Here is a 72,089-nt window from a genome sequence, read left to right on the forward strand (position 1 = left end):
ATGCCGGCTCCAGAACCAGGGCAAAGCCATGTCAAGATGCATGTGCCAGGATCCCATGGGAGCATTTATATTTGGAAATGACTTAAAGGAGAGAGTCCCAGCCTACGCACTGTGCGTGGAGAAGGTGGGGGGGGAGGGAGGATGATAATAACAGCAGTGATCACTAACGGGGCTTTTCTCTGGTATTAAATCTCTTATACACAGGCTCTATGACACTGGAGGAAACTGGGGCTCCGGCAATTCAAAGGGCCTAGCAAGGTCATCTGGTCACAGGGCGGCAGGACCAGGACATAAACGCAGGACACACTGCGTTAGCACCCGCTGCTCTAAACTGCTTCCCGTTGGGGCGGCAGCCTCAACAGCCTGTAGCTTAGGGTTTTTCACACTTTGTATCACATGGGACAAATCACAGAGAAAGTGGAAGAGGAGAGGCAGCCCCTGGCGCCTCTCCAAGAAACCTCAGAGCAGGGTCGGAACGCTGTCATCAAGGGTAAATTCCAGACCACTCTGTCCTGCCGAGCACAGAGCTTGGCTCAGCCCCCAGAGGCCTGCTGGGCTGGAGCGCCCAGGAGTGCAGCCGGCACCAGGAGGGGACTGGCCGGCCGGCCCAGGAGGAGTATTTGGAGTAGCTGAAAGTGGTTGCACCTGAGGATCAGAAAGTGGGGTGGGGTGGGGTGCTGGGAATAGCTCCCAGTTGCTGACTACAAACCTCTGGGGAGCTGAACTGGGGTGGGCGAGGGGGTGGGCGGAGTGGGGGCAGCACATGAAGGCTGATTTTGAAGAAGGACCTTCTCAGAGTTCCCCAGGGATGGTAATGAGTCCCCTGTTCCTGGAGGTAGCCAAGTTAAAGCTGGGTGGTGACACTGAGGGTGATATTCTGGAGGGAATGCAGGTGTCAGAGGGTGCTCTAGGCCATCAAGGGTCCTTTCAACCTTGAAATTTGTGATGTTTTTACATAAACTGTCACCTGGAATACTTTGCCTTCTAATTCCACCTCAAGGCCCAAATCAAACCCTACGTCTTGCCCGAAGTCTCGCCAAAGCTTCTCAGTCAGACTGAATCTCATTTTTCCTGATTTACTCGTTGTAAACTAGATACCCCATAAAATGGAAGAGAATCAAATCAAACGGAATTGTGTGAAAGTGACAGGAGCCAGGACAAACATGCTTTTGGAGCACCCACTAGTGCCAGGCACTGGTCCCCAAGGGCGCAGATGTTGACTTGTTTCATCCTTTCTCCACCGCCATTGGCATAGGCATGTTGGCTCCATGTTCCAGATGGGGGCACTGGGCACTGAGAGTGAAGGGACCTGCCCAGGGTCATGCAGCTGAGGCCATGGGGAGAGCTGGGATTTGAACCCAGGCAGGCTGGCTCTGGAGCCCCTGCTCTGAATCACTCCTTGGGGCTGCCAGGACGAGGCGACGAGAATCCAGAGCAGAGCCGGCACGTAGGAGGCATCAACACAGCTGGCTTTTCGTATCGCAGCCGTGGCTCTTTGTCACGGTCCCTGTATCTCTCTGTTGCTGTCCCTACCCTGCCGGGCTCTGTTCTCTCCATTTCTCAGTCTCTCTGGCTTTGTGTGTCTTTTCCCCTCTCTCCCTGCCTGTCTCTGTGTCCTCACATCCGCCTTCTCTCTCCTCTGCCTTGTTTCTCAGTCTGTGTCCCTGTTCTTGTCTGTCATTCTGTCCTTCTCTCTGTGAATCCTGGCCCTTTCCCACCAGCCCCACTGCATGGCCCCCACTGCCCTGTGCTTCCGCTTCTCCTGTCTTCCTGGCGCCTCTCACCACCAACGTGTCCTTTGTCTTTATGGCCAGCTCGGGGTCTCTCTCCCTCTCTCCTTCCATTTATGAGCCTGTGTGTTAGTGCACAGGGCAGCGGGCTGGAGGCCACTCTCTAGTGACCCGTCTCTGCGATCACCTCATTATTTATCACCAGGGACGCCAGTGTTTCCATAAATTACCCCGACCCAGAGCCGCCTGCGCCAGAATCAATAGTCGCCTCTCGCCTAATACGCAATTATTAATAACCACGGGGGAAGGGTGGCCAGACGTGGCACCCTGGGCCCTTGCCTGGCAGGGGGAAGGGAGGCCTGGGAGGGAGCTGGCACCCATAGCGCGAAATGCCTGCTCAGGGCAAGAGGTGGGGCCCGGAGAAGGAGCCAGGGTGTCCAGATCCTCTCCAGGGCTGGGCCAGAGAATCCGACGTGGTCCGCCCTGAGGTCAGAGGGAGAGGCAGAGCCCCGTCTCCAGGCGCCTCTCGTCTGAGGATGGAGACCCGCCGTACCCTGAAGTCTGTTCCTTTAGGACCCACCTGGGACCTAGAGATGAGGTGTGGCTTCCCAGGGAGGGTAGCTGTGGCAGGACCTCATCCTGCCCAGCTGCAGGCAGACCGGATTTGGTTCCAGTGGGGTAAGGGGGTCAGGAGGCGATTTGGGCCCTGCTGGTGCATCTGATGGATATCTGAACCTCCGGGAGCTGGTGTTTGGTGGCGGAGGCTCCAAAGAGAAAGCTGTAAGGGCTGGGTTTGGGGGGCGGGGAAGGGGAAGGGCACTTCAAGGGGGTGCCCAAGGGTCTGAGGGGTCAGAATCAGAGCAGCTGTCCATGCAGGAAACAGGACATGGGGCCACAGGAGGGGGAGACGGAGTCCCAGGAGCACATGACCTTGGTGTATCCTGGCACCCGGACACACACACACACCTCAACTGCTGGCTCTCTCCTCGTTGTGCCCAGAGGCCCAGGGAAACACACACACACACACACACACACACACACACACACACACACACACAGAGCCCTCAGATCAAAACAGTCACAAAGCAAAGACAGACACACTAAGAAACAGAAGTGCACAGAGGCAGAAAGAGACCATACACAGTCAGACACACACCCTGTTAGGTACAAAGATATGCACACACAGGGATACCTGTGCAAAGCCAGAGACTCAAAGACACCCAATGAACATGGCTGCTTACAGGCACAAACGCCCCCCATACAAAAATACTAGTACAGGTTTGTACCTATGTACCCAGACCCCCCAGACACGTTGACACAAGCGCACACTAGCAGCCCACCCTGCACACCCCGCCTTTGGGCGACTCAGCCTCTAAGGGCATCTTGCAGGAGACATCAGGCTGAGGCATCTTGCAGGAGACATCAGGCTGAGGCTCCCGTGGCTCTGGAGCCCAGTTGGTGCCAACACTGCCACCGTGTGGCTGCAGGGGCACGGTGCACAGGCCGCAAGGCTGGAAGGCTGGCTGGTGGGGCTGGGACTGGGGAAGCACAGCACCGAAGTCTTGCCCCCAAACCTGGGCCTCTTCGTCTAGATGAGCCCAACTGCCATCTTGGCCACCTCCCAGTGAAACCAGACATGGTCCTGGAGAACTGGGGTCAGATAGTGTGGCAGCTGGAGCCAGCTACTGCGGGGCCTGGGCTGCTTCCCTTGCTTGGCCTGTGTCTCTGAGACCTGTGACTAGTGCCAGGTGGTGGGCAGGCAGCCCCCATGCTAGTGTAGGCTGGATGCTAAGTTACTCACACTCTCCCAGAGAGACTGCGGCTCAATCCCCTCCTGCAGCTTCATTATTCATTCATTTACCAAAATTTATTGAGGTTCTATTCTGTGTCCAAGTACAATGCTGGGGTGATAAAATGGTGAGCCCTGTATCGACGGTGAGCATTTCCTAAATGCCACGGAGCTTGACGTTGAAGAGATAACACAATAAATATTTATTAGGCCGAACCATAGGAAATTACCATTAGTGTCGGTCTAAATGGTCAACTATTGGCAATTTCCTATGATCCACCCTAAAGATGATAAGCATATGTGTTACAAAATAGGACAGAATGGGAATGTTATGGAAGGCTTCCTTGAGAAGGTGAATCTAAGCTGAACTTGAAAGGATGAGTAGATATTAAGTAGCTAAAGGCAGTGGAAGAGCTGTACAAAGCCCCTGAGGTAGCAGAGAGCTTGTATATTGTGAAAACCAAGCACTTAGAGCCGAGAACTAAGAGGTAGGTGGTGTGAGTGAAGCTGGAGGGGTTTGGGGAACCAGACTTCCCATGCAGGACCCTGGACATGCCATGTTTAGGACTTTGGACATTTTCCCAAGGGCCCTGGGGAGACACTCACTGAAGAAGTTCATAAGCAGAGGAATGTCACAATTAGCTCGTTGTAGAAGGACTGAGCGGTGGGTCAGGGAGTGGCGGTGAGAGGTGGTGGTGGGAGAAGTGGGCAGAGTTGAGAGTTTAGTCCAGTCACTCTCCAAGTCACTCTCCAAGTCCTCTGTAAAGTAGGGCTGTAATGTCCACCTTGCAAAAAGGGTGCGATAAGAAAATGAATATAAAGCACGTAGTTGGTGCTTGACACATAATGACTAGTCTCCAAATAGCAGCTGTGAGTCCTTACCTTCTCCTTAGAAACTCAAAGGACCCCTCCCCCACCCCCACTGCAGTGTCCCGTGGGCTGTGCCACTTGGGGCCAAGCTCACTGATGGAGCCCAGCGCCCACTGAGGCACAGATGTTCTCACTCTGGTTCTCAGAGGCCCTGGAACCCTCAGGCACCACCCCTCCCTACCCTACCTAATGCTCTAGATCTCCCCAGGGGTGGGCTCCCTTGGAGAGCAGTGCCTGGGAGGGCCATGCACAGGCTTTCCATCCTCTGAGTTGCTGTGCAGAGCTAGGGCAGACACTCAGCCACGCAGGCCCTCAAGGAGGTGGCATTATCTCCCTTGTACAGACGGGGACACTGAGGGTCCCAGATGAAGTTACACTTAGTAGCCGTGCTGGGGTTTGAAACCATGGTTGACCCCCAAAACCATGCTTTTTATTTTTTTGAATCTCAGGTGCAGAATGTTGAGTTAATCACTTATCAATTCCAGGCAGGGTATTCATGTGAGGTCTGTCTCCTGACCTGTTATTACTAGGAAATTGATATATGTTGACTATTCCCAGGGCCCCGTTATGACAAGACCCCATGCTGGAGGACCCACGGGTGGTTCAGGGGCAGTTCCTGTCCTTGGGGAGCACACGGCTTGTGGCAGCCAAGTCCTGGGCAAAGAGCTTCAACTCTCCTGCCCAGAAGTACTGATTGGAGGAATTTGTCTTTAAGGCAAATAATAACAAGGGTCTACAAATGTGTCAGAATAATAAAAAAAATTCATGCCCTTCGGTGAGGAATAAATATATTATAATTTAATGGAATACTCTGCAGCCATTAAAACTAATTGTATGGGTATCAATTAATTGATGTGAAGAGCTGGCCAAGCTTTGTTGTTCAGATTTATTTTTTTAATTTTTGAATTTTATTTATTTTTTTATACAGCAGGTTCTTATTAGTCATCTATTTTATACACATCAGTGGATACATCCCAATCCCAATCTCCCAATTCATCCCACCCCCACCCCTCCCGCCGCTTTCCCCCCTTGGTGTCCATACGTTTGTTCTCTACATCTGTGTCTCAACTTCTGCCCTGCAAACCGGTTCATCTGTACCATTTTTCTAGGTTCCACATATATGTGTTAATATACGATATTTGTTTTTCTCTTTCTGACTTACTTCACTCTGTATGACAGTCTCTAGATCCATCCACGTCTCTACAAATGACCCAATTTTGTGTTCAGATTTTTTTTAAAGTAGGCCATAAAATAGTATTCATAGAGATTCCCATTTTTGAAGAACATAGGTATATGCTTATATCATATTTTCTTGACTCTAGGATGTATGTATTTTTCACATTTTAACATTTCTGAAATCAGTGTGTGCATGACAATATATATGTTTAATGAAGTAGTTTTTTCCATAAAAGCTGTGTAACTAAATGCTAGAATCAAGAAAAATACGCACACACACATTCACACACATACATATACACATATGAAAAATTCCAGAAAGATATAAACCAAAATGTTGTCATTAACTCTAGGTGATTTTCACTTACTTTTTTAAACTTTCTGTACTGTCTGAACTTTATAAACTGAGCACAACTTATTTTTATAATCAGGAAAAATATATTATTTCTATATTAGAAAACAGAACAAAGGCACAGCTCAAAAACGCCAAGGCTTCTCAGACACGGCAGACCAGGATAACCGCGAACCAGAGCCCCCAGTGCAAGCTGTAGGAACTCAAAGGAAAAAGAGGGGAAATCAGGGAGGCTCTGGCAGCGATGGTGAAGGAGCTGAGCCGCCTAGACAGAAAGGATTTGGGTAGATGGGCAACAGCTTTGTGTGAAGCAGGCCGAGGAGACAGCCTAAGAGGAGGCCTGGCAGTCCTGGGGCTGGAGGGAAGGAGTGTGTGTGACTTGAGGCCACACAGATGACAGTGGTGGCTGTAGGGATGGTAGTTGGAATAACAACACAGCTACCATTAATTGAGTGCTTATTCTGTGTGAGGTCCTTTTCTAAGTATTTCCTGTGTATTGACTTATTGTTACAGGCTAAATTGATAAAATGAGGTCCTTAGGGTGGGCCCTAATCTAGTATGACTGGTATCCTTAGAAGAAGGGTAGAATAGGACACAGATGTACAGAGGAAGACCCCAGGACTACACAGAGGGGAGGAGACGGCCATCTACAAGCCAAGGAGAGAAGTTTTAAAAGGAACCAACCCTACTGACACCTTGATCTCAGATTTCCAGCCTCAAGAATTGGGGGAGAATCAAGTTCTGTTGTTTAAGCCACCCAGTCCGTGGTGTTTTGTTATGGCAGCCCCAGCAAACTAATACACTCATCTACTCCACAGCAACCCTACAGGGGTAGGTGTTTCCATTATCTTTTGCTGTGTAACAAGTTGTCCTAAAACTTAGTGGCTTAAAATAACATTTATCATTTACTTTGCTCTAGGGCTTGGCAGGGTCAGCTCAACTCAGCTCCACCTGGTATCAGCTGGGGCAGGTGGCTTTCAGGATGGCTCATTGCTTAGTGCTGACTGTCAACCAGAACACCTCCAGTGGCCTCTCCTGGTGACTCCTTGGCTTCCTCACAGCATGGCGGCCAGATTCTGAGAGTGAGCATCCCAAGAGAACAAGACAGGAGAAGTTGGTGTTTTTATGACCTAGCCCTGGGAGTCATGTAGCATCACTTTTGCCATATCTGGCTAGGTAGTGATAAAAGTACACTCAAGTTCAAGGGAAGGGAACATCGTTCCTACCATCCCCTGGGAAGAGTCAATAATTCTTATAAAGAGAGCTTGTTGGATGGGATATGTGTTGTGGCTGATATCTTTGGAAAATGTAACCTAGGTACTATAATTATCCCCATTTTACGGCTGAGGAAACACAGGTAGAGAAAGAATTTAAGTGACAGGCCAAGATCAACCTCCTGAATGGTGGCATTGGGTAGGTTAGTGCTGGATCGTGAAAGGCGCTGAATGCCAAGTTCAAGGTTTAGGTTTGAAGTAGGTGGGCAATGGGGAACCACTGAGTTTTTGAAGCAGAGGGTGACATCACTAGATTTGTGCTTAAGGAAAATCGTTCTGGCTGCAGAATAGAAAGAGGGAGGGACGACGCGGGTCAGAGGCTATGAGGAGGCGGTGACAGCAGTCTTGCTGAGAGTGGAGGCAGCCCAACCCAGGGCAGAGCTTGGCGGATGAAGGGAAGGGCCCAGCCGCTGCTCCTCTGCAGGAGAGCCTCTGGGCGGTGAACAGTGCCCGTCCCACCCTTCCACGATCCAGGTGTTTCCCTGGTTCCTCCACGATCCACTGCCTCACAAGATACCTTGTGGAGGTATCCAGAGGAGGCTCTGCCAGCCTCTCCGCCTTCAGGGCCTCTGGCTGGGGCCCTGCCACCCCTCTCACGGGCTCTCACCACCTGCTGATTTGATCTCACTGCACATAGTGCGTCCTTAAGTTTTGCTCAATGAACAAATGAATGAGTGAATGAATGGGAGACAAGTCATAAAAGAAAACGTCCCAATAAACTGAGTTTTAAAAAAGGGGGAAATATACCTTAAACATAAAACTGCACATAATCGCGTATTGGGGGTTTCTAACCAGAAACCCTGGCAGGAATGGTGAGCCAGGAGGAATTTGAGGTGCCTCCGGAAGTGGGTGGAACAAGGAATAAAACAAAAACAGAAAATCCTGAGCAGGGACGGCGCTGAATTCTGATTGGATGCAGTGGGTGTCAATCGCGGCTGCTCTGTCAGTGAGCCAATCAGCTGGTCCAGAATGACGAGGTGAAAATACCAGAAGCTTCTCCTGTTCGAATCCCTCCCTCCTCCACGACTGTTTACCGCGAGATCTCCAGCGCTTTAGTTCGTCTGCAGATTCAGTTTTCTCAGCTGCGAAGTAGGAGTGAGAGCGGCGCCTTTCGGCCGGTGTTGCTTCACCGGCTCAGCTGTGGGAAAAGCACCAGAACCGGGTCCAGCTGGACGTAGGGGCTCGGTAAGTGAATACCCATCACCTGGGACTTTGGGCCTGGGACCTGCACCTGCAGAGTGAACGTGTGTTTGTTTTTTTGTTTTTGTTTTGTTTTTTGCGGTTCGAGGGCCTCTCACTGTTGCGGCCTCACCCGTTGCGGAGCACAGGCTCCGGACGCACAGGCTCAGCGGCCATGGCTCACGGGCCCAGCCGCTCCGCGGCATGTGGGATCTTCCCGGACCGGGGCACGAACCCGCGTCCCCTGCATCGGCAGGCGGACTCTCAACCACTGCGCCACCAGGGAAGCCCCTGAACGTGTGTTTGGAGTGACTGCTCACATTTCTTCTCTTACACCACCCCACTCCTAAGGGCAGGGCCTGTGTCCCAGGGCTCAGCCCGGGCCTGGCTGGAGGAGGGCTGGGGAAGGGCCGGGGAGTTAGCTGCTGCGAACTGTTAAGATTCCCTACTGGGCTTTCCACGGAGGGAAGGCGGGGTTGTGCATGGGCAGAAAGGCAGCGCCATCTTATGCAGACCCTTCTGGATGCCAGGGGCCACGGAGACCACGCCGCAGAGCCACCCAGGCCCACGGGATTCGGGGGAGGGGTGAATCAGGGACTCCCAGCGGCCCGGAACCAGAGAGAGGAGGCAGGGAGGGGACACCTGAGCTGACAGAACGCCTACGATGTGCCAGGAACCACAACGCTAAGAGCTTCCAAGGAGTCTGCCACCTCATGTCCCCGTTTTACAGATGGGCAAACAGAGGCTCAAAAACATTACAGCTGCTTTGAGCCCAGGCCTGTGTGATTACAAAACTGTGCTCTTTATCCTACATGCCCTGCCTCTGGAGAGACGTTGAGGAGGGAGGCATGGACAGGTTAGCAAGGTGGACCCCAGCAATGGCATCTTGGAGCCAGAGGAAGGCCAGGTGCCCTCTCCTAGTTCCCTGTGCCACAGGCACCTCTGCTTGGGCTCCTCCTGAGCTGGTCTCCATAAGTTTCCCCTGAACCTCCAAGGAGTATTCCTGTTGGATTCACCACTCCAGCCAGCCTAGACTGAGGGGGAAAGCCAAGAGAAAGTAGATTTCTCTTCTGTGTGCCCGAAAGGCTGGGACAGCTGAGTGTCACTGGCTCAGCCAGCTGTGGCAGTGGGAAGCAGGTACCCTGGAGGATGAGGCCAGTGGAGAGACCCCTGCAGAGCAAACACAAATGAGGAAGGACCACAGGACAGGCTGGTGACTCCTGGATACCCCACCTTCTCCCCGAGGTCAGAGTCACCTTTGGATTCCAGGGCCCAGCGCTGCCTGGAATGATGTTCCCATGTTCCCAGGAGTTCCCAGGGCTCTGGGCTGGACTTCGGGCTTCAAGCCGAACTCATCCCCATCTTCACCCATCCGGTGTCCGTCCTGATCAGGGCCGGAAGCTCATCTGGTGCCAGCCATGGGCACGAGAATTTGGCCACACCGCCTTAAGGCCATCAGTAGCCCCACGGGGCCCCAGCCTTGCCCATACCCTCTCCAGCTGGCTCAGCTCAAGGCCAAGCTCTTACAGCCTTTTGGACACTGGTTTGAACAGCTCCCCGTGCAGCCAGCTGGCCTACAGCCAGTCCAGGTCCTAAAAGATGCCCCCTTAACTCCCCCAACCCAGCGTGTCCAAACCCCCGTGCCCTGCCTTCTCCCAAAGCCGGCCTCTCCCCATTTCTGTTGGATTTGACATTCGCCCTGTGGCCCAGACTCCCAGGACCCCCCGCAGTCCTGCCTGGGGACCCTGCCCGGGTTCCAGCTGGCTGGCGAGCCCAGCCAAGCATCACAGCTCCCGCGACATCCCTGAGTGACAGGAAACAACTCGCTCCTTCCAAGAGGCGAAGCTCTGACAAACACTCACTAGGAAATAATAAAGTGGCAAAATAATTCTGCATCGGACACACTTACCAGAGCAGAAAGCGTCTGTGGAGGAGACAACATCTTGTACCATCTATCTTCCTTAAATCCCCACGCTGTGACAAAGTGGAGGGCAAAATCATGATGAATGATTGGACACATTTAGCCAGTACCTGTGCTCTGTAACGAGCGCACCCGGGAAAGGGGCTCTAATGAAGATCTGTGCCCCCGCCCCAAACTATGCCTCATCAGAAACAAGTCTCTATTACGAAATTGGCGCCTGGTTTTCATATCAGAAAGGATGGAGGTGTGAGGTGTGACATGAATTAACGCCGGCACCTGCAGGGTCAGCCCAGCCCTTGCTGGCGGTACAGAGACAAACGGGTTCGGCTGCCGCCACCACCCTGTGTCTGGTTGACAAGGCGCCAGTCGCCTTCCGATTGTGCGGGAACATGCCTGGGTTTTGTTCCTACCCGGCCCGCCATCATTTATTCTGCTGCCTCATTTGAATATGATGAATACTGTAGTCTTTTATTTGTTCACAACAACCAAATAATTGTAGATCCGTGGGCTTCGGGGCAATTAATCACATTTTTTCCTCCACCAATCCACTATAAACATGACATTGAACAATAAAGTACATTAACCTCTGCTTTGCACAAAACTTTGCTTATTTAAACACCGCAAGGTTGTTTGTTTTCCTTCTTGCCAGGCCCCTGCCACAAGGGAAGCGTGGTAAGGAGAGAGGGCCCACCCCATTCCAGCCAAGCCACCCCGGTCCATCCTGGCCCCCAGCTCAGCCAGACATGGGGCAGGGGGCAAGCAGGTGGGGCCGCAGGTGTTGGAGTGAGCATCTCCGGGGCAGGCCCTGCGGCTGTGAGCATGTGTGTGTGTGCATTGGTGTGCCAGGTATGACTGTGGATGTACTTGTGTGAATGTGTCTGTACTACATGTGTACTCGTATGCACATGTATGTTTATCTAAGTCTGCTCTCAGAGGTTCTGAGGACAAGGCCTGTGTGTGTGTGTTTATGTATAGATATGTATTGTGTGTATATATATGTATATGCATATGTGTATCTGTGTGTGTGTGTGTATAAGCATTCCTGTGTGTGCAGATGTGTGACCATTTTAAAAAATGGTTGCAAGTTCTTTCACATTTCTCCCATCGGGAGGTGGGGTCTGTGTCCTCACCCCATGAATCTGGGTGGACTTGTGACTGCCTTGCCTAAATAGGATGACGGAGGTAATGCTGTGTGACTCCAAGGCTCGGTCATAAAAGGTCATACAGCATCCACCTTGTTCACCTTGAACACTCACTCTTGGAGTCCTGAGCTGCCATTTCAGAACCCCAACTATTCCCAGGCCACCACGCTAGAGAGGCCACATGGAGAGACCACGTGGAGAGGCCATGAAACCTCAGGCAGAGAGAGAGATACCTGATGAGCACCCAGCCATTCAAGTCATCCCAGTTCAGGTGTCAGAGATGTGAGTGAAGATGCTTCCAGTTGTGGGATTCTTCCCAGCTGAGACCCTGGTCATGGTGGAGTAGAAACAAGCCATCCCCCTGTGAGCATAGTAAAATGGTTATTGCTTCATGCCACCAAGTTTCGGGTAGTTTGCTATGCAACCATAGATCCCGGAATAGTATGTATGTGGCACATGCATGTACTGAATGTGTGCATATATCCCAGTGTGTCTCAGAATAGATGTTCCTAGAGCAGGGCTTGAAAGTCTAAGCATGTGTGTAGGGGGTATGTCCATGTGGGCATGTGTATAGGTGCAAGTGCTGCATGTGAACGTGTATGTATGTGAGTGTATATAAGTAAGTCTGTGTGAGTGCCTGTGTATATATTTGGATGCATTATGAGTTCAAATGGGTCGATGTGCTTTTCTATGTCTATGGATAAACACTTTTGTCCTTGAGAAGATCTACCTATATGTGCACATCCTTGGAGGGGTAGTGCTGGGGAGGCCAGCCCCCTGCCAAAGGGCTTGTCTTGGGCTGGGGGCGTTGGGGGGGTTCAAGAAGCTCATGGAAGCAAGACTCCAGGGCAGAGAGAACCCGTTCATGCAGCATCGCAAGGAGAAGGAGATGCTGAAAGTGGTGGGCCTCGCATGGATGTGGGCTGAGCACCAGCTATACCAGGCGGTGCCCACATGTCAACAGCAGGAGCTTGGCCAATTGATTGGGATGAGATGGAATATGGGTTGCCTTCAAAAATGGCATCTTCAAGAAATAGGTAATTATTCTCCTCCAATAATGATAAATATAAAAGGCAGTTCTTCACAAAGGAAAGAGAAGCCATCAGATGCATAGTCCCTCAACTCAGCCACCCAACATCTTGGCTACAGGATCTGTACTGTCTTCTTTCCCAGCAGGTTGAACACAGGAGCTCCCCCTTCTCTTCTCTGAGGCAGCCTCTCCCAAAAGAATCTCATTCCACCTGTCAATCACTGTGGCCCTAATTGCAGCTGCCATGTTGCGGGGTGGGGGGGAGGTGGGGGTGGTATCATTGCTGGAGTGGGTTAAAAAAGCCTCAGGTGTATGGTGTGTGGCCATTGATTTGGTGAACTCATTCTTTCTATTCTGATCAGAAAAGAGGATCTGAAACAGAACCATAGTTATTTGTAGTTTTGCCCCAGGACTCTATTAAATCTTCTATCCTCTATCATCAGATAGTCCAAGGAGATCCAGCCTGCTTCCGTATTGCACAGAACACCACATTGATCTGTTACATTAATGACATCATGATACAGACAATCAGAGTGGTAGTTCACTGGAGGTTTTGGGAAGATACGTGCATACCAGAGTGTGTGCATGTATTTATAATTTATGTAAGTGGTATTGTATCATATTACCATTCTCTTATTTTTCAAATTGGCACTGTTTTTTAAGATCTATCCAAGTTGTCATCTGTACATATGCTCCTTTGCTTCCTAATAATAGTGAGGGCCAACCCAGTTTGCTATTATCTCTCTTCCAAGGAACCTGCAGCAAACATCCTTGTAGATTTCCCATTGTGCATGTGTTAGAATTTTTTTTGGTCCTTGTGTGTGTGGGGGGGGGGGCATGCGTGTGCACGCATGCGCATGCACGCATAATTTGCGTAAGTAGTTTGGGATTGCTTTCTAAAAAGGCTTTACCAATTTACACTCCCATCGGCCATGTGTGAGGGGTCCTATCTTCCACATTTCTGCCATTAATTGGTATTACCCAGGTTTGTAGTTTTTGCCAGTCTAAAGGTGCAAAGTGCTATCTCGTTTTAATTTGCATTTCTTTGACTACTAATGAGTTTGAGCATCGCTTCATGTGCTTATTAGCTTTTGGGGTTTCCTCTTCTGTAAATTGCCTGTCATATCATTTGCCCATTTTTCTATTGGAGTTGATGTCCTCTTCTTGTTGCTTTACAGAGTTCCTTGTAGATTCTAGATGTTAATCCCTTGTCAATTTCAGACTTTGAAAAAAATCTCATTCCTATCATCTGACTCTTAATTGGCCCATGTTATATATATATTTTTTATTAAACACAACCTCTTAATTTTGATGTAATCAAATTCAGCAAATTTGTGCAGTATGGTTTGTGCTTTTAAAATTTTGGAAAATAATCCTCCTTGCCTTTCCCTAACCCCAAAGGTATCCTCCTACATTTGTTTCTATTAACCCTACGATTTTTAACTTTCACACTGAGGTCTTTAATTCACCTAGAGTCCTCTTTGCATGTGAGGCTAAACAGGGACCCAGTTGTAATTTTCTTAGTCGACTGAGCTGGTTTTCACTGCCCTGTGTGCAAAATAATCCATCCTTTTCCCACTAGTGTGCAGTGCCACCTCTTTTGTCCCTATTAACTTCCCATTGTACAGAGGTAGGTCTTTGAGGTCTCCATTTAGTTCCATTGATACACTTATCTATTCTTGTGCCAACGCTACAGTTATTTTATTATGGTGGCTTTATAGTAGGTCTTACTATTTGGAAGGAAAGTCACCCCCCTGTTTCCCCCCTTTTTTTTTCTTTTTAGAGTTGACCTAGTTCTTCATGTACCTTCCATTACTTCATGTAATTTTTGGACTGGATTTACCAAGTTTTCAAAGCAAATACACACGCATATACACATATACATATGTATATATATAATTGTACTTATGATTGGGATTGTAGTGAATTTATGAATTAATCTGGGGAAAGTTGACTTGAGTATAATGTTAAGTCTTACTATCCAAGTTGTCAGTTATTCAAGATTTAAAGTTCAATTCATAAGAAAGAAGGAACACACGAAAAATACATACTGTATGATTCCTGGGGGCTTGTCATCTTGATGCTGTCACTGCACTTAGAGGCCTTGACTTGGCTGATCTAGAAACCCAGTTTATTATTATTATTATACAAATTACCAAATTTACCCCCAGAAGAGAAATACTAATAGACTGATTTTAATAGAGTAGAGATGTCAAAGAATTGCTCCCTCAAGAAGCACCAGATAGTCCTGCAGAAGAATTCTACCAAACATTTAAGGAACAGTTATCTAACTCTTCTAGAACATAGAAATAGAAGGAAATCTTCAAAATTCTTTTTATGAAGTGAACATAGCAATGATACCAAAGCCTGTCAAAGAAAGCAACACACACACACATGCACACACATGCACACACATCAACCCTACAAACCAGTCTCACTTATTAAAAATCCTAAAAACTATATTAGCTGACGATTTCACCAGAAGAATAATACAAACGATCAAGTAGAATGTATTCTAAAGATGGTTTAATATTTGGAAATTAAATGGTTTACTATCTGGAAATCTGTTACTATAACTCCATAGAAGGTAATCTATTAATGGAATAAAAAGTGAAATTTTCATATTAGAAAAAAGTTCAATTCATAGAGGTCTTACAGGTTCTTGGATTAATTCTCAGATACTGTATAATTTTTGTTGCAGTTGTGATGTATTTCATATTACATTTTCTTACATTTATGATTTCATTACATATTACATTTATTACTTTTTTTGTATTTCATTTTTTATATTACATTTTCTAGTTGGCAATTGCTGGTGTAGAAAATTCTATTGATTTTTTTTTTTTGGTAGGTAAATCTTGTATCTGAGCAACCTTAACTGAATTTTCATATTAGTTCTAATAATTGGTCTGTTAATTCTATTGGTACCTTAAATGGGTAATTATATCTACAAATAATGACAGTCTTATGGCTTCCCTTCCAAACCTCACAATCTTAGTTCCTTATAGTATTAATTAAGATTTTTAATACTATGTTAAATGCTATCAGTTATTAGGGACATCTTGTTCTTCTAGGACATAAAGATGTTATGTCTAAAGTTTCTCTTATGTATATTACTTGTTTGGGGATGTAAAAACTTTATCAAATTAAGTAGATATTTTTCTACTTCAAAGTGTTTTTTTTAAAAATAAATTTATTTATTTATTTATTTTTGGCTGCGTTGGGTCTTCGTTGCTGCGCGCGGGCTTTCTCTAGTTGCGGCGAGCAGGGGCTACTTTTTGTTGCGGTGCACGGACTTCTCATTGCGGTGGCTTCTCTCGTGGAGCATGGGCTCTAGGCACGCAGGCTTTCAGTAGTTGTGGCGCACGGGCTTAGTTGCTCCATGGCACGTGGGATCTTCCTGGACCAGGGCTCAAACCCGTGTCCCCTGCATTGGCAGGCGGATTCTTAACCAGGGAAGTCCCTCTACTCCAAGTTTTATGAGTTTTTTTTAATCATAAGAAGGTACTGTAAGTTATCAAATGTCTTTTCTGTATCATTTGAGATTATCATGTATTGTTTTTCTCCTTCTATTAATGTTGAATTAAATGGAAATTTTTTCTAGTGCTGAACTATCTTTGTATTCCTTGAATATGATTATTATTTTTAATAAGTTGCTGGATTCTGTTAGCAAATATTTTGTTTGGGTTTTTGCATCTGCTTATAAGTGAAATAGGCCTGTGATTTTCCTTTTTGCATTGTTCCTATCTGATTTTGGAAGCAGGATTATATTACCCCACAAAATGAGCTGGGCCAAGTTCTCTATTTTTCTTTCTTCTGGAACAACTTGAATAAAATAGAAGATATCAGTTTCTTAGAAGTTTAGGAGAATTCATATGTAGAGCCATTTAAAACCATCTGGGCTTAGGTTTTTTTGTTGGGCGGAGGGGTAGAAAGAGAAGATATCTGACTACCAGTTAAATCTTCTTAATATTTATTTGTTCAGGTTTATTTATGTGTCTGTTCAGGTTTGCTTCCTTTTGCACAAATTTTGGCATTTTATGTTTTCCTATATGTTTAAGTAATTTATATAGGTTCTTGTATTTGTTAACATCTAGCTCTTCCTAATACTCTTTTATTATTACTAACTTCTCTATTTTAATTAGTTTTTTCTAGAACACACATTTTGGTTTTGTTAATCTCTATTTTTTTAACTATTTCATTGATTAGTATCTTTATTGTTTCTTTGTGCTGCCTTGTTCTTTTTCATTTTCTTATTTCTTGATAAATAAATATATTTATTTGATGCCATAAATTTCCCACTAACGGTTGTTGTTAGTTGTGTCCATAGTTATGACAAGCACTGTTTCCATTATCATTTAATTCTAAGCACTTCTTCAATCCTTTTAGGACTGTGTTACAGTTGGTAAAGTTCAGGGGCCCTGGAGCCTGTCTGCCTGGGTTTGAATCCCCCTCCCCTGCGCTACTCACTGGCTGTTTGACCTTGAGAAAATCACTTAACCTGTCTGTGCTTCAGCTTTTTCATTTCTGTAATGGTAATATTTAAGTGAGTACTAGCTCATGTAAAGGCCACCATAGAACATGCCTGCATATAGCAAGTGCTGTGTAAGTATCAGCTATTAAAGTTTCCAAGCATATGGACATTTTAGCCTTCCTTGAATTGTTAATTTCTAGTGAGATAGTCATCTTAGACGGGGGACGCTTCCCTGCTTCCTTTGAGAAAGACAGAAGAGAGAAACTATGGACCCATATGAGGTTGGAGGTTTATCAGGGGCACAGTCTTTGTGGCTGTGGCATCCTCTCCCAAAGGCTTTCTTGTTGAGGGTGAGCAGGAAGACAGCAGGTGGCTTCCAGGGTGGAAGACTGCAAGGTAGATGGAAAGGAAGGACAAATGGACAAGAATGCCAAGGACACTGACAAGAAAATGTTCAAGAGGTGATTCATGAAAGAGCAAATTAAATGTGGGGGTTGAGGGAGCAGAGACAAGGATGACCCCAGCTTTCTACGACCAGGTAGATAGGAGTACTGGTTCCTGAGAAGGGAGAGCAGGAGGAGGTGAGTGCAGAACTGGGATCCGTTCCGGTTGGCCAGGGCCTGGAGTATGGGTGTGGGGCAGGAGAGGAAGAGCTGAGAGAGGAGAAAAGTGGGCAGGCCCAGGTAACCCATCTTATTATGAATATAATCATGAGTGCCAAGAGAGTGATGGGAAGGGGGGCGTTAAGGAGGAGCCGGGCATGGTTAATTCTCTGTTTTAGGAATACCATTCACTCCAGTATGTCAGAAGAGAGAGCAGAGGAGGGAGATGAGTTGGAAGAAAGCTGGCCTTACCAGCCACTGGGCGTCACCCAGGGATGGTTCCATGAGCGTGTAACTTGTGCAGTCACACAGGGCCCTGCGCTCTACGTTTGGCTTAATGCTCTGCTTTTGCTATCCTAAGATTCTTAATAATTTTGTCTTTGAACTTGCGTTTTGTAAGTCAGGTCTGATGGGACTCGAGCGTGTGCATGATCAAAGGAGATTTGCACAGTATACCTGTCTGCCACAGATCCTTATGATGCCCTATGAGCACAGAATCTTGGTGGACCCACAGTCCATGGGGTCTTGCACGTTCATAACTGTTTCGTTGGTGGTCTTTATATTTGAAGGAGAGTTCACCCAGATCTAAAGTCTTTGGCCCATTTTTCCCCTTAAATATCTTAAAAATATTCCTCCATTTTTAAAACATAAAATGTTACTATCTAGAATCTTGCTGCCATCCAGATTTTCTTTTCCTTAAAAGTAACTTGGACTTCTAACTTGAATATGTAAAAAATTTTTACTTTATCTTTAAGGAACAATAATATCACTGAGCTAAGTGTTGGTGTTGACCATTCTAGATTAATTCTCATAGGACAGAGTGTACCCTTTCAATATTTAGATTCAGTCCTCTTGTATTTTAGGAAATATTTTAATTCAGTTTTTAAATATTCTGTTTCATTGTTTAGGCTTTGCTTTTTTAGGGCCTTCAATTATGCATATGTTGGATCTCCTTATCACCTAGTTTTGTTGAAGAGAGTGCCTACGGATTTTTTTCCTTTTGCTGCTACATTGATTTTCAGGGAATGTTTGGGGTTATTGAAAAACTACACTGATACCACAATCTCCGTATAACTAGAGTTCTCTTATTTTCTATATTTAATTATTTAATTTATCTGGGATTTATTTTGATGAACAGCATGAATTGGGGAATCTAGCCTTATTTTTTCCTTTTTTAAAAAAAACAGCCATAAATAAATAAATAAATAAATAAATAAATAAATAAATAAAATGCTCCCAATCTTTAAAAAAAAAAGCAGTTCCACTTTTTCTTATTATAAAAGTTATATGTACATATTGAAGAAAACAGAATAGATGAGCAAAAGGGAAGAAAGCTAATTGTAATCCTTCCAGAGAGAACCATTTTAACATTTTGATCTATATGCTTCTAGGCATTTTTAAGTTGGCTGACCTTGGGCAAATTACTTAACATCCTTGAGATTGAGTACCATAATCTATGAAACGGGAGAAATAACATATTTCATTGACACTAATATGCCATCAATTGTAAGAATTACGTTTTTTGCCACTAAGAAAGAAAGAAAAAAAACACTGCCAATTAAACTATGACACATAAGCAATTAATTTTAGGTAATGTTGATATATAAAAATTTAATCTTAGAATCAATTGAAAATGGTAATAATGACCTTATAGGACTCTTATAGAGATAAGATGACATAATGTATATAAAGTACGATAAATGATAATTACTATCATTCCATCATGTTAATATAGTGAAATTTTATTTATCTAGCCTCCTGTTGTTGAACATCTAGGTTTTCTGTATTATAAACATTAATATATAATTCATTAATAAATAACTGCAAATGATCGTAAACTATTAAATCTGAATGCTAACTGAGAAAGGCAAATCAAAACAGCAATACTATTTAGCACTTTTCAAATTACTAGGATTCTTTCACATTAAAGAAAAATTAGGAAAACCTCAATATCTGACAATACAATGTAACTAAATAAATCGTGATTCAATGGTAGTCTCAGCCATAAAAATAGGTGATTTACAAAGGTGAGCAATTAATAATGTCAAACGCTACAATTTATAATGAAAAACACAGTTATGTATATCCGTGCACTTAGCAACAGGAGATACAAGAAGAGACAAAGCCAGGCAAATTAGTAGTAGGAGGCTTTAATTCACCTCTTTAAGTTCATGACATTTACATTAAAAAGTAATAATATAAAATACCTAGAACATAATTAATGAGGTAAGTCTAAAACATAATCACACTGACTAATCATTAAAAACAGTGACTGCACATTCCTTTCAAATGGTCCTATCAGTTTACAAAATTGACCATATATTAATTCAAAAAGAAAACAAAGGTAGGAATAGTGAGACAACATTCTCTGATCACAATCAGTATAAACAAAAATTAGTAACAGTACTCAAATGCAAAAAATATTTTTCTGCCTATAAAATTTAAACCTTTCAAACAATTCTTGGGTCAGAGAGAAATCAAACTCCAAACTTTAAAGTGTTTAGAAAATTGTGATAGTGAAAATCCTAAGTATTAGACCTATGAAATAGAGATAGAACAGTGATCAGAAGAAAATTTAGTCTAAAAAAATCAGAAGGAAGGAATCATCAAGAGAAAAGACACCAATGAATTAGAAAAGAGGAAAAAATACAGTACTAAGTCAGGTGCTAGTTCTTTAGGGCAAAAACAATAATATGTCAACGGTTTGGTAACCTAATCAAAAAATGAGAAAGTAAAAATACACAAAATAATCATGACAAGTGGAAAATCAGTACAAATAAACAATTATAAGCATTGTAAGAGACACTTTGTGCAAAAACATTTGACAACTAGAAGAAATGGATACTTTTATTAGGAAAAAATAATTTATCAAAACTGACCCCAGAAGAGAAAGAAAGAATAAACAGACAAATTGCCATAGAGGAAAGAGAAAATGCTGTTAGATATTTACTCACTTCCTTGAAAAATAACCCATCCCAAACAGTTTTACAGGGGAATTCTACCAGTGTTTTAAGGGACAGATAATTCTAATACTACTTAAACTATTCCAGTGCCTAAAAAAAATATTTTTAATGTTCAAATTGTTTTTGTGAAGCAGAGATACACAGATGTACATACTCATCACATGTACATACATCTATGAATATTGATATAAAGTCCAAATTAAAATAGCAGAAAACAAAATACAACAGTACTTCAAAACAAAACTAATACACTAGGACCAGGTGTTTAGTATAGTAATGTAAGAATGGTTCAGTATTGTAAAATCTAATAGAATTACTTGAAATCTATTAAAATCAATATTTAAAAATGTATTACCTATTATGTAATAAAGCAAGTGTAGTAATATGTTCATGGTAGAATGTAAGTGATAGATATATGCTTGTTCACACTGTAAGATTCTTTCAACTTTGGTATATGTTTGAAAAATTTTGTAATAAAATGTTGGGAAAATATCTCTTAATATAATTCATCATATTAATAGGTCTAAGGAGAAAGATCATAAGACTATCTCCATGAACACCGAAAGGCATTTGACAAAATTCAATATCTATTCTTAATTTTTAAAACATTTAATAAAGTAGAAAAAGATAGTTATTTCTTTAACATATAGACTCATTTCACCCCATAAGCCGGCATTATGCTTAATGGGAAAAACACTAAAAGCATTCGCATTAAAGTCAGGATAAAACAAAAATGTTCAATATCATATTGAACTATTATTTAGCATTGTTCTGGAAGAAGTAACCAATGTAATTAAAGAAAGATATTAGAGGTATGAAAATAAGAAAATGGGACATTAAATTATCTTTATTTGCAGATGATACAATGAGGTGATATGACTGTATAGCTGTAAAACCCAAGAGACTAAACTGAAAAACTATTATAAAAATAATATAGTTCAGTAATATAGTTGGGTACAAAATTAAGAGTCAAGAGTGTGTGTGTGTGTTTGTGTACATTCTTGATACTTCAAATGCTTAATATTTTATCATAATGAGAAATACGTGATATATGTGTAAATAAAACTTTGAAATACTGATGATGACTTTAAAAATGGAAAGTTACTGGTAGAACACTCAAAATGTAGATGTCAGTTCTTTTAAAATTAATTTACCATGTGATGGGATCCCACTGAAATGCCAACCGTATTATTTAATGAAACCAGATGATTTTAAAGTTCAGATAAAAACAAACCAAAATAGGAAACCAATTTTTTGTGTGTCAAAAATTAGAGGGAAATAGGGCACCAGATAATAAAATATATTTTGAGGATACATTAAGTACAGCAGTGCAGTGATGGTACTTGCATGTATAAAGAGATCAGTGGTACAGACTAAAAGTTCAGAATTAGACCCAGATATGCACGGTGGTTTAGTGTATGATAGAGGTGGCATTTCAAGTCAGTGTGAGAAAGATTGATCATTCAGTAATAAATCCTGAGATAACTGGATAGTTACCTGGGGAAAAAAGTTAGATGCCTAGTTTGTACCTTACACCAAAATAAATTTTAGGTGGGTCAGAGATTTAAATATGGGAATTGAAAGCAGAAGCCACAGATGAATGTTTTTATAATCTTGGAATGGCAAAGGCTTAGTAAGTATGACAAAAACCCAAAAGCCAACTACCTCTTAAAAAATCTCTAAGGCAAAAACCATCAGAAGCTAAATCTCAAGAAACTACAGACCGGTGGTGGGGGGAATTATTTCTAACTCATATCACAGAGAGCCAGGTTCTCTAACATATAAAGCATTCCTAAGGAATGGAAAGAATAAGAACAACCACCCCATAGGGGGAAAATGTACAAGGGTTTTAAAGCATGCATTCTCAAGGGGTGTAATAGACCTTCAAGGGGGCAAAAATTGATTCTTGGGGGGTGAAATATCTTAGATATTACAATGGTTTGTTGCCATCCAGAGCTCAACTCGAAGGAATAAATTTTATTCCTTAAAATAATTTTTAAATTAATAAAATTAATTAAAGTTTTCTCCTTATGAGGTTGATAATGAAAAAGAGTTAAGAAATACGAATTTAATCAAATAGTTGCAGAAAAGGAAATACAGATGGTTGTTGATCACATAAAAATATGCTCACACTAAAACTTTACAGAAGTGTTCGAAGCAGCATTATTCATAATAGCCAAATGGTTGAAACTGCCCAAATGTACATCAACGGATGAATAAAGAAAATATGATATATTCATGCAATGGGATATTAGTCAGACAAAAGGAAGGAAGGAAGTACTGATACATGCTACATCATGGATGAACCTTGACAACACTATGCTAAGGGAAAGAAGCTGGTCACAACAGACCACATATTATATGATTTTATTTATGTGAACTGTCCAGAAAAGGCGAATCTATAGAGACAGAAAGTACATTGGTGGGTGGTTAGGGTTGCGGGCGATGGGGTTTTTGGGAGATGATAGCTAAAGGATACAGAGTTTCTTCTTGGGGTGATGGAATGTTCTAAAATTGTGGCAATGGTTGTACAACTCTGTGAATATAGTAAAAGGCACTTTTAATGGGTGAATTTTATGGCATGTGAATTATACCCACTGAACCTGTTACCCCCCGGCCCCCCAAAATAGATCAGTAGTAGTGGTTCTTAGTCTTTCTTTGGAATGGGCCACTTTGGGATCTCTTGAAAGCTGTGGATACCCTTCCAGAAAAATTCACACGTGCAGGAAAATTTGCGTTTTATTTCAGTGAGTCTAAGGACCCCCTAGAGTCCCTAGGAGTCCTGGTGGCTCAGATTAAGAACTTCTGCTGCAAAATATCTAGTGATACGGAAATATATTTATTAATTGTCATTAAGTATACAATGCTGGTTCTTCAAGATAGAATGATTAGAATGAATTCATTTTTGTGTTGTGCGCATGCGTGCATTGAGGAGAATTAGCATCTGCAGAATATCAGCTCTTCCCAATCTGGAACATTTCTCATTTATTCTTATACGTTTCTCATTTATTCAGCTCTCCTTTTATGTAAAGTTTTATGGTTCTCTTCATATGTCTGCACATTTTTTTGGTTGTTTAATAATTTGGGTTGCTTTTTTGAATTGTACTTTTATTCCAATATTGCTTTATAAATTTTTATTGCTGCCACATTTATTTTTTAAGCTGCTACCTTACCGAACTTTATTAGTTTTTTAACGTCTCTGTTTTTAAAAAATTTTCAAAACGTAAATATCATTATTTTTTTCTGAATACAAAAGTAATACATGTTCATCATTTAAAAATTCAGACAATTTAAAAGAAAGTGAAAGTACCTCAATAGTTCTACCCCTAGGAGTAACCACTTTTCTTAGTTCTAAGTATTTTTCAATTAATTTTTTCTGAGTTCTAAGAATTTTTCAGTTAATTATCTGGGATTTCCCAGATAGAAAAATCATATCATCTTTAATTAATGTGTGATAAGGATAATGTTTTGAGGATATTAAACCAATGCTTTTTCTTTAAAAAAAAAGTCTTAATTATGAGATATTTCAAATACACAAAAAATAACAGGAAATGATCTAACAGATATCCATTTTACCATCATCAGAGTTTTGGAGTCCCACGCATCCTTTTCTTACCCTCCTTCCCCCAAGGACATCACTCTCCTTAAGTCGGTGGGCATCATTCCCATATGTTTACAACAAATAATATACAGAATTCTTTGGGGTATTTTAAGTTTACATGAATAGTAGCATATTGTCCATATCTTTTTAAAGCCCTATTTTGAGATTTACTCATGTTGATGTATATAGGTTTAGTTGTTTTTTGTTTGTTTGTGGTACGTGGGCCTCTCACTGTTGTGGCCTCTCCCGTTGTGGAGCACAGGCTCCGGACGCTCAGGCTCAGCGGCCATGGCTTACGGGCCCAGCTGCTCCGCGGCATGTGGGATCTTCCCGGACCAGGGCACGAACCCGTGTCCCCTGCATCGGCAGGCGGACTCTCAACCACTGCGCCACCAGGGAAGCCCTATAGGTTTAGTTTATTCATTTTATCTGCTTGTTAGTATTTCATTGTATGAATATTTTTCCATTTCCCTTCTAAGGTACAGTTGTTTCCATTTTTAAACTATTACATATAGTGCACGATAAACATTCTTACCCACGTCTTCTTAGATACATGGGAAAAAATTTATCTTGTGTATCTACATGGAAGTGGAATTGCTGAGTCACAAGGCATCTTTAACTCAACTAGGTCCAGTATTATCAAAATATCTCCAATGTGACTGGACCAGTTTACACTCCCACCAGCACTGTATAAGAGTGCTTATTTCCTTGCATCCTCTCCATCACCAGGTATCATCTGATTTTTAAGTTTTGCTGCTCAATGGTTGTGAAATGTATCTCATTGTTGCTTTAATTACATTTTCCTGGTTACCTGTGAGGTTACAGAGCTTTTTACGTACTTATTTACTATTTGGGTTTCCTCTTGGAATTGCCTGTTTCTAGCCTTTGCCAATTTCCCCATTTTCCCCTCATTGATTTGTAAAGGTTCATTATATATTGTGGACACTAATATTTTGTTGCAGATAGTTTCTCTCAGACTGTGGTTTGTCTTTCATTTTGTTTATTATATCTTTTATTGTATACAAATATTTTATTTGTATATACTGAAATTTATTAATGTTTGCCATTGTGGTTAGCACTTTTTCTGTCTTGCTTAGGAAACCCTTCCCACCCCAATGTCATAAACACTTGTTCCTATATTTATTTCTAAAAGTTTCAAGATTTTGCAACTTAGAAGTAGTCTTTAATCCACCTGGAATTTATTTTTTTATATGATATGAGGAAGGGATCTAATTTTATAATCTCTCCATAGGGATAACAAATCATCCCAGTGTTGTTTTTCCTCTTTATTTTAGAAAATTTCAAACATAAAAAATAGTACAGAGAATAGGATAATAAACCTCATGTACTCATCACCCAGCTTCAACAATAATCTAATCATGGCCAGTCTTGTTTCATCCATACCTTCAATCATTCTCTCTCCTAAATTATTTTGAAGCAAAGCCAGACGTCATATAATTTCATCTGTAAATATTTAAGCATGAATCTTTAAAAGATCAGATCTCTTTTTTTTTTTTTTTTTTTGCGTTATGCGGGCCTCTCACTGTTGTGGCCTCTCCCGTCGCGGAGCACAGGCTCTGGACATACAGGCCCAGCAGCCATGGCCCGCGGGCCCAGCCATTCCGCGGGACCAGGGCACGAACCCACGTCCCATGCATTGGCGGGTGGACTCTCAGCCACTGCGCCACCAGGGAAGCCCCAAGATCAGGTCTCTTTTTAACCCCAATAACATTATTACATCTAAAAAACCCCCAATTTCCTCAACATCAGTAAGCAAATTTCTACAAATTATATCACAGTTTTCTTTTTGCAGTTGATTTGAATCAGGATCCAAATAGAGTCCATATATCAATATTACAGTTGGTTGAATGTTTCCTTACTCTATTTTAATATATATGTATCTCCTTCCTCTTTTCTTCCCCCTCAAAGTTATTTATTAAAGAAACTCGACTTGGTTCTGTACTGATTCCCACATTCTGGCTTTTTCTGATTGCATCTTTGTGGTTTCATTTAGCATGTTCTTCTGCCCCTGTGTTTCCTGTAAACAGTTAGAGACTCGATTAGGTTCAGCTTTGACATTTGGTAAGAATACTTCATATAGGATCTTTGTACTTCCACTAGCAGGTACATAAAGTCTAACTTCAGATTTTTGGGATGTTAACAACCACTGATGTGCCTAGATCCGTTATTTCATTAGGGCTTGAAAAATGGCAATATTCTAATTCCATCACTCCTTTATCATTTATTACAGCATCATTTATTAAATAGTCCATCCTTTGGCCACTCTTTTGTGCCAGTCCCTTATATGTGTGGGTCAGTTTCCAGGTTCTCTTTTCTGTTCTTTTGATCTGTTTGTCTGTCGTGGCACTAATGTCACATTATTTAAATTACTTCAGCTTCATAATAAGTCTTCCTATCTGGCAGGAAGATACATCACTGAATAATCAGCTTATACACACACAACAAAAAAAGAGCTATTCTTGACTCTTTATGATTCTATATATATTTTGGGACCAGCTTACCAAGTTCCATGAAAAACTCTCTTGTTTTGGAATGGCACTGCATCAAATCTATACATAAAGTTAGGGAGAATTTCCATCTTTATGATAGTGAGTTTTAACATCTACTAATGTGACTTTTCTATCCATTTATTTAGGCTTTTTATATACTTCAATGAAGTTTTATAATTTTCTCTTTAAAGTTCTTGCAAATCTTATAGATTTTGTTATTGTGAGTGGTATCTTTTTAAAAAATTACATTTTCTAGCTTTCTGTTGCCGGTGTGTAGGAATGCAGTCGATTTCTGTATATGGAATTTGTGTTTATCAGGCTTGCCTAACTATTCTGATAATTTGTTGGTAGATTTTCTTGGAATTTTTTCAAATGTAGGTGATGATTTTTTAAATCTGGCAATAATGACAATTCTATAATTTTCAATCCATATGCCTTTTTCTCTTATTAATTGTATTTGTCTAGTATAACATTGAATATAAGTGGTGATAGCAGTCATTTTTTAGTTGTTTCTGAATTTAATAGAAATGCTTTTTGCTATTCAGCACTAATTATCATGTCTATTACAACTTTTCTATTGGGGGGGCTTTATTTTTGTCCAGCTTTATTGAGATATAATTGATATGTAACACTGTGTAAATTTAAGGCATACAATGTGATGATTTGAAGCATGTATATATTGCAAAATGATTATCACAGTAAAATTAGTTGACACATCACCTCACACAATTACCATTTTTGTTGTGGTGGTGGTGGTAGTGAGTACATTTCAGATCAATTCTCTTAGCAACTTTCAAATATACCATACAGTGTTGTTAACTATAGTCACCATGTTGTACATTTGATCCCCAGATCTTATTCATCTTATAGCTGAAAGTTTGTACCCTTTGACCAATAAATACCCCTTATGAGACCAGGTAAGCTCCTCTTTGTTCTCTAGATAACTTTTCTTAGATTAGCATTCAGTATTATCACATGCTTTTCCCCACGTTTGTTGAGATGATAATACAGTTTTTCTCCTTTAATATATTACTGGGCTAATTACATTAATATTTTAAATGCTAAACTATCCGTTCATTCCTTAAATAATCTCTACTTGTTATGTTTTTGCCTTGTTTTTCACTCATTATTCAGTTTAATATTTTACTTAGGATTTTTGCATCTATACCCATAAGTAAGACTGTCTTTAAACATGCAGTCCTTGTAGCCTGCTTGTTTGTTTTAGTATTAATGTTGTACCAGGTTCCTAAAATGTGTAAAGGAGCTTTCTCTCTTTTTGTATTCATTAGAATATGTTGTAAAGAATTAAAATTTTCTATTCCTTGAAGTTTTGATAACTCCTGCTTATAAAATCATCTGTGCCTAATAATTTTGTTTTATTTTATTTTTGTGGGTTGAATCTAAAATACTGAAATAATTTTATTAATGATTAAAGATCTGTTCAGGTTTATCCTCTCTTCCTGGATCAGTTTTGTAAATTACACTTACCTATGAAATCATTCAATTTTTTAATATATTATAAAATTCTTTGTAGTGTTTTCATATGATTTATTGTATTTGAAATTGTCTCCCCCTTTCATTCTTAATATTGTTTATTTGTGCTTTTTCTCTTTTTTTTCATAAATCATGCTAGAAATTTATATATTTTATTAAATTTTGCAAAGAACCAATTTATGGTCTTTTTAATTTCATTGTTATCAGAGTATATTGTCTGCATGATATTGGAGTTTCTAAGAGTAGTCTGATCTAGAAGTTGACTATTTTTATAACTGTTCCATAGATGCTTTAAAAATTGATTATTCTCTAAAATTTGAGTGCAGAGTTCTAAACAGCTTTTATAAGTTTGAGCTTAACTGTGTTGTTAAAATCTTCTTTATTACTAATTTTATTTTTCATCTGCTTGAAATATAAATAAGAGAGAGTACATTAAAAATCTCCCTGTTTGGGCTTCCCTGGTGGCACAGTGGTTGAGGGTTCGCCTGCTGATGCAGGGGACGCGGGTTCGTGCCCTGGTCCAGGAAGATCCCACGTGCCGCGGAGCGGCTGGGCCCGTGAGCCATGGCCGCTGAGCCTGCACGTCCGGAGCCTGTGCTCCGCGACGGGAGGGGCCACGGCGGTGAGAGGCCCGCGTACCGCAAAAAAAAAAAAAAAAAAAAAACTCCCTGTTTGATTGTGGATGTGTCTGCAGTTTCAGTATTTTGCTTTATGTATTTTGAGGTTGTTATTAGATGCAAACAGGTTTAGGATTCTTGAATCTTCATTGCTTCTTATCACTATACAACATCACTATTAGTGCTTTTGCCTCGAAATCTATTTTGCCAGATCTTAATATAAGCTACACCAGCTCTTAAATTATTTTTATTATATTTCTCTAACATAACTTTTCCTGTTTTTTTACTTTCAACCTTTTTGAGATGTAATCTTATACTGTGAATGCTGTCTGCTCTCCCCATCTCCCACCCTGCCCCAATCTAAGCATCTTTGTCTTTTAACTGGCAGGGTTAGTCCATTTTTGTTTACTTTGAACACTAACATATATTTCTACCATCTTATTTTGTTCTCTCTCTTTGCCATATTTTTTCTTTATTTATTCTTTTCCCCCCAATTTTCTGCCCTCTATTTGATTGGTGAGATTTCTTTATTCCCTCCCTTCCTTTTTTGCAATGGTTTGTAACACTGTTTCTCTGCTCAGAAGTTATGCTTAAGTTTTTATGATGCATGCTTGAATTACCAAAGTCTAAAGTTAATTAATATCTATACCCTTGTCCCAAACTGTTCAGGGATCTGATAACTACTCCCACTATCACACATTGTCCACGTTATTCTTATCTAGAAATTTAATTCCCCATTTTTTTTCATTTTAAGCTAAAATGAAAGCTAAAACAGATTTATTTGGTAATCTAAAGTGGATTATATATTGCTACCAATTAATTTTTTAATTGAAATATAGTTAATTAATTTCACATTGTTTTAAATCTTCTCCAAATTAATTCTCTATTTAATATCTAGACTCCTCACCTCAGGGCTACTGAACTTCAGTTTGTACAGCCCTAGCTTTTGAAAAGAGCTCTATTTTTCACAACTTGACATTCATTTATGTGTATTTGTGTATATGGGCAGGGAATGAATAGGTCTGTATTTTGAAATATTGTAGAATATTTTATATAGGATTTCTAGGAAGATTCTAGGTGACAGCAGAAAGGGATACCACATCATCTCGGTTTGCCATATTAAATGGCACTCCAGATTTTTTTGGCATTTATATATGTCAACTTAGAGAAAATATAGTTTGTGGATTTTTTTTTAACACAAAGAATATCATATTATAATGAACATTGCAGTGCATGTGTCTTTTTGAATTATAGTTTTCTCAGGGTATATGCCCAGTAGTGGGATTGCTGGATCATATGGTAGTTCTATTTTTAGTTTTTTAAGGAACCTCCATACTGTTCTCCATAGTGGCTGTATCAATTTACATTCCCACCAACAGTGCAAGAGGGTTCCCTTTTCTCCGCACCCTCTCAATGTTCATTGCAGCACTATTTACAATAGCCAGGTCATGGAAGCAACCTAAATGCCCATCGAATGAATGGATAAAGAAGTTGTGGTACATATATACAATGGAATATTACTCAGCCATAAAAAGGAACGAAATTGAGTCATTTGTTGAGACGTAGATGGATCTAGAGACTGTCATACAGAGTGAAGTAAGTCAGAAAGAGAAAAACAAATATCGTATATTAACACATGTATGTGGAACCTAGAAAAATGGTCCAGATGAGCCGGTTTGCAGGGCAGAAGTTGAGACACAGATGTAGAGAACAAACGTATGGACACCACAGGGGGAAAACTGCGGCAAGGTGGGAATGGTGGTGTGCTGAATTGGGCGATTGGGATTGACATGTATACACTGATGTGTATAAAATTGATGACTAATAAGAACCTGCAGTATGAAAAAAAAAAGAATATCATATTATATATACAATACTGTATCTTTCTTCTGTGGGTTATGAGCATCTTTTCCATCAATATCTCTACATCAAACTGATTCATTTTAACTATTGTGGTGTATTGTATAGTATGGATTTAATATAGTTTATTCAACCACATTCTGTTTGATGGACAATTAGCTTATTTCCAGGTTTTGCTTTCATAGGGAAAGCTGCAGTCAAAGTCACTTGCAGGCTCCCATGGAGTGTGTGCCAGTATTTCTCCAAGGTAGAAGCAAAGATGTGGAATTGTCATGTTACAGGGTACAGTTTTTATTTTTGGTCCTGTGCAAATGCCCTTCAAAGTGGGAATAGCATTTTATATACATTTTCATATATATTTATATATTCCTCTCATAAGGTATGAATTTATTATCCCCATCCTGCCAACACTTGTTATACTCTAACTTTAAAAAATTTGCTAGGGGGCTTTCCTGGCGGTGCAGTGGTTGAGAGTCCGCCTGCCGATGCAGGGGACACGGGTTTGTGCCCCGGTCCGGGAGGATCCCACATGCCGTGAAGCGGCTGGGCCCGTGAGCCATGGCCGCTGAGCCTGCGCGTCCGGAGCCTGTGCTCCACAACAGGAGAGGCCACAGCAATGAGAGGCCCTCGTACCGCAAAAAAAAAAAAAAAAAAAAAAAATTGCTAAACTAATGAGTGAAAAATAGTATCTTTTTATTTTACTTTGCAATTAATCCCTTGATTACTAGTGAAATGAAACATCCTTTTAAATGTGATTACTGATGATTTATATGTTTTTTCCTGTGAATTGCCTGTTCATATCCTTTGTCCAGTTTCTATTGTTCATTTTTTTCTTGATGACTGGTAAGAATTCTTTATTCATTCTTGATCCTAGTCCTTTGTCTCTTAAATAGGTTGTCAGTATTTTTTAAAATAAATAAATTATTTATTTGGCTGCATTTATTTATTTATTTGTTCGTTGCTGCATGTGGCCTTTCTCTGCTTGTGGCGAGCGGGGCCTACTCTTCCTTGCAGTGTGTGAGCTTCTCATTGTGGTGGCTTCTCTTGTTGCACAGCACAGCCTCTAGGTGTGCAGGCTTCAGTAGCTGTGGCACGCGAGCTCAGTAGTTGTGGCTCGCGGGCTCTAGAGCGCAGGCTCAGTAATTGTGGTACACGGGCTCAGTTGCTCCGCGGCATGTGGGATCTTCCCAGAGCAGGGATCGAACCCATGTCCCCTACATTGGCAGGAGGATTCTTAACCACTGTGCCACCAGGGAAGTCCCACGTTATCAATATTTTTAACACATTTGTCACTGTTCAAAAACTTTTGTGGTGTCATCTGTCACACAGAATTATGGCTTATAATGTAGTCAATTTATTAAACTTTGCCTTTAGGTTTTGTGCTTTATCTAAGAAGCAGCACATACCCCAAGTTGATAATACATTCTCCTATATTTCTTCTAATACAGTTGTTTTGTGTTTATCTTTCAGGACTTTAATCCATTGGAACATTTTCCTTGTGGATAGCGTGAGGTAAGGATCTAATTTTATTTTTTCCAAATGTGAGGCAGTTTTCCCAGTATCATTTATTGAATGGCACATAATTTCTTTATGCATTTGACGTTAATCTAAATAAATCTATTTATTTAGATTAATAAACCAATGGACAAGATATACCTGAATTTTCTACTCAGTTCTGTTATCTGTCAATTTTTCTTTTCCTACTCCAATGTCATGCCATTTTAATTTCTATAATTTTACAAAATTATGAATCTTGTAGAACAAAAAATAGATTATGTTTAATATTTACCTTGCCAATTCATATACATTTGCTCTTCCATATTAATTTTAGAATCAGCTTATAAAATTCCATGAAAATCCTATTGAGTTGCAATTGATATTACATTGACTTTTAAAAAATTTTATTGGAGTATAGTTGATTTACAATGTTGTGTTAGTTTCAGGTGTACAGCAAAGTGATTCGGTTATATATATACATATATTCATTCTTTTTCAGATTATTTTCTTATATAGGTTATCACAGAATATTGAGTAGGGTTCCCTATGCTATACAGTAGGTCCTTGTTGGTTATCTATCTTATATAGTAGTGTGTGTATATTAATCCCAAATTCCTGATTTATCCCTCCCCCCTCCATGTTTCCCCTTTGCTAACTGCAAGTTTGTTTCCATATCTGTAAGTCTGTTTCTGTTTTGTAAATAAGTTCATTTGTATCATTTTTTAAAATGAGATTCCACATGAGTGATACCATATGATATTTGTCTTTCTCTGACTTACTTCACTTAGTATGATAATTTCTGGGTCCATCCATGTTGCTGCAAATGGCATTATTTCATTCTTTTTTATGGCTGAATAATATTCCATTGTTTATACATACCACATCTTCTTTATCCATTTCTCTGTCGATGGACATTTAGGTTACTTCCATGTCTTGGCTATTATTATAGTGCTGCAGTGAACATTGGGGTGCATGTATCTTTTCAAATTAAGGTTTTCTCCGGATATATGCCCAGGAGTGGGATTGCTGGATCATATGGTAGTTCTACTTTTATTTATTTATTTATTTATTTATTTATTTATTTATGGCTGCCTTGGGTCTTCGTTGCTGTGTGCGGGCTTTCTCTAGTTGCAGCGAGCGGGGGCTACTCTTCGTTGCGTGCGCAGGCTTCTCATTGTGGTGGCTTCTCTTGTTGTGGAGCATGGGCTCTAGGCACACGGGCTTCAGTAGTTGTGGCACATGGGCTCAGTAGTTGTGGCTTGCGGGCTCTAGAGCACAGGCTCAGTAGTTGGGAAGCACGGGCTTAGTTGCTCTGTGGCATGTGGGATCTTCCCAGACCAGGGCTCAAACCAGTGTCCTCTGCACTGACAGGCAGATTCTTAACCACTGTACCATCAGGGAAGTCCCCTATTTTTAGATTTTTTTTTTTTTTTTAAAGGAACTTCAATACTGTTCTCCATAGTGTTTGTACCAATTTATATTACCTCAAACAGTGTAGGAGGGTTCCCTTTTTTCCACACCCTCTCCAGCTTATATTGTTTGTAGACTTTTTTTTTTTTTTTTTTTTTTGCGGTACGCGGGCCTCTCACTGTTGTGGCCTCTCCTGTTGCAGAGCACAGGTTCCAGACGGGCAGGTTCAGCGGCTATGACTCACGGGCCCAGCCGCTCCACGGCATGTGGGATCTTCCGGGACTGGGGCACGAACCCGTGTCCCCCTGCATCGGCAGATGGACACTCAACCACTGTGCCACCAGGGAAGCCCCCTGTAGACTTTTTTTTTTTTTTTTTTTTGCTGTACGCGGGCCTCTCACTGCTGTGGCCTCTCCCGTTGCGAAGCACAGGCTCCGGACGCGCAGGCTCAGCGGCCATGGCTCACGGGCCCAGCCGCTCCGCAGCATGTGGGATCTTCCCGGACCGGGGCACGAACCTGCGTCCCCTGCATCGGCAGGCGGACTCTCAACCACTGCGCCACCAGGGAAGCCCCATGTAGACATTTTGATATGACCGTTCTGACTGGTGTGAGGTGATACCTCATTGTAGTTTTGATGTGCATTTCTCTGATAGTGACGTTGAGCAACTTTTCATGTGCTTTTTGGCCATCTGTATGTCTTCTTTGGAAAAATGTCTATTTAGATCTTCTGCCCATTTTTTGATTGGGTGGTTTGGTTTTTTGACATAGAGCTGCATGAGCTGTTTGTATATTTTGGAGATAAATGGCTTTGTTTGCAAATATTTTCTCCCATTCTGTGAGTTGCCTTTTCATTTTGTTTATGGTGTTCTTTGCTGTGCAGAAGCTTTTAAGTTTAATTAGGTCCCATTTGTTGATTTTTGTTTTTATTTTCATTACTCTAGGAGGCGGATCCCAAAAGATATTGCTGCGATTTATGTCAAAGAAAGAGTGTTCTGCCTCTCTTTTCCTCTAAGAGTTTTATAGTGTCTGGCCTTACATTAATATTACATTGACTTTAAATTGAGGGAGAATTTCTTTTATTTTGAATTTCTTTTATGCTTTGAGCTTTTTATTTGTTCGAACATTCACTGTAAACTTTTTATTTTATTGCATTTAAGTGAGAAAATGTAGCCTTCCAACAATAAATATTTAATGAGCACCTACATCATAGCAGCCACTGTGCCAGGCACTGAGGATCAGTGCAGACAAGACATTACATGTTCTCTACCCTCATGTGGCTTAAACTTCCTACCTTTTGAAAGGTATTAAGATTTCCTTTGTGGGCTAGAAAAATGCTTCACTTCTAAAAATGCTAAGTGGAATGTGTTAAAATTATGTATTCCATATATGTAGATTACATATTTGAAATATATCTAGTAAATAACCTTATTAATGAAATTATTCATATCGTCCATATTTTTATTTCTTTTTGCCTACTTGATTTGACAAAGACAAAGTGATGCAATAATATTAAGGTATCCCATTAAGACTGATTTTTCCAAATTCATCTTGGTATTTCTAATTGCTTTTGCTATGTATATTGCTTTTTAAAAAATACCATTTATTAGATTTGTTAATAAAGTAAATGTTAAAGAATATCCCATAGCCCCACCATCAACATAATCCTTAACAATTCCCAAAACACACTAAAACACACACACGCGCGTGCACACACACACACACACAGTTAAGAAATTCAAATTGTACAGAAAACAAAAACTCAAGTTTCCTGCTTCACTATCCCTCCTCCCAAAGGGAGCCAGTGTTGACAGTTCGGGAGATTTCGCTGAGATCACCTTCTTTCCCTCCAGTATTGTCCCACAGAGCCTTGTGTTTCTGGATCCCCAGTGATGAACTGAAAGTGGGCCCTCTCTAATGACACAGCCTCCATGGTGTCTTGGAGCAGGTGTTTTCAGAGCTGTGCCCAAGCTCCTGTTGCCAATGCCTCTTGCTTTGAAATTGCTTAGGCCTAGGATAGCTGCCTTCTAGAGCGGCGCTTCCCAGTCATTTGTGTGCACACAGATCCCTAGAGATACGGATAAAAAGCAGATTCTGATTCAGTGGGTCTAGGGGAAGACCTGAGACTCTGCATTTATAACAGGCTCCCAGGTAGCACCCTGTTGGTTCACAGGGCCACACTTTGAGTAGCAAGACCCTATCATTAAACTTGGTTGCACTTTGGAATCCCCTGGGGAGTTTTATAAAATGTGGATGCCTTGGTACCACCCCCAGAAATTCTGATTTCAGTGGTTGGTTTGTGGTCTGTACATGGGGAAGTTTGAAAGCTCTCCAGGTAATGCTAATACTCAGCAAAGTGTGAGAAGCACTGTTGCAGAGAAGCTTTCTTCCTCACCTGCACACTTTGCTTTTCCTGTAAAATTACTCTCAGCAGATGCCTGAGCGGGAGCTGCGATTGAAGCTTCTGTAACCTGTTCCCCTGGGGTGCTAGTGAGATCCAGGATCTCTCCCTAGTGCTTTTCAGGGCACAGCCTTCACTTTGGGATGGCCCAGGCCTCGAGGAAACTTTTTACTTTATCTTTTTCTGCACTTGTGGGGGTGTGTCCCTACAGTTCCGTGCTCCTGTGTGTTTCCTTTCTCCTTTCAGTAAGGCGCTGTTTTTGTCTTGTGGAATCTCCCAGAGTGAGAGATAATGAAATCAGAAAGTTCTGGCTATGCTAAAAGCATCCACTGAGCAAACAAATCTTGCCCCGTCCTTGCTTCCTAAATTGGGCAGTCCTGCCCAGGAGATGTTCTCCGCCAAGCAGCATCTAACCTAGGCCTGCCTCCATCTGTCATTGTCCCACCTGCCCCCTTTAGTTTGCCTTATCTCTGCAGTACCTTCCCTTAGAAAACGTGGTTCTCAAAGTGAGGTCCCCAGTGGCAGCCTCGGTATCACCTGGGAATTGGTTAGAAATTCAGAATTCTCGAACAACAGCTCCACCCTGAGGCTGGGGCACGGAAACCAGTGTTTTTTCGAGCCCTGCGGGGATTCTTATGTCTGCTCAAGCTTGAGAACCCTTGCCCAAGACCATCAGTGTTATGCTGGCTGATTTATTTCATCTGGGGTGGCGCTCAAGCCTCACGATGTGATTCTAATCCCAGGCGACTCTAATGTGCAGCCAGGACTGTGAACCCTGCTTCGGGGAGTCCTAATTCCTGAGATTTATCAGGCCATTCTCTCAGGGGCTAGGTAATAACTTGATCTCCAGCTACAGTGGTCCTGTGACCTTGAAGTTCACCTTGTGATGCTTCTAGTATTTTGTGCCGATGTTCTTCCTCTTCCCTCTGCGATTTGCATGGATTCTCTGTAACTCCTTGGTTTAGATGCTCCAGTGTCTAAGGGGAGAGGTCCTAATTGCTCCAGTGATATACTCTGTGTGTGTGTGTGTGTGTGAGTGTGTGTGTGTGTGTGTGTGTGTGTGTGTGAGAATAAGAGGCCATCTCCCAATGGTGTCCTGGATGTGATTCCCTTAGGGAGACTCGTCGTAGTCTCCCTCTGAGATCTTGCTTCTCTTCTTTTGGTAAATTTCCTCAAGCACCGTTTCTGGTGTAGCAACAGTGAAGACATGACCCCTTCTCTAATGCTGTGTTTACCTTTTCCTCTCATATTCATCTATTCTGCCTTCAAGATCATATTGCCATCTCATAGCCATCCAGTCTGGTCCCAAGGTCTTAATCTTTCTCTTCCTCCAGCTTAGTGGAGCTGCTTTTAATTGTTTCCTTTTTTCCACTGCTCCTGATCCGTTAATTCATCTGAGGGATACTTTTCTCTGTATACCTTGATTTTCTGGACAACTTAATTCTTAGAGACAGAGTCCTCCAAGAACAGGCATCTTTACCTCCTTCTGTAGGTTTTGGGTTTGCACTAACTTTATTGAGTTGTTCTCTATGAACCTAGGAAGATAACACCTCTCTTTATAAGACTCCCTTTTCCTTTTTATTTGTCCATTAATAAAATATGCTGTTCTTCTGAGAATAAATTCTCAGTTTGGATCTCTAAAATTCAAGGCCATGATATTTCAGAGCTAATTCTAGACTACATGGTGGGGTACGTGACCCCTAAGAGCCTGTGGAGAAGCCACATAAATGCACTTGCTTTGGCCCTGAAGGTACCATAAGACAACATAAAAGGGCCTGGGGTTTCGGCAGCCTACCTATACTGTCTATGTTAGCCTCATACTAACAATATAAAGTGAGGGCTCACACGTGTACGTTTGTGTAGCATGCATGGAACTTGGGTGCAGGATAAATTTTTCTTTATTTTTTAAATGGGATTTTTTAAAAAAAATTTATATTTATTTATTTTTGGTTGTGTTGGGTCTTCATTGCTGCACATGGGCTTTCTCTAGTTGCATTGAGCGGGGGCTACTCTTTGTTGCAGTGCATGGTCTTATTACGGTGGCTTCTCTTGCTGTAGAACACAGGCTCTAGGCATGCGGGCTTCAGTAGTTGGGGCTCGAGGGCTCTAGAGCGCAGGCTCAGTAGTTGTGGCGCAAGGGCCTAGTTGCTGCGTGCCATGTGGGATCTTCCTGGACCAGGGAATCGAACCCATGTCCCCTGCATTGGCAGGCGGATTCTTAAACCACTGCGCCACCAGGGAAGTCCCGGGTGCAGGATAAATTTTATTTAAGAAACAATGAAAGCAAAAAGTAATTGTTCCTCCCCTTACTGTCTAAAAAGGTCAGCATGGTAGGCTGAATAATGCTATCCCAAGATGTTCATGTCTTAGTCTCCAGAACCTGTGACTGTTACCTTACATGGTAAAAGGGACATTGCAGACGTAATAAGTGAAGGATCTTGGGATGGGGAGATTAGACTAGATTATCCCAGTGGGTCCTAAATGCAATCCCAAGGGTCCTTATAAGAGGGACATTCAGGGTGAAGAGAAGTTGATATAACAATGGAAACAGAGGGAGAGAGATGCTAAGCTGCTGGTTTTGAAGAAGATGCTAAGCTGCTGGTTTTGAAGATGGAAGAAGGGGTCAGTGAGCCAAGGAATGTAGAGGGTTTCTAGAAGCTAGAAAAGGCAAGGAAGCAAATTCTTCCCAGAGCCTCTGGAGGGAGCACAGTCCTCCCAACCCCTCAAGTTTTGGTCCAATGAAACTCATTTTGGACTTCTGATCTCCAGAACTATAAGACAATCGATTTGTATTGTCTTAAGACATTAAGTTTGTGTTAATTTCTTAGAACAGCAATAAGAAACTAATACAGCGTATATATGGATAAATACACTTTTTCTCCTCTGTAGTAAAAGTGTTCCCCTGCTATGACTATCCACTGCAGCCCCACAGCCTGGTGTGTGTGTGTGTCTGTGTGTGTGTGTGTGTGTGTGTGTGTGTGTAAAATATATGGCTATATTGATTGTATATATATATATATATAAAAGCCAGGTATATCCTCACAGAAACCACAAGTGAGTCACAGTCTATTATTATCCTCCTTTTACAGATGAGGAAACTGAGGCTCAGTTTGCCCAAGGTCACGTAACTGAAATGTGACAGAACTGGGATTCCATAGTCCATGTCCATATTCACCACTGCCTCTAAAATAAATGGCAGAAGGAACAGATGGAACGGAGCAGTCCACGTTCTTTGCAGAATAAATTGCTTCCAGATATAGCATAGGAGAATGCTGATTGACTAAAAGCATGTTTAGTCCTGTGTGTGAACCTGAGAGGGTACAGGCAGCCTACCTCTTAGGTCTGGTTGGCTGAATTGTAAAGTAACCTTGGGCAAGGGAAAAAAATAACTTTTTATAGTATATTGTAGTCGGTTGTCTTATATATGTGACATACATGCATATTTTTAAAGAAAACTGTTTCATAGACAGTTAACATTATGGGTGAATGAGCATTAAATGGGATATGATTTTATGCCAAGATTTTGGCTGTTTTTTAATGCACTTAGCAAAAAATGGACTCTTCTTGCCATGCCCCACCCTCTGAAGGACTTCCTGGTAGCAGTCATTTTCCAAATGCTGCCTAGACACTCGGTCTTGGCCCAGACCCATTCACTGATGTGTTCTCATTTAGTGGAAGTATAATCAGTGTCTGACACTTTGCAGGATTTAAAAGAGTCCCCCCAAAAGAGAAAGCAAAATGACTGCAAGAAAAAACAAATCAGGCATGCGGCCACCGAAGAGAACAGTGGCCAAAATGTCTGTGTTGTTATATTGTGAACTAGCCCCTACCTTTCAAAACTTCATAGTAAGATATACAGTGATAAAATACCTTTATACTTCATGCTTTTTTAAAAAATGAGACTAGTAAAGTATACCAGCAGCTACTAAAATAATTCTGTGTTTCCAACCAACTCATTTAGCAGGAATCTGTTCACTGTGTTCTTGAGTTGACCCTACATGACCCCTCCTCCAGAAACAAGGGCAGCTTTGTGTTTGAGCTCTAGTGAGCACTGGAGTAGGGGGTAGGGAGGTGGGCAGCTTTTCTTTCTGTATTTCCCATCTGCCTTCAGAATCATGGCCTGTGTGGCGCTTTGTAAGGCAGGAGGGCCCCAGACTGGGAGAGCTCATCTGAGAGCGAGCCGTCTCTCCATACTTGAATCTTGGATAATTCAGGATGAAGGTCAGCCCTAAACATTGCAACTGCAAACAAAGTCTTGTTTTAGAAAAACAGATCTCACACTGTGACTCTCCCACTGAAAATCCTTCTGTGGCTCCCCATTGCTCTTGGGAAAAATTTCAACTGTGAAGGTGGTCTGTGAGACCTTGCTGGGTCTGGTGCCCATTCCCCTCATTTCAAGCCCCCTTCCGATTTCTTTTCAATTGAATTTAAAAATTTATATTAAAGTTCATGGACATGATTTAAAGAGTTGAATAGCAACATAAGGCTTATAACAAAAAACAATGGTCCCTGTTACATCCTGAGTTTCCCCTTCCCAAGAGACAACTTTCAACTTCTGGCGATCTCTTTTGCTATTTGATTTTGTACTTCGAAGCAACTGTGTACACTGCTAGTTCCACGTTGCTGAAGAAAAATCTATTGACTTTCTAGTAAGAAAGATGAAGAGTTAGTGCTCTTAGATCATACTTCCCCTCCTCCCATCCTTCCAACATAGCTATAGCACAATTTTGGACAATTGAACATTCAATATTCATATAATTAGGACTATGTAAATATTGGTCACAGTTGAGCCATATAGTACTATTAATACATTCTTTTATTGTACAACTTTCGTTATTCCTGGAGTTAATAATTTCTTTGTTTGCTGTATTTGCCTAGTTTTCTATGATTCTTCACCACTTCAGCCTCAGACTTGCCCATGAACTGTAAAAAAAAAAAAAAAAAAACCCTCCCAATATGGTCAAACTCATCAGGTAATATACCTTTTATTTCTTCACTGGACACAGTCCTCCTGTGGCTTTCCATATTCCCACTATAATCCAGGGTGACTTTTCTCTAGGCCTACCTGGTATACAGCTGTCATCCTGATACATTTCCTTCCCATCATTCCAAGTTTTCCTTTTGCCTTTCTGTTGGATCTCATTTCCTATATCCCATGCTCTTGTCTTTCTTGGTTTTCTCCCTTATTTAGCTGTAGCATGTCTTCTAATAGCATCCTGAAAAGAAACGCAGAGAAGCTAATATTTTTTTTAAATCTTGCATGTTTGGAAATGTATTTATTCTTCTTTCACAGTTAGTTGATAACTAGGTGAGATTCAGAATTATTGGTTGGAAATTATTTTCCCTTATAATTTATAAGTCTTTGTTCCATTTCTTCTAGCTTCCAGAGTTGTTTATTGGGAAGTTTGATACTATTCTGGTTCCCAATTCTTTGTATGCAATGTTCTTCCTTTCTGAAAGTTACTAGGGTCTCTCTTTATTTTTGGTGTTCTAAAATTTCACAATAACGTGCCTAATTGTGTGTCTTTTTTCACTGGGCTGGAGTGTTCCCTTTCAATATGAAAATTCATGTCCTTCATTCTGGGAAATTTTTTTGTATTATTTCTTCGGTAATGCTCTCTTTTCTGTTTCTCTTCTCTTTTTCTAGAACACCTATTAGCATTATTCTAGATGTCCTGCATTGATTTTATTTCTCTTTTTTTTTTTTTTTTTTTTTTTTGTGGTACGTGGGCCTCTCCCTGTTGTAGCCTCTCCCGTTGCAGAGCACAGGCTCTGGACGCGCAGGCTCAGCAGCCATGGCTCACGGGCCCAGCTGCTCCGCGGCATGTGGGATCCTCCCGGACCGGGGCACGAACCCGTATCCCATGCATCAGCAGGCGGACTCTCAACCACTGCGCCACCATGGAAGCCCTATTTCTCTCTTTCTTGATCTCTGATTAGTTGTATGTTGGATCCCCTGGGTTGATCCTCTTATTTTCTCATAGCGTATTTTCTATTTGAAAGAAACTCTCTTTATCTTTTATTCTAATTTCTGGGTTTATCTTCTAACCCTTTCATGTTCTCTCAACATTCCCTGTAAAAATATGTACATAGGGGCTTCCCTGGTGGCGCAGTGGTTGGGAGTCCGCCTGCCGATGCAGGGGACACGGGTTCGTGCCCCGGTCCGGGAGGATCCCACATGCCGCGGAGTGGCTGGGCCTGTGAGCCATGGCCGCTCAACCTGCGTGTCCGGAGCCTGTGCTCCGCAACGGGAGAGGCCACAGCAGCGACAGGCCCGTGTACTGCCAAAAAAAAAAAAAAAAAAAAAAAAGCATTCTAAACTTACTTTATAGCTGCAATGTCGTCTTCTATCTTTCAGAGGAAATTATTTATAGGTGTTTATTTAAATGTTTCCCTGCTCCCTGTACTATCTCTCTTTCTCCTAGTTGCTTTTTCCTGTTTCCCTGGATCTTTGATCTCTGTCTTATATTCTAGAGTTTTCTACAAATATCTGATGATAGTTGACTGTCATTCATATTTCAAAGTGTTGCATAAAGAGCCGAGTGGGAGCTCTTTACACAAGGTGAGGGTCACCCAAGGATCATTAGGCAGACACTGGCTATTTCACTGGAGGGCCCTGAATGGTCTCTAGAGACCTATTCCCTTGTGCCATGCACTTTGCCCAGAAAAAAAGTTTTCTAACTGCCTGACCTGAAGGGAGAAGGAGGCATGGAGATAGCCCTCAGCCCACTTGCCAGCGTCCTGTAATGGGAGGACAGAGGTGCCAGTTTTAGTCTGGGCCTCATTCTTTGCTTAGCTAATGCCCCAAGTCCAGAGCATTCTCTGTCAACCTCTCGGAGGGTAAGCTTCTTATCTTCAGCTGTGGTGGGGGGTATGGTTGGTCCTACGGCTGAATGAGGCTTTCACCTGCCCTCTCATGTTACTCCCTCCCAGGCCCTTTGGAAGCACCCAGCTTCCCATCCCTGTGGCCTGTGGGACTAACTGGTTTGCCCCTAGTTGGTCCCCCTTCCTACAGGCTCCAATTTCAGCTTTCCCTGCTCTGCAAGTCAATTACTGTCATCCGTCTTCTTTCTAGCTTCCAAAATTTGGTCAGTAACCCTTGTCTGCTTTTGTCTCCTCTCCTGTTCTCTTTTTCCGGAGGATTCATACCTCTTTAAATTCCATTCAAGTCCATTTTGGTAAGATTTCAGGAGTGAGTGGAGATAAACACATCCTCACCCAACCATTTTACCTATCTTTCTCTGTTACAGTTTTCTTTGCTTGAGCCGTCTCTCTCTCTGATTCTTAAATGTGCTAATAAGTTCCCTTCTGTGTCTGGGCCTTTGCACATGCTGTTCCCTCCTGGAGCACTCTGCTCTTTCTCCTGCTCGTCCTCTGGCTAACTGTGGCTTATCAAACATGTCTCAACTTAAAAGTCACCCCTGCAGAGGGACTTCCCCAATCCTGGGCCTTCTGTCTACTTAAAGGAGCTCCAGTGGCTACCTCTGCACAAACCACAGCTGCTTCCTCTGGGTCTTCCCAGACCTCCTCCCTCTCAGACTCTTTTCAGAAAGAGGGAGAGAAGAAAGGAGGAGAGCTTCCTTCCCAGAGCCCCCTGCGGCCTGGCCACAGCCTCATCCATCCTCTGACCATATGTCTGCTGCCCTAAGTGGCTGAGCTGGTCGCTGGGATCCCTCCCAGCTGCCAGCCAAGAGCGCAGGTCAGCTGACACATGCTTCCCTTTGTTCTCTCAGCCTCCCTGTGATCAGGGACTTTTTACTACGCTGTCTCTCTGCTCTGTCACTCTCTCTGGGTCTCCGTCGCAGTGTCTCTCTCCCTTTCTCTCTCTGGCCCCTGTTCTCTCTCCACTGTTCTCTCCTCCTCCCCCTCGCCCATCCCACCTTTTCTTTTCCTGTTCTCTCTCTCTTTCTGTCCACCCACCTCATTTTCCCTTTGTCTTTCTCCACATTCCTCCTGCGCCCCCTCTGGCTCCGGCTCTGAGAATGCCTCTCTCCCTGACGTCCACACACTCGAGTCCTTGTCCTGCCCCTCTTCCGGCGCCTGGTCGCCGGGGGCCTTCCTGCAGTGGCACCCCAGGTGTGGCGTGGCCTGGTGGCCGGCCGGACCGCCTGCTGTCTAACACTCTTGTAAGGTTACTATTTATCTAGTGCAACCGAAGTTGGCACACATCTGGCGCCTGGTACTTAGTGCAATTATTTATGATTTCCACCAAGATTTAAAAGCTCATCGCCGGCCTTGTAATGCAGTAACTGATTGCGCTGCTCATGTAATTAAGAAAAGATTATGATGTCCACGTGGCGTACCAGATGGTGGCATTCATAGTAATAGGCGTGCACAACTGGCAGACAACTGCGCAAGGGCAGCCGAGCGGAGGCAGCTGGAGACCCGTGTCTTCCTCCAGCCACTCAGGGAGGCGAGGAGGCTGCTGGGGGTGCTGGTCAGTGGAGCGGGGGGTGGGTGGCGGGGGGAGGAGGGGGGAGAAGCCTGGAGGGGCGAGGCGGGCTCCGTCTCCCCTGATCTGCTGCTCTGAAGTTGGCCTCTTTGTTATTACTCCCACCCCACACAGACTGAAAGTTTTGCCTGTGTATGTACACCTGAAGGCACACACGGACACAAATACGCACTCAGAATGCCATAAATGCGGGACTCTCTCCTTCATTTATTCAAAGATTTTGATCAAGCAGCTAGCTGGGCTAAGCCCTGGGCCTGTACTGGTAAAGCAGACGTGGTCCCCTTCCTTGTGGGGCTCAACAGACTAGGAAAGGAATAAGCATTGATCCAAGAACCACAAGAATAAATGTAGAATTGAATTGCATTCCATGTTACACATCAGAGGCTGGTGGTATGATGAGGGCTTCCCCCAGGGCATTCGACTTGGTCAGGGAGTCCAGGGAAAGCTTCTCCAAGGAAGTGACAACTGAGGTGTGATCTGAAGAGGAAGAGCTAACCAGGTGATGAGAGGAGGGAAGGGTGTTTCAGCAGAAGGGACACATGCAAAGGCCCAGGGGTTAGAAGGGCCACGGCAAATACATGCATCTAAACGGAGGCCAGTGCCCAAGAATAGCCAAGGCAACTTGAAGAAGAGAAACGAAACTGGATGCCAAGAGTTTTAATGAAACTATAGTAATTAAGGGACTGTGGTGTCAGCACGAGGATAAACAGATTGACCAACGGAACAGAGGAGAGAGTCTGGAAACAGATCGGCACATACAGGATTACCATATTTCTGACAAAGATGACACCGTAGTCCAGTGGGAAAGGGATAGTCTTTTAAGTAAATGGTGCTGGGCCAATTCGATGTCCATATGAGAAAAAGTATATCTCGACTCCAGCCTCACATTATACACAAAAATCAATTCCAGACAATTTGCAGAGCTACATGTGAAAGTTAAAACAATACAACTTTTAGAGGAACACCTTGGAATAGGCAAATATATCTTAAATAGGACCCAAAAAGCCTAACTAAATAAGACAGAAATTATAAATCGAACATATTAAAACCAAGAAATTCTGTTTCTAAGAGATACCAGCAAGAGTGCCATTGTAACTGAAGGAGAGGGAGGAGACATCCACAATTCACATGTTTTACAAAGAACCTGGATTCAGAATATATATATTTTTTTAAACTTTTTTTTTTTTTAGCGGTATGCGGGCCTCTCACCGTTGCGGCCTCTCCCGTTGCGGAGCACAGGCTCCGGACGCGCAGGCTCAGTGGCCATGGCTCACGGGCCCAGCCGCTCCGCGGCATGTGGGATCTTCCCAGACCGGGGCACGAATCCGTGTCCCCCCATCAGCAGGCAGACTCTCAACCACTGCGCCACCAGGGAAGCCCCTAGAGTATATATTTCTAAATGCCTACAAATCAGTAGGAAAACAAAACCAGCAGTTCAACTTTTTTTTCGACTTTAACAGATTCCTCACAAAAGAAGATGTTCAAGAGACCAGTGAATATATGACAAGGTGTTGGGCTCCATTAGTCATCAGGGAAACATGAGCTAAAATTACAGCGCGGTACCACTACCCACCCACCAGAATGGCTAAAATTAAGAAGATAAAATCTTAAGTATTGAAGAGGATGTGGAGAACAGGAACTTCACGCACTGCAGATGGGAATATAGATTGGTACTTTGGCCAATTGTTATTATCCAATAAAAACGGAATATATGTGCACCAGTGACCCAGCAGTTCCACTCTGGGATGAATGGATGTGTACCACGCTAAATGTTTCCCAAAGACAGGTACTGCAATGTTCATCGGCGCACTACCTGTAAGAGTCAAAGCCTCAAAACTGCCTAAGTGCCCATAAATAGCAGAATGGATGAATTTATCAGAATAGGTAGATGGGGGTAGATTTATACATTGGGATACTCTACAGAAATGCAAATAAATAAGTGACTGCTGTGTGCAGCGTGGAGAACCTCACAGATATAGTTATGGGTGAAAGCAGACAGAACAAAAGCATAGATGCTAGATAATTACATCTATGTCAAGTCCAAAGACAGGCAAAACTAACCCATGGGGTTAGAAGTCAGGAGAATGTTTATCCTTGGGGAAGTAGTGCCTGGAAAGGACACAAAGGCAGCTTCTGGAGTTTGTGATTTTTCTGTTTCATGCCCTGTGTCCTGGTTACATTGGTCTTTTCATCTGGTTAAAATTCTTGGAGCTGTATACTTAGATACTTATGTGCATTTTTATCTGTGTATGCTCTACTTCAATAAAGAGTTAAAAGGAAGCAGGGGGAAGGAGCTGATGTGGAGCTGAACAGGTGGAGAGAAGCAAGATGAGGCTGAAGAGATAAGTAGGGGAAAGCCAAGCAGAGCCCGGCAGGCCTCCTAAGGAGCAGTGGGGAATCCACGAAGGGGTTTAGACACAAGTTAGGGTGGAGGTGGAGGGTGGGAAGGTGGGGGCGTGGTCTGTTTTGCATTCACACATTTCACCCTGGATGACAGATTGAGCATGTGCGTTTATCTCCTTTTCCTCCTAAGATGCCACCAAAAGGGGTGGAAAGAAGTAAAAAGGAAACACCCTTACAGAGATGAAAGGAACCAGGAGAAGATATATCATGGGCCAAACCTTTCACCGAATTTCTGGAAGCCAAAAAGTGGGTGGGAGAGAGGTGCTGGTGGAGCTCTCAGGAGGAACTGCGGTTTCAGTGTAGTCCAAGTGGCTCTCCTTCCAAAAGGACTCGATCCCATAGCACCGGGGAGGGGCTCCAAGATGATGTGTGCAGAGGCAGATGGGAGGGACACGGGACGCTTAAAACAAGAGAATTAATTGAAAGGTGGCAGAAAAAGCCATCGATTTTTATACCTTCCAGCAGTACTCCTGCACACACAGAATGCATAGAACCATCAAATAATAAAGACTCTGAGAAATTAAACATTGAATTGCTCAAATGAAAAAGTCAATAGAATTAAAAGATGAATTCAATGAAATCTCCCAGAACGTAAGACCAAAGAAAAAGAGGCAGAAATGTGAGAAGGAAATAAGAAAATTAAAGGATTCGTTTAAGGCTTTCAATAACTGACTAATGGTAGTTCCAGAAAAAATTAATTAACGAAAAGGAGTTGGGAGGAAGAATTAACAAAGAAATAATACAGGAAATTTTCCCACAAATGAAGGACATGGGTTTCCAGAATAGGCCCACTGAATACAAAAATTATGCATAAAGATCCGTATATAGACACGATGTCTGGAAATGTCATAACACCACAAATAGAAGCTATTAAAAGCTCCAAGAAAGAAAAATACATGCTACCTAGAAAGGACTGAGTACCAAAATGACATCAGATTTCTCCTAGCAACATTCGATGCAATATTTCCAATATCCTCAAAATTTTGAGGGAAATGATTTTTGGCTATTATTTATGTGCCCAGCCAAACTGTTGATCAGTGGGAAGCTAGAAGAAAGATAGTCTCAGAAAATTTACCTCCAGTGCACCCTTTTAAAAAAAAACTACTTGGGAAGGTGCTCCAGCAGAATAACAGAATATATCAAGGAAAAGGATTACATAGTGTCCAAGAAACATTGGGCCAGTTCAGAAAGACAGTGGAGAAATTCCAGAAGAGAAGCAATGCAGCAGCTCTAAGGAGGGACAGTCCATGTTGGAGATGGAGTCTCCTGGAGAGGGAGAATGTAGCAAAACACAACTGGATGGGGAGGCTGGAAACAATGAAAATATGGTCATGGCAGACAGCACTAGTGGGAAGGGCAGGTGGAAATTCTGGTGGGGGAACAGTATTCAAAAAAGAAACTGCATATAAGAATAATACACTACTTGACTCTGCAGTGAAGAGCATTTCAGTGTTTTCTGTGAGCTAAACCTTTACCTATCACAGCAGGAATTCAATGAATAATGTCTAAGATACATAAGAAACAGAAACGGAAGCATATTATTGGAAGGCATCAGGGCTACTGTAAATAGTAGTTAAAGGAGCTGGAAGTTTCCTCCAGGATGAGGGCTAGGGGATTGGGGTAAATAGGGGGTGGTGATACATTGTTTTTAACCATGGCATACAATACTTGGATATCATTTTTTAAATTGCTTTTTCACTCTGGCTGCAGTGTGGAAATCTGATTGGAGGAGGTCAAGAGCAGACGCAGGGAGACCAGTTAGGAGAATAGTGCAGCAGTGCAGGTAGAAACAAAGGTTTATTAGACTAGATTGGTGGCAGTGGGGATGGGGAGAAGATGATGGATAAAAAAACGCGATTAGCTCCAAAATATATAAACAGCTCATGCGGCTCTATTAAAAAAACAAACAACCCAATCCAAAAATGGGCAGAAGACCTAAATAGACATTTCTCCAAAGAAGACATACAGATGGCCAAGAAGCACATGCAAAGATGCTCAACATCACTAATTATTAGAGAAATGCAAATCAGAACTACAATGAGCTATCACCTCACACCAGTTAGAATGGGCATCATCAGAAAGTCTGCAAACAACAAATGCTGGAGAGGGGGTGGAGAAAAGGGAGCCCTCTTGCACTGTTGGTGGGAATGTAAATTGATACAGTCACTATGGAGAACAGTATGGAGGTTCCTTAGAAAACTAAAAGTAGAATTACCATATGATCCAGCAATCCCACTCGTGGGCATATACCCAGAGAAAACCATAATTCAAAAAGACACATGCACCCCCCAATGTTCATTGCAGCACTGTTTACAATAGCCAGGTCATGGAAGCAACCTAAATGCCCATTGACAGATGAATGGATAAAGAAGCTGTGGTACATATATAGAATGGAATATTACTCAGCCATAAAAAGGAACAAAATTGGGTCATTTGTAGAGACGTGGATGGATCTAGAGACTGTCATACAGAGTGAAGTAAGTCAGAAAGAGAAAAACAAGTATCGTATATTAACGCATATATGTGGAACCTAGAAAAATGGTACAGGTGAACCGGTTTGCAGGGCAGAAATTGAGACACAGATGTAGAGAACAAACGTATGGACACCAAGGGAGGAAAGCGGTGGGGGTGTGCTGAATTGGGCGACTGGGATTGACATGTATACACTGATGTGTATAAAATTGATGACTAATAAGGACCTGCTGTATAAAAAAATAAAATTCAAAAAAAAAAAAACCCAAAAACGCAATTAGGTCACATCGACAGGACTTGCAGTGGGTTGGATAAAGGGATATTGAGAAGGACAGGGATCCAGGGATGACATCTAGTTGCATGTGTCTGTATTTGAGTGGACAGTGGAACCATCTGCTGAGAATCCTGGCCAAGAACCAGGTCATTAGGAGAGTGTAGTGAGTTCAGTTGGACACATGTTGAATCCGAGGTGCTTTGGGGACATCGAAGAGATGTTAGGTAGACAGTTGTAAATACATCTCTGAGCTCAGATCAAATACCCAGGGATAGGTAGTGACTGAAGCTGTTAATGCAGATGAGATCTCCTAGGGAGACAATAAGATCCAGTTGCACTGGAAAGATTGAGTAAACTGGAGAGAAGTAATTGATGGTGTAAGGTTGACATGAAGTCTCCCGTTAGATACATTCAACCCAGATTACACAGATATAAATATATCCACACAGGCATAGTGTCCTTACAGTCTCATAATAACCCAGAGGTTCAAAAATTACCCCTTACTTCACATTAAAATCAGATAGTTGAAGCTTCCATCCGACATGCTGTGGAAGATCCCTCCATGGGTGTCCAGGCGGACTCTCCAGGGTCGATATGCACTGTAGCCACCTTCGCCACTATTCCCAGCCCCTAACTGTGGCTTTGACCTCCAGCTTTGGCCGTTCACACCCACTTCTATCCCGTTATTCTCCCCCAAACAGTATCAACAAAGGTTATTGTGTCAGCAGACTTACTGAAGGTTTGGGGCAGTGGGGACAGTTATAGCACACAGCAGGAAGCAAATTAAAACTCAGGATCAGACATCACCGTTCCTGGAAAACTAGCAGCTATACCTCACCATAGAAAATCCTGCACTGGCCTTGACCTTCCGTGGAATCCCTGCCTTGTTCCCTATTGGGGTCCTCTTCCTGCTCACAGCCTTTCCCCCGCCTCCTTTCATCTTGTATCTGTGCCTCTCACCTGCTACCTCCCAGGCTGCCCCCAGAAATTCTGTTGAGAAATCCAGCTGCCTCTTTGTTGCATCCCTTGCCTTCCAGGCCTTTTGCAAAGCCACTTACAACACCCAAGGGGGCCAACAATATACTTTTCAAAACAAAGAGCCTTCTCCCCTGGGATGAATTACGTTCATCACCTAGAATGGTAAACTGGCTGCCTTCAGTTCATTCTTTAAAAAGCTTGAACTCACGTGCAGACACGCACACTGACCATGACATTCATTCACGTACACAGATGCTTATGCTCTCACCGACAACCATACACTCATATGTGGATGTGAGCACACACTCACAACTGCATGTACACGCTGTGTGCGCACACACATTCATACATGCTTGCACATGCAGATGCACTTGCAGGCTTTTTTTTTTTTTAAATAATGTACTTTATTTAATCCAGTGTAACCAAAATAGTATCATTTCAACATGTACTCAGTATAAAAAAAATAGCAATGGGATTTTTAACATTCTTCTTAAATTCTTTTTTTAATTGAAGTATAGTTAATTTACAATATTATATCAGTTTCAGGTGTACAGCATAGTGTTTCAGTATTTTTGCAGATTATACTACATTATATGTTATTACGAGATAACAGTTATAATTTCCTGTTATATCCTTGTTGCTTATCAATTTTATACATAGTAGTTTGTATCTGTTAACCCAATACCCCTAATTAGTCTCTCCTCCCTTCCCTCTCCCCTTTGGTAACCACAAGTTTGTATTCTATATCTCTGAGTCTGTTTTTATTTTGCATATACATTCATTTGTATTATTTTTTAGATTGCACATATAAGTGATATCATATAGTATTTGTCTTTCTCTGATTTATTTCACTAAGCATAATATTTTCTAGGTCCATCCATGTTGCTGCAAATGGCAGAATTTCATTCTCTTTTATGGCTTAGTAGTATTCCATTGTGTGTGTGTGTGTGTGTGTGTGTGTGTGTGTGTGTGTGTGTGTGTATATATATATATATATATATATATATATACCATTTTTTTTTTTTTTTTTTGCAGTACGCAGGCCTCTCACTGTTGTGGCATCTCCTGTTGTGGAGCACAGGCTCCGGACGTGCAGGCTTAGCGGCCATGGCTCACGGGCCTAGCCGCTCTGCGGCATGTGGGATCTTCCCGGACCGGGGCACGAACCCATGTCCCCTGCATCGGCAGGCGGACTCTCAATCACTGCGCCACCAGTGAAGCCCATTCCACATATTTTTTTATCCATTCATCTGTTGATGGGCACTTAGGTTCACTTGCAGGCTTTTAACAACACCCAGGGTCAATCCTGAACCATTCCCTTAGGTTAACCCCACCCTCTATGTGTGTGCATGTGTCTTTGTGTGCACAGGTCTGCCCTTTGCCACTCGGGTCATTGAGCTGTCCTAAGGGAGTGTTCTATTTCTGGACTGGTGCCGTCACCTGGGGAAGAGGCATCTCCTTGGTCCAGAAACTAGAACTGAGCTAGTGAGCCTGAAGGTACTGGGACTGGGCTCTGAAACGTGACCATGTCATAATGTCAAAAGGCAGCCCCATCCTGAGCACACAGCCAGGAACTGGCATCTGTGGTGGGTAGAAAAATGGTCCCCCAAAGATGTCCACATCCAAAACCTGTGGGTATATTACCTCACATGGCAAAGGACCATTGCAGGTGTGATCAGGCTAAGGATCTTGAGGTGAGCTGGGTGGGCCCAATGTAACCACAATAGTTACAAGGGAAAGAGGGAGGCAGGAGAGTCAGAGAAGGAGATTGACAACAGAAGGAGAGGGCAAGGTGAGGTGATAATTGATTTTGAAGATGGAAGTGGGCCACGAGGCAAGGAATGCAGACAGCTTATAGATGCTGGAAAAGACAAGGAAAGGATTTACATTGCCTTGTAGATATTAAGCTATACAGTAAAGCTACTAGAATCTGACAGTATGGTAATGGCATAGGATTATTGGATTGACAGAAAACTTTAGAATAGAATAAAGAGTCCAGAACTATATCCCAGTGTATATAAGAATTTAATACCTAATAAATGTTTCACTCTCAGTAAGAAAAAATAAGGTTAATTGGTAAATAATGCTGGGAAAAAGCACCTATCCGTTTGTAAGAAAATGAAGTTGGATCCTCACCTCACACCATATAATAAATTAAAACCCAATGCATTAATAAGACTTAAATGAAAAAATAAAATATAAAAGCCTTAGGAGGAATTTTAGATGAATATATGTATAATTCAGGTACTGTAGGCCAGTAGGGGTGAAGAGTGCATTTTTATCTGTGACAGGAAACCTAGAGTCTATTTAAAAGAAAGATGATTGGGCTTCCCTGGTGGCACAGCGGTTGAGAGTCCGCCTGCCAATGAGGGGGACGTGGGTTCGAGCCATGGTCCGGGAGGATCCCACATGCCGCAGAGAGGCCAGGCCCGTACGCCGCAACTGCTGGGCCTGCGCTCTGGAGCCCGTACAAAAGCAGAGTAGCAGAAAGGTGTTCGAGGCACAATCATCAAAATGTGAATGATGAGGTTTCAGGGATTATGAATTTGTTCTTCATACACTTACATTTTAAAAAACCTTTTAATCACACAATAGAAAAATTAAAGCTATTTTGATCACAAATCAAAGATTTTTAAACTACAGAAGTTGATTTCTTCCCTAGGTGATGTTATCCAGCCCATGGCTTACCTGTACACTGATGACTTTGAATTTCCATCTCCATCTCTAATCATGGTCATGAGCTACAAGTTCATAGATCAGGATACCTATTCAACAGTTCCACCTGTATGGGGATTTCAAGCTGGAGCGATCCAGCGTGGATGGCTTTGTTCCCTCCCTTCCAACGGGCTCTTGCACCAGTCTTTTCCATCTCAGTAAATGCTAACACCATTTAACACATTGATCAAGGCCCAGATCTGGAAGTTAGTCTTTTTTTTTTTTTTTGCGGTACGTGGACCTCTCACTGTTGTGGCCTCTCCCGTTGCGGAGCACAGGCTCCGGATGCGCAGGCTCAGCGGCCATGGCTCACGGGCCCAGCAGCTCCGCAGCATGTGGGATCTTCCCGGACCAGGGCACGAACCCGTGTCCCCTGAATCGGCAGGCAGACTCTCAGCCACTGCGCCACCAGGGAAGGCCTGGAAGTTAGTCTTGATTCTTCTCTCTTTGATCCCACATTCACTCCAAGGGCAGCCCCTGTCAGGGCTATGTTCAAAATATGTCCTACATCCTACTATCCTCAGTGCTAAGTTTGACCCCTTGGTTAACGGGGTCTGCTGGCGTCTGCCTTTGTAAAGGAAACTTTTCCTACTTGACATATAAAATTAATCCATTGGATGATACTCTGAAATTATGTGAACGTTCTGTGTCCCCAAGATCTTCTCCAGTGGTTTTAGCATCCATTAGTGAATCTTGTTTGAATCAATTATTATATCGGTGATTGCAAAACAGTGATTTTTCTAATTTTATTATTTCCTCTGTTTTTGTTCTACATTGTTGAGTACTAGTATAAATGCATGGATTATTGTTCAGGTTGATGTGCTATAATCATTATTGTCATTCTTTTTTATGCTCAAATTGTTCAAAATTGGGCCATCTCCATCAGCCCGTCTCCCGTATCCTTTTGACATGTCCCCCCCACTCTTTCAAGATACTCTTGTTTTCTGGCACAAGAGAATAGGCATAATTGGAGAAATTTAAATATAGACCTTATCTTAGATATGATCAGTGTTAAACTCTGAGGTGTGATCATGGTATTGTAGTTATGTAGGAGAATGTCCTTGCTCTTAGAAGATATTCTGAAGTCTCTCAGGGTGAAATGTTGTGATGTCTGCAGCTAATTCTCAAACGCAGGGAAGAAGGGAAGAAAACAGAAGTTGCAAAAATTTAACCATCGGTGAAGCTAGCTTATATTAAAACTATACCTTTCTTTCAACATTTTGGTGGGGTTGAACTTTTTCAAAGTAAAAGTTGTGGGAAAGATAGGTTCTGTATCCAGTCACTGGTCACTCCCTCCACTGCTGTCGAGCTGATTCTCAACACTAAGGTGGCTCGCCTACACTCCTTATTGGTCCCGGCTCCTCCCCTCCCTGCAGAGTTCATTCTCACGGAGCTGCCAAAGTGAGTGTCTCAAGACTTAAATCAAAACTTGCCATTCCCTTGCCTGAAGCTCTCCTTGACTCCTGAAATAAAATCTAAATTCCACACTGAGGTCTCTAAGGCCTTCTAGGTCTGACCCTGCCTGCCTGCTTTCCCCGCTTCCACCCCTTGCCCACTCACTCTACTCCAGCCCTGGGTCCTTAACACAGGCTGTTCCCTCTGTCTGAACAGGTTTTCATGACGTTTTCTTTTTCTCATCACTCGCACTTTTGCTCAATGCCGCCTCCATCTAAAAGTCCTGTCTGCCCACTCTTACTTCAATAGCTTCTCCATTTCCACCCAGACTCTATCCTTGACGCAGCTTAATTTCCTTCTTGTTGCTTATTTGTTGTCTGTCTCCCCAGCTGGAATGAAACATGCTCCCAAAGCAGAGACTTTGTCTATTCCGCATTGTATCCTTAGTACCGAGAACAAAACTTAGCACATCGTAGGTGCACAATAAGCACTTCCTGAACAAAACGATGTGGTCACTCACTGATACAGGTACATATCCAGAGATCTGCTTGTACACACAAATGTACGCTCACACAAATGCTTCCTGAGGTATGTGTAGAGAAACAGAGTCACGTAGAAACATCCGTGAACATACAGCTGTACAGTTCCTACAGACACAAAAACACACACGCAGAACGTTCAAAGACAGATACACTCACGCAATAACCACACTTATCTTTAGACATTTATCCACTGGTCCATATACATTCAAACATTGACCTACATAGGCACACACATGCTCACACCATCACAGGCACGCACAGAGATGCAGACATCTAGGCGCACCTACACACACTCCCGTACATAAGTGTGCACGCACACACTCGCCTTAGCCCGACCTGGCCTTTCACATCTTGCTAAGCCCAGCTTGGGTGGGTGTTGCTGGGCTACTCTACAGCCCTTGGCCGGGAGCGTCCCAAACCTCCTGGCGACACTCCCTTCCCAGGACAGACAATCTGGGAGGGGCCGGGGGCTACTGGGCAGGCGCCCCCTGATTTGTGGCTGCTCCGAGGTCGCCATTTGCAGCGGCAGTGTCTCCGAGGCTGTTAGCTGTCTGGGCAGAGCTGTAAAACACGCCTGGCTCGGCGCCCCCTGCTCCAGCCATACTCGCCTCTGTGGTCGCCTGCTTCCCTGGGCAGGACCCGAATGCCAGAGGCGGGGGCCTCTCATAGCCACACACACAGGAGACCATGGCAGCAGGGAAAGGCTTCAGGCCTCTGAGGTGTCCACTTAACGTGGCTGGGTGGGGGGTGACCCTGTGGCGGGGTGCAGAGGGTAGCAGTTCTTAGCAATACCAGGCACTGGAATACTTTCTGCCCACATGCAGCTGGAGCAGGCAGGACTGGGGGTGTGGAGAGGGCTACGGGTACCAGGGCAGGGGCTGAAATGGCACCTGCCCCCCCCAGGTAGGCTCTGCTGGTGCCAGGAGCTCCTGAGGTGCCCTCGATGCCGGACCTGGGTAGCATACCCTCTCCAGGGCTCAGGAGCTGGTGCAGCCCAGGCTGCCCAGGACTCCAGGCTGAGCTCAGGAAGTCTTCAGGGGGCTGCACATCTCTGTTACCCCAGACACCTGGGTGGGAGACCCTGGGGAAACTTCTGCGGCTCCTATTCATATGGGACCTTTGGGTGACACCCTCTGCTGGACTCAGGAAGCAGAGGGCAACTCCCCAAGGGTTCCCGACAATATGTTCAAAAGCCTAGAAGCTGGAGAGGATGTTCAGGGACTCCGTGACATAGCTGTGAACAAGGACCAGCGCAGTGGGGGGCTGAGGTAGGAGAGATGTGCCCAAGGCTTGAGAGAAACCCAGGCTAGCGGGGAGGGAGAGAGTGAGGAAGTGCGCGGTGGGACGGGAGGCCAAGGGGCAGGAGGTGCCCAAACCCTGCAGCCCCAAGACAAGGATTGGGGGTTTGAACCCAAAGTACTAGGGAGCCACAGATGGGCCTATAGCAGAACTGATGCGATCTGATTTGCCACAGCATCCCGTGCCATCTCATACAGCGCATGGCTGTCATTTCATTATGGAAGGGCAGGGGTGGCCCAGGACAGGAAAAGGGGAGGAGGACATTTTACAGCGTGTCAGGGACTGCACCAGCCCCCTGCTTTTTGCCAGAAGAACAACTGCTTGCAACCAGTGTTCAAACAAAAGGCTGGGTTTCTTCCATTCATTCATGCATTCATGCACTTATCCATCATCATATCCATGCACTTATCCATCATATCCATCGTCATCATGCACTTATCCATCTCATCTTCATGGAGATGAGAAATAAACCAGGTCCTGCCATCCAGAGGTGTCCAGCCCAGTGGAGGAAGAGGAAAGGGAAGGGGCAGAAGCCGGGGTCAGCATTTATGGAGCGCCACTTGTATGTTGGACACCAAGTTGGGCAGCTGACATGCATGGTCTCCTTTTGGCTTTATGATCACCCAGTGAGGCAGGTACCTCCCACCCCATTTTACAGACTAGAAAACTGAGTCTCAGGGAATGAAGCCACCCTCCTCTAAGTCCTCACAAAGGGCTCTAGCTCCGGGCAGAAAGTCTGCAGAGAGTGATAGAGAACAGCCTGCGGTACTTCAAGGGTAATTTCCATCCTTGTCTTCAGGCCTGGCGAGGTTCTGAAGTTCCCGGAAAGGATGAGACCCTGGAGGATTCGACCAAGGGCCCAGCGCTGCCTCCCCCTTGGCCTGTGATTAATACCTGACAGTCCCTCCACCCGCAGGGAACTCATCAGACTAATATTTCCTGATACGAACTCCGTGTCGCCCTAGAATGAGAAATCCCAGCCCCCTCGCATTCCGCGCCCCAGATGAATGGGCTCCCGTCCTGGGGCCTGTGAGCGATGCGGCCTGTGGCTGCAGAGGGAGGTTGTTAAAGACCCTTTGTCAGCAGAACCGTGGCCTCTCCTGGCTGGCCAGCGGGCCCTGGTTCCCCTCACCCTGCTGCTCCCCTGGGGCTGGCCCTGGACTGCCCATCAGAGATGGGGAGGCAAGATCGGTGCTCAGCAGATGTGCAGGGGGCGCCTTGTGAACAGAGGGACAGGCCTTCTCCAGCCCTTCACAGGAGTCAGGGCCCTTGAGAATGAAAGGGAAGTGGCAGGGTCTGCCTACATTTTGCCTTGACTTTGAAGGTCGAAGGAGCCCAAAGGAGGATATAAGCCTGGAGCCCAAGACCATGAGCAAATGCCTCCTTAAGGTAACCTAGGACCGGAAAGGAGCATCCCCCGCACTGTTGGAACCAAGTGATACTAGGAGCAGAAATACCAGTGCTTGTTGCTGTAGTAAGAGAAAATAGAAACGATAACCATTTATTGAGTGCTTACCGTGTGCCAGGCATGGAGCCACACGTTGATGCGCGTTATTGCGTTCAGTCCTCCCAGAGCCTCATGGAGAAGGTGGTATTATCCCATTTTACAGATGAGAAAAGTGAGGACTAGGGCAGTTAAGTGATACTCTTAAGTAGTGGTGTCAGGGTTAAACCTTAGATTTCCCTACCTTGAAGCCTGTGCGTTTAGCCATTCATCATGCAGCTGTTCAACTGGTATTTGTGAAATGGCGTCTTCATGTCAGGCATTGAGTGGGTGATGGGAACACACAGGACAGGCCCCCTCCCTGTCCCCGTGGAGCTTGCCGTCCCGTGAGAAACAACATCAGACAAGGTGACTGTGGTGCTTGGCTGAGAATGTGGCTGGGACGGGGTGCTCAGAAGGTCTTACTAAGAGAAGGGGCAGTGTCTTGTCTTGCCCTCTGACAAGGAGAAGCCAGTCCACCTCCCGAGGATAAGTCCTCCTTGAGGTGCCAGAGGTGGAAACAATCCAGGGCTGGAGGTCAAAGCATTGAAGGCGAAGCCAGGGCAAAGAATGGTCCTCCTGTGTAGCAGGCACTAAGGGGCTGATAGCAGAAGGTGGGGTCAGGACTTGGATGACCGGAAGGAAGCAGGGGTGTCCCCTGTGTGAAGGCAGCAGCCATCATGCTCTGAACGGTGTGGTCCCTGGCTGGGTGGTGTTCGGCTTGCTTAAAGGTGGAGGTCGAGAAGGACAGCTCTTCACACCTGAGAGGGATATCTCCTCCTAAGGGTGTCCTTCAGCAGCAGGAGATACTTAGAGTCAGATACACAGCAGCACCAAAGGGATCAGTTCTTGGGAGGTCCCCAGCCAGCAGCCAGAAGCTTGGGGAGCTGTTGTGACTTTGGGGGATGGGAGCCGGCATGGTTTATGCAGGGGTTTCAAGCCCCAGCCAAGCAGGGTGGGTTTGGGTGGGTTCAGGGCGGAGTTCCAAGCCCAGCGGGAAAGCGGAGATCGAGGGTGGAAGCCAGATCTGAGCCGATCCAGAGCCGTAAGACAAGTACCTGCGGCCACCTGCTGGTGGCGCTGTGGCTACCAACCTGCTTTCTGCTCTGTCACAGTGTGGGGGGGGTGGAGAGGGCTCCACCTGGAGAGGCAGGGAGGCTGAGCCACCCCAGGCCTGGCGCTGCCAGGGGCTGGGAGGGTGGCAGCCTCAGTCGGGCTGCAAAGAGCTTGTCCTCCGTCTGCATGTTGTTAGTGCTTCAGCCCTGTGGCATGGGGTTCAGCTTCTCGAATTGCAAAGTTTGGGACCCTCAGAGCCTTTCACCCCCTCCCTCCCTGAGCCCCTCCTGCTCAAGGCTTCACCCTGTTGCCAGAACCTGCCCTGAGCCTGACCCTCAATTCACCCTTGACCCTTGCCCTGTCCTGACTCTCCACTCCCTGCTCCCCTGCCCCTGCCCCATTGGGTTCCCCCATCTCTGACTCCTGCTCCACCCCCACCATTTCACACCCATCCCAGATCCTTCCCCCATCCTTCCCACCCACCCTGCCTCTGGAACGGGGTCAAGACCCCACGTGAGATTCCAGGAGGCGAGATGGGGGCACCTGTTGCTCATGTTCCTAATAAATTATTTCAAAGCTGAGAGGTCCCTGTTTTCTTCGGGGGCCAAAAATCGGTGGGAATTTCAAGATGACCTCATTAAAATGCTATGTATAAAATCAACCCACAGCTTGAGACATCAGAATAGTGGTCCCCCTTGTGGGAGATGGGGGGCAGAGGGTAGAGGGAGGGCACGGGGGCCATCTGGGGGCTTCTGTTTCTTGATCTGGGCGTTGGGTACACACGTGTATTCAGTTGGTGGAGATAAATCAAGCAATACGATTTGTGTACTTTCCTGCATCTATGTTATGCTTCAACAGAAAGTTTTCTTTTAAATGCACTGTAGTCTGGGCCTTTTGGGCCCTCGGGGCAATGGAGCTGGCCACAGGGTCCCTGTGGCTGTTGGGACATGACCATCTAGAAGGCTGGTTAGGCTGATTCTGCCTTAAATGGGCCCTTGGAAAAGCACAGTTAGGCTCTCAGTGTTTCCAGGACAAGCTTTCACCCCAACGGGATGCTGACACCCAGCCCCACCCCACCATGCACCCCCCCGTCCGCTGGGACCCTGCCTCGGTGCCAGCTGCCTTTCCTAGCCTAACAGCTGTATTTTTCAGGTACAATATGACAGGCTCAATCTATCCCTGTTATATATTTCCCAGTAAATGGACAAGGTGAAAACAGTGTCAGTTCAAATCACCATCATGACACTTAATTCTGATTTACCGTACCTTTTGCTGCAATCTTGAAAGTGCCTGCGTCTGTGCTGAGCTGGATTGCCCAAGCCAGGCCCCACGGGGTCGACGTTAAGATCAGCTTCAATAAAAGAATTTAGGGTAAGGCAGCCCCCGGTGGGCAGGGGCCAAGCCGGGGCCCAGAGGACAAACCAGCAGAGACGCTGGAGCCCGGCTCTCCCGCGCCTCCCTCCCAGCGACTCTGTGTCCCAGCCCTGTGTTTGCAGCAGCTGGGAAATTTACGGCGGCTCCATAAACGGGTTTTACAGACAGCTGTTAGAGCGTGCGGGGCAAGGCTTGGCTGTCGGGGGACCTAGTCGCAGGCTTACAGCCAAGACACTTAAATATTATGGCCCCACATATATAAAAAGTGTGCTGTGCGCGTTCTCTGCTACCTCCTTCCTCCTGACCCAGGAGCGTGGGATATGGCCAGAGAATAGCATCGTTCCTGGCCGCCGGCTTGCCAGAGACCAAATGCCTGCAAACTCTCGCTCAAGCCCCTGCCGCCCAGGCCAGGAGCCTCTGGCTGGGCTGGCAGCATGCATGCAGGGAGACTCATCCGAACAGCAGTGCCAGAGGAATGCCGGCCTCCTTCTGCCCTGTCCTCCTGACCCACTGTGCCCAGGCTCAGCTCACCAAGTTCTTTTAGCCTCAGGGCCTGGCTCCAGCTCTTTTCTCTGCCTTGAAAGCTCCCTCCCCACCCCCTCCCCCAAATTTTTCTTGCCCTGGCCAGTTCCTACCTATTCTTTCAGAACTCAGCTGAAATATTCCTTTCTCAGAGGCATCGCCCCTGCTTTCTAGAATCAGGTCCCGTGTTATAAATGCTCACATCCCCCTTGGACTTCTTCATAACATTTATAACAATTGTAATTAACTAATTATTGGTGTCATTATCTGTTTAATGTCTATCTTCCCCACTGGACAATAAACTCTGTGAAAGCAGGGACTGTATTTGAATGTATCCCTAGTGCCTTGCACAGGGCCTGACACTCAATAAATGTTGAATGAATGAATGAAAGAATAAATGAACAAATGAAGAGGCAGAGATGAATCACACACGACCCTCGGACATAGCACAAGGCAAAATGTGCTCAGATCCTAAGAGCAGGTGAAAGGTTTGTGAGGGTTCAGTAAAGAGAAACCACTTTGACAAAGGGGAAATCAGGGAAGGCTTCCTGGAAGAGGTGCAGTGGGACCTCCTGGTATAGTAAAGTGCTTTCATTCAGAAGTCCCAACTGTGAAGCTTAAGATGTGAGTCAGAGGGCTAGTTTCTTAGTCTTGTTGAGCCTCAGCTTCCCGGTCTTTAAAATGGGGCTAATGATAGAGATGCGGAAAGCTTGGCATCTCTGCACTGGTGCCTCATCAAATCTCACAGACAGAGTTTTGGGTGAAGTAGAAAAGAATAGCTTTATTGCTTTGCCAGGCAAAGGGGGACACAGCGGGCTCCTGCCCTGGAAAACTATGTGTCCTAACCCAGGAGAGTTCGGTGAGGAGTTTCATGGCAATGGTTCAAGGGTGGGGTTGCTTATAAGATTAGGGTGTGTGCAGGGCCTGCATTCCTTTAATCTCATCTCAGGTAATTTTAACGAGCTTGTCCTATTCCTTTAGTCTGGCCTCAGATGGTATTCTCCTATGAAGAATGCTGACATCTTCCATTTGCTGGGTTTTAATTCTATAAAGGGCTTAAAGTTATGTGTATCCCTTGAGGGGAACCAGGACCCTGCCCCAAGACTACACTATTGTTTCTTGGCAGCCCCTCCCTTGTCTTTGCATCCTATCGCTTCCCTTCCTGGATAAGCAGCTGTTCGAATCTGCCCTTCGGAACTCAGGGAAGGTCACAGAGGTCGGAGTCAAGAAACGTGGGACAGAAAGGCTTCCATGCTCAGGCGCCCCACAGAGCCCTGCTTGGTTTCAGTAGTGACTGCATCGTGTGTTTGTTGTGAAGCTTAAGTGTATTTATAGCACAGCTCATGTAATGAGAGTTCCTTAAGGTACATTACTGCTGGATATAGCCAGAACTTGGTAATTCCAGGCAAAAGGAGCAGCATGTGTGAAGGTATTTTTGAAGGATAAAAGCCATTCCCCTTGATGTCTTGTGCCTCAGAAGCCATGTTTTGTATATCATAACCTTAGCCTGAGCTACTTGACCAGGGGAGAGTGTCTGACCCAATAAGAGCCAGTCATAGGCTGGCCAGTGACCTAAGACCTATGGCTGGGCCAAACAGATTTCCTCTCGTGGGTGTTTGATTGAAGAGACATGGAAGAATAGGCAGGAGAGCCAAAGCTGAGAGTTCCATGATGAAAATATCATTGCACAGCAAAGTGAAAATTATAACTAAGCACAAGGAATTGGAAAGATGCCTCGGATGCCTCAGCTCCCAGCCATCTGTAGCCTTATGATAGAAGTTGTTTGTTTTTTTTTTTCTTTTCTGTTTGAAGAGGCATTGTAGCAGTGCAATTAAATTTGACTTCTCACTGAAAGACATATTAGCTGTGTGACCTTGGACAGAGTACTTAACCTCTCTGAGCTTCAGTTTCTGTGTCTGTAAAATAGAGATCATAAAAGCATTTATCTCAGAAACTTGTGGTATGGATTCAATGAAATAATGAAGTAGATAGTGTTACTCTTCACTGATACGCTCCTCATTAAGAACACCAGCCTGGTGTAAAAGAGATTCTTGAAAAAGAGACTCCCCTGGTGGTGCAGTGGTTAAGAATCCGCTTGCTAATGCAGGAGACACGGGTTCGATCCCTGGTCACATGGGTTCGATCCCTGGTCCGGGAAGATCCCACATGCCGTGGAGCAACTAAGCCCTGTGCCACAACTACCGCATGCTGTAACTACTGAAGCCCACCCACCTAGAGCCCATGCTCCACGATGAGAGAAGCCACTGCAATGAGAAGCCCGCGCACCGCAACGAAGAGTAGCCCCCGCTCGCCGCAACCAGAGAGAGCCCACACGCAGCAACGAAGACCCAACACAGCCAAAAATGAATAAATAAATAAACTTATATTTAAAAAAAGGCAACCACCTTTTGGGCTCCAGTCTTTCGTGGAAAGAAAAAAGGTGGAGAAATCTGCTCAATCCCCGAACTGGGCATGTTCTCTAATGCTCTCATCGTATGTGGAAGAGGAAAGGTTGAGCCGTATGAAATTGTCAATATTCAGTTCAGTGTTTTATAGACATTTTGATCCATTAAAGTGGATTTCCGTATGGTTCAACTTCGGAAAAGAAAGGATTCCCCAAGAACCAAGAGCCACAGGGAATACTGGACCAGGGCATTCCTCCCAGGAGATGGAATTGGGGCCTAATCTAGGAACATTCCCGAGGCCCAGGGAATAGACCACTGGAAATGTGTGCCGACTGATTTCAGAATCTACAGAGCTGTGACTGCCATGTGCTCCCCTTCTTGTCTCTTCAGAGTGGAAGTGTTTCTCTGTGACTCCCCGTCTCATTTCACTACAACATATTGGGCCTGTGGGTGGCAGGTAGCTGGTCGTTTTGGTTCATAGATCTCTGAACCAAAGCAAGTCAGTTCTCTCTTCTCCCTGATGAAGAGAATTCCAGGCATCACACAGCAATCTTGGACTTTGAGCTTGAGCCAGTGTCTGGATGGAACTTTGGCTTGCTTCCCTACAGGTGAGCAGGTTCTACAAATAGGGTGGGGGTGGGGAGATTGACTATATGATGACCAGAAGGGCAGGCTAGGGTAGATTATTGTGTTGGTTACCGATGTCCCAGCCCCTTGAAGTCAGTCTTGGCCATGCAGCTTACTTTAGCTAATGAAATGTGAGTGAAAGTGACACGTCACTCTAGGCAGAAACTCTACCCGCTCGTTTGTGCTTTGCCACACTTTCTTGCTGAAATGACCACCACAGCCAGCAGTATTCCAGATAGAAGAGGCTCCAGAAGCCTGGGTCCTGGAAGAAAGAAAATATGCTTCCAAGCCACAGCCAATGTACCTCATGCAGGTAGCGTGAGTGGGAAATAGACTTTGGCCATTATAAGACCCTGGCATTTTGGAGTTGTTACTGCAACGTCCCTGGTCAGGGAACTAAGATCCCACATGCCGCGGGGCAGCTAAGCCTGCGCGCCACAACTATCGAGCTCATCTGCCACAACCACTGAGCTCACCGTGCCTCAACTAGAGAGCCCGCGTGCCACAACTACAGAGCCCATGTGCCCTGGAGCCTGCATGCTGCAACTAAGACCCAATGCAGACAAAAATAAAATAAATAAATAAATAAGAAATAAATCTTAAAAAAAAGACTCATTTTTGAGTTCTGAAATACAATGTGCAAAGTAAGCATTAACAAAAACAGAAAAACAAACAAAAAAACAAAGGGGACTTGTACTGTATTGTCAATATTTCTGTATTTTTTACAGACAAGAAAAAGAAGGTATTTATGGACTGCTTGTGTGATTGAAAAGGAATTATTTATAAAGAGAAAAGCAGGGTGTCTGGCTTGTGAACCCCCTCCCCACTGGCATCACCACCACTGACGGGCAATTATTCTTTAGGCGCAAGGGGTGGAGCAGAAGCAGGAACTGTGGCTCAGTCAGGAGAAGGTCACTGCTGTAACTAACACCAACACCACCATCTCAGTGCCTTAACACAACAAAAATTAACTTCTCACTCATGTCACAATTCAATGTGCGTGGTGGGGGAGGGGAAGCTCTGTTCCACACAGTCACTCAGAGGCCCAGGCCCCGTTCATGTTCCAGTTGTATCATCTTGTGGTGACTTGTCTTCCTCTGCAGTTGGCTGGTGAGTAGGATACCAGAGGCAGCATGGAGGATTGCTTGAGAGACTTGTAGAGGCCAAGCTTGGAAGTGACCATACCTCACATGCTGTTAGCCAGAACTTAGTCATATGGTCCCACCTAACTGCCAGGGAGGCTGGGAACTCTTGTCTAGCTGTGTGCTTGGGAAGAGGAACTGGCTTGGTGGTCACAGAGCAGTCTCTGCTTCACAATGGCTCCTATTGATATAAATGTTTTGGGACACGCCCTGGCCTACCTTCTGGCAGTACCTCCCCCACCTCCCTGCACCTCACACTGTCAGCTTAGGAGGGGTTTCCGACTTTCACCATCCTCTGAGCCTAGACCTGAGGCAGGAGATAGATGGGCCCCAGGCTGAGCAGCTAGAGTTTGTCCCTTATGGGGGGACAGGAGCAGAGAGGAGCTGAGCCCTGCCCAGATAAAAGATAAAGAGACCACATATTCCTCATTCTCGAAGTCAAGGAGACCTTCCCAACTACACATGTGCAGAAAGGCTCCTAGGAGGTCAGAAGGGAGGGGCGTCACTCCATAGTACGTGATGTCAACCTACCCACAGGCCTGTTTGCTAGAATCCATCTTGGCTAAGAGATGCAAGCGCACACATGGGAGGACCCTGAGATGAACTAAATATGGACTCAGAAGCAGGCAAACAAGATGATTGGCCAGAGGAAACCTGGAAGAAATGCCCCATGTAAGTGATTCAAATTGCCAGGAGGGCGTGACTCTCTCTCTGAGTCCACCCGTGTGAATCTATTCACAGGTACCCTTTTTCCTCCTAATAAACACTTCGTTTCATTACTTTCCGTCTCTTTGTGGGAATTCATTTCCACAAAGCCAACGGGCCAGGGCCTTGTCACTGCCCACTGGTCTAGTGGCTAGGATTCGGCACGCTCACTGCCTTGGCCTGACTTCAGTCTCTAGCTGGGGAGACAAGATCCTGCTTCAAGCCACTGCAGGCCAAGGCCAGCTGAGATCAGACCCACCCTCTGCCCTCACCTCAGTGTCTTGGCCCTGGAGAGCAGAAGAAATCCCTCCCTACCCCCATGTCCAAATGCCCATCCTATTTTTAGTCCAGTGGGATGATGAGGCACACACATGAGCAGAGGAGACACGCACAATATTTACGTCCACTGTTCCTTGCCTCCCTGTTGATGTATATTGTTTGCAGTGCCTCACAGGCACAGAATACCGATGGACCCACAATGTGTGGGAGCCCAGTGAGACTTCAAGCAACTAGAAGGTGCCCACAGCCCCGAGTGGTCACACGTTCCCTTCAAATAAGAATTTGCTTGGAACTTAGAAAGAAGGCAATTGTATTCTAAGAAATATGAACTACCAAGCACAACCCTATCACATCCTTTGCTCCTTTCCGGTATTAGCCAAGCACTTAGGTTATAAACGGTGACACGAAGGAAAGGAAAGATAGAGCAACCATAGTTCCTTTTCTTCTTGATACTTCCTTACTCCTCAGTAAGCTCAGGGTAGACAATGCTAAGAGAATGTGCACATCAAGAAGTAAATAAGAAATAAAAACAGTTGAGTTTGTTTTGTGCAGTGTTCCTATTATTCTGATAAATATATCGGTCTCTGTGAGCTACCAAATATGTATGTAATTTTGGTGATTCTGCCTATGAGTTAAATGCTCTTATGTATGCACTTAAGACTGGCATTACAAAATATAGAATACAATTCATGCTAATAATTTTAAATTATATTATTTCTTCACCTAGTGTGGCATTAACTAGCAAATAAAAATATTAAAAGTCAAGAGATATACCACTGAAGAAAGGAAAAAGCTTTGTATTTTAATTTTTTTTATTGCACTTTTCCCCTGCTTTTTGAACAAGGGGCCCATGTTTCCATTTTGCAGTGGGCCCTGCAAATTATTTTGCCAGACCTAAGCTCAGGGTTTTGCTTAGGGCCTCAAGACCCAGGGAAAGTCTGTGCTCTGGGGGGAGAGCATTTGGGCTCACGTGCTTCTTGAGCAGGCAGTCGAGTTCTTCTGTAATTTGGGCCTGTCTCTGATTGTGGTGGCAGATTGCCGCATGGTTCAGAGCTAGGCTTGAGCCAGTCTGCTCCGATTCAAGCCCTAGCTCTGCTGCTTTTGCTGGCTGTGTGATCTCAGGCAAGTTACCTGATGTCTCTGAGCCCCAGTTTTGCTATCTCTTGAGCGGGGATTTTGATAACACTGCTCACCTCCAAGAATTGTTGAGACGGTTAGGCCAGTTAATACCTGCAAAGTGTTTGGGACAGCCCTTGGAACCTACAGTTGGGACTCAGTATGTGTGAGCTATCATCCACATGGCCCACAAGGGAAGTCCCTGGGTGCCCTCTCCTCTTGCGTCTTGGTGATGCTGAAAGATGGGACCAAACTCAGTCCCTGTGTTTAGGAAGGGGCTGGGAGGAAGGGGGCTCACCCGCAGGAAGTGGGCTTCTGGTCTATGTGTGTGTGATGTGCTCACTGGGGATTCTGTGCAAGGCTGTGAAGGCAGCAGTGGGCCTGGGGTGATGTTTGGGGGACGTTGGCGGTCACGTGGTCTCCATGTCTGTTTCCAAGGCTGCCATAATGAAATACTACAGGCTGGGTAGCTTAAATGGCAGAAATTTATTTTCTCATAGTCTGGAGGCTGAATGTCTGAGATCAAGGTGTTGGCAGGATCCGTTCCTTCTGAGCCCTCTCCCCTTGGCTTGCAGACGGCTGTCTTCTCCCTGTCTTCACGCGGTCTTCCCTCTGTGTGCATCTGTGTTCAAATCTTCTCTTCTTATAAGGACACCAGTCAATATTGGATTAGGGCTCACCCAGTGACTTCATTTGACCTTAATTATCCCCTTCAAGCCCAGTCTCCAAATACAGTCCTGTTCAGAGGTACTGGGAATTAGGACTTCAACATGTGAATTTGCGGGGGAACACAATTAGCAGGGAATAATGTCTGTGAATGCATGGCTGTTCTGTGGGTCCCTCTGGTCGCATGACTGCACACCTGTGGTTCTCTGTCAGTGTCTGTGTCCGTCTGAGTGTCTGACCTTCAGAGACTGTGAGTCTGTGAGGCCAGGCTCCTGGGTCTCTCGGTGTGCCCGAATTGGTGGACTCTGACAGTGTTCTGTGTTAACCTCCCTGTGTCGTGTGTCCCTCAGTCGGTCTGTAATCCAGGATGTTGTAAATCTGGGAGGTGGGGGGCCTGGGGAATGGGATCTGCTCACCTCTGGGTCTCTGTGCATGTGAGTCCTATCCTGTGTGTGTCTGTGATTCTGAAATCTGACCAGGCATGTGGCTGGCAGGCAGGATTTGAAAGGAGAGGGGAAGGAGCATATTGAGATTTGAAAGAAGACAGCGTGTTTACAACAGCGGGAGAACAGCGGGTTAAACATATGTTGGTGATGACGGTGAGAGGACGGCAGTTGAGGCCGGGCTGGCTCCGGTGTGAATTCTTTGGCATGCTGGTGTCTTTAAAACTGTCACGAAACCAGATACAGAAGGAAACAATGGGACTGAGCGGACTCATCCGGCGGGGGCGGGGAAAGGAGGAAGCGGTGTGTCTGGGAGGCGGAGTCATGGTGGAGGCTGCTTTGTCTCAGCGCCAGCCTGCACACAGCAGGGGGAGGGGAGGGGGCGTGGGGCCCGCCGGCAACGGTGAACTTGGTCTCACTCTCCACCCCCTTCTTTCCAGGTGAAACAGGTCTGCACCCTGAGCCCTGGAGCAGTGGGGCAGTGGGGGCGGGTGGGACCCTCACGTCCAGAGCCCCTAATCAGTGCTGTGTTCTCTCCTCCTCCCTACTGGCCTGCAAGGGGGTATTTATTATCTCCATCTAAGAGTTGAGGAAACTGAGACCCAGTGAGATGCACCGCCTTGGTCAAGGCTTTAGCAGCCAGGGTTTGAACTGAGGACTGTCTGATAGCTCTCAGGATTCCTGGATGATGTTTGGTTAAGAAACAATGAATGAATGAATGAATACATGCTTGAGAGAGAGAAGGAAAGAAAGGAGGGAGGGAGGGAGGAAGGAAGAAGGAAGGGAGGAAGGGAAGAAAGAATTGATAAGGAATCTATGTCCAGGCACTAGTTAATACCCTGAAGGGCAGTAGCCAACCTTATTTTCTCCACCACACCCATCGTTCCTGTAATAAATGAGGTTAAGCACTTCGATCTGTTCTTTTTGAAAAATCAGTAGCGGTCAAGGGATAGTGGACACAGGTGTCTTCTAACTGAGGGAGCAGACTTTTTCTTAGGAAACAAACAGGAAAGAGATGGTCAGGACAGAGATTCTTTTGTTCCCCACCCTTCCCCAACACACAGACACTAAGTGCCGGCCTTGGTTCCACTCAGCTGTGGATCTGGGCTTGAATACCAGCTCCACCACAAACTAGCCTCTTCGTTTTCCTTACTCTCCTGTTCTGGCCTTATGCTTTCATGCCTCGCTGTATTTCACTGATCAGGCTTAATGCACCGGGCTCTCAGGTTGCTTTCTCATCTCCAGGTCTTAAGGTACAAATGTCCCCCCTGGATAGACCCACTGGGTCTTCCTCTTGGTGGCTTGTTTCCTTGTATGCTCTATAATTGTTGTCTGTGATCTCACACACTATGCTTGTTTCCCTTGGGGGTCTCGTGTGCCTCGGGTTGTAGCTACAGAGCAGGTTGAAGCTTGCCTCCACTGGGGATCGCAAGGTTTTTTCCTCTGGTCCTAGATGAGGTTGCTTATTAATTTTCCAGGATGAGTCTCCACAGCTCCAGGCTTTGTATGGGAGCATGTTGTGGCCCTGGAATCCCACTTCCTTTTCCACTCCTGACACAGGTGGATGGTAAGGCTTTTTGTCTCTTTCATAGACCAGTGGGTGGAAATTTTCCCCTATACGTTTTTTAAAGTTTTATTGAAGTGTAGTTTGATTTACAATGTTGTGTTAATTTCTTCTATACAGCAAAGTGACTCAGTTATAGATATGTGTGTTCTTTTTCATATTCTTTTCTATCATGGTTTATTACAGGATATTAAATATAGTTCCCTGTGCTGTACAGTAGGACCTTGTTGTTTATCCATCCTATTTATACTAGTTTGTATCTGCTAATCCCAAACTCCCAATCCATCCTCCCCCCGACCCCCGGGCAACCACAGTCTGTTCTCTATATCTATGACTCTGTTTCTGTTTCATAGCTATGTTCATTTGTGTCATATTTTAGATTCCACATGTAAGTGATATCATGTGGTATTTGTCTTTCTCTTTTTGACTTCTTTGCTTAGTATGATAATCTCTAAGTCCATCCATGTTGCTGCAAATGGCATTATTTCATTCTTTTTAATGGCTGAGTAATATTCCATCGTGTGTGTCTGTGTGTATATATACATGTACCACATCTTCTTTATCCATTCATCTGGCAATGGACATTTAGTTTGTTTCCGTGTCTTGGCTATTGTAAATAGTGCTGCTATGAACATAGGGGTGCACCTGTAAGTTTTAATAGGTAGGGTTTCTGTCCTTGTTTATTATTATCTTTTTAATATTTATTTATTTATTTATTTAGGCTGTGCCAGGTCTTAGTTGCAGCATGCGGCATGCGTGTGGGATCTAGTTCCCCGACAGGGCTCGAACCTGGGCCCCCTGCATTGGGAGTGCGGCGTCTTACCCACTGCGCCACCAGGGAAGCCCCAGTGTGGCACCTTCTTATTTCCATGGCGACATCTTCTTGGACCCACATCATAATCTGGAAATGCCTTTGCAACTAGCTCCTTTTTTCCTTTCCAGTTCCCTTGTTTATACTGTTGTCTTACCTAGTAATGTTATGTAGCTTTATTTGTTGCCTGATTCTTCCACCACAGATTTCTTTGAGGGTAAAATTTCCCTTCTAACCTTGGCTTTGGCTCTAATCTACGAGTTTCGATAAGGAGTGTTCTCCAACTCAAGGTATTCTAACGGCCGTTGCAATTTCATCTTTGATCTTTCCTGGATTTATAAGTGCTTTGTTTACTTCCCAAGGTTTCTTTTTTCTTCTTTATCTTTTGTCAGTTCTAACAGACTTTTAGAGTAGATACTAACTAGAAAGGACAACTTGAGAGGTGTCTAGAGATGGTTTATTTAAGTTGAATGTTTAAATAAATTGACAGTGCCTGATGGGACAGTACGCAGGAGGGGAATCTGGTGGCCAGGTTGAACCCCAGCTCCAGGCCTGACTTAGTCATGTCAGTTGGGTGATCCAGCTCCGCTACAGGCCTCGGGGCCTCTGGCTGCTCATCAGGAATACGGTGGCAGAGAGCCCTGGGCAGAGTTGTCCTGGTGCCTCTTTCTCTTAGCAAATACTTGCTTGTGGCTCCTGGCTTTATGGACATGGCTCAGTTCCAGCCCATTGTGTTCACAGGGCCCAAAGTTCCCACTGGCCCCCCCTCCCCAGGGAGCCCCTCCCTGAGATGATGGACAGCAGGGAGTAAGAGCTGGCAGCAGAATATTCCAGGCAGAAAGAATTGCCAGTGGAACTGCCCTACGGTGGGAGTGAGCTTGGGGTGTTTGGGCATCACTCGAAGGCTGGCATGGTTAGAGCATAGTGAACATAGGAGCAGGAGAGGAATGTCAAGTGGGGTACGGGGCACAGCGTGTAGTGCTTTGTAGGCCAAGGCAAAGATTGCAGATTTTTTCCAAGAAGGTACTGGTAGGTATTTTAGCAAGGCAGTGTGTCAATAAGAGTAGGACAGGCTATGCTGCAGTAACAAATAAGCCCCCAAATCTCAGTGGCTTCCCCAACAATGGAAGTTTATTTTCCTCTTACATCACAGCCTGCAGTGTGTCTGCAGGATTTCCTCTATTTGGCAACTCAGAAGCTCAGGCTGCCTCCATCTTGTGGCTCCATCATCTTGTACCTTCAAGGTCACTGTGATGTCATCTACCTAGGGACAGGTAGAAGGAGAAGAGAGGGTGGGGAAGGCTCACCAGCTACTTATCTACCTTAACCTGGAAATAGTACAAATCACTTTGCTCACATCCTCCCATTGGCCAGAACTAGTTGCATGGCCAAGCTAACCACCAGGGAGGCTGGGAAATGTGAAAGAGTACACAGATATATGAGCGCTCCCAACAGGCTCTACCACAGGCAGTAATA

The sequence above is a fragment of the Orcinus orca genome, chromosome 6 (assembly GCF_937001465.1).
Source record: "Orcinus orca chromosome 6, mOrcOrc1.1, whole genome shotgun sequence".
NCBI lineage: Eukaryota > Metazoa > Chordata > Mammalia > Artiodactyla > Delphinidae > Orcinus > Orcinus orca.